The 70,498-nt window shown below is 48.5% G+C and overlaps 4 protein-coding genes and 1 long non-coding RNA gene across 10 annotated transcripts in view; 1 reads left to right on the top strand and 4 right to left on the bottom strand.

The window, feature by feature from the left end:
• The window catches only part of LOC135918001 (gastrula zinc finger protein XlCGF57.1-like), a 14,302-nt gene extending 8,315 nt beyond the window's left edge, over positions 1-5,987 (bottom strand). The window contains exons 1-3 of one of the 3 annotated variants that reach the window (XR_010569501.1): positions 5,973-5,987; positions 5,575-5,723; positions 3,430-3,556 (exon numbers count right to left, since the gene is read on the bottom strand). Coding sequence is in view for 1 of the 3 variants with exons in the window: in XM_065451663.1 (XP_065307735.1) it covers positions 1,103-1,424; positions 3,430-3,554 (447 nt within the window). In the remaining 2 variants the exon portion in view is untranslated. Of the gene's footprint in view, positions 1-461; positions 1,425-3,429; positions 3,745-3,887; positions 4,145-5,574; positions 5,724-5,972 lie in introns of those variants that run through there. The other 2 variants (XM_065451663.1, XR_010569502.1) reach the window with 2 other exon arrangements.
• Positions 5,988-10,861: 4,874 nt separating this feature from the next.
• LOC135918000 (zinc finger protein 436-like) lies at positions 10,862-27,438 on the bottom strand. Its single transcript, XM_065451662.1, has 4 exons — positions 27,098-27,438; positions 20,887-21,007; positions 16,826-17,008; positions 10,862-12,721 (listed from the first exon to the last, which is right to left on the bottom strand). The coding sequence occupies exons 1-4, from the start codon at positions 27,237-27,239 to the stop codon at positions 11,605-11,607; spliced, it is 1,563 nt and encodes a 520-aa protein (XP_065307734.1). The 5' UTR covers positions 27,240-27,438; the 3' UTR covers positions 10,862-11,604.
• On the top strand, positions 23,351-25,652 carry LOC135917976 (uncharacterized). Its single transcript, XR_010569486.1, has 2 exons — positions 23,351-24,463; positions 25,037-25,652. It is a non-coding gene; the product is annotated as an uncharacterized lncRNA (long non-coding RNA).
• Positions 27,439-35,908: 8,470 nt separating the features above from the next.
• On the bottom strand, positions 35,909-58,379 carry LOC135917961 (zinc finger protein 79-like). 4 transcript variants are annotated; one of them, XM_065451606.1, is made up of 5 exons: positions 58,004-58,379; positions 54,113-54,175; positions 49,330-49,600; positions 48,165-48,387; positions 35,909-37,699 (listed from the first exon to the last, which is right to left on the bottom strand). In XM_065451606.1, the coding sequence occupies exons 3-5, from the start codon at positions 49,514-49,516 to the stop codon at positions 36,226-36,228; spliced, it is 1,884 nt and encodes a 627-aa protein (XP_065307678.1). In that variant the 5' UTR covers positions 49,517-49,600; positions 54,113-54,175; positions 58,004-58,379; the 3' UTR covers positions 35,909-36,225. The 4 variants fall into 4 exon arrangements, with proteins under 4 accessions (XP_065307678.1, XP_065307677.1, XP_065307680.1 ...); XM_065451605.1 differs by having other exon boundaries at positions 49,330-49,546; XM_065451608.1 differs by lacking the exon at positions 58,004-58,379 and adding an exon at positions 57,471-57,602.
• Positions 58,380-65,056: 6,677 nt separating this feature from the next.
• Positions 65,057-66,906, bottom strand: LOC135917974 (alpha-(1,3)-fucosyltransferase C-like). Its single transcript, XM_065451622.2, has 2 exons — positions 66,560-66,906; positions 65,057-65,831 (listed from the first exon to the last, which is right to left on the bottom strand). Exons 1-2 carry the CDS (start codon positions 66,904-66,906, stop codon positions 65,057-65,059), a joined length of 1,122 nt encoding a protein of 373 aa, XP_065307694.1.
• Positions 66,907-70,498: the final 3,592 nt, after the last annotated feature.

Raw genomic sequence — 70,498 nt, 5'->3', positions numbered from 1 at the left:
ATTGAGAAGACAAGTCAAATGTACGCGTACACTTGATTTTGACGCCTTTTTCGTTCTCCTACGTGCAATAGGGGGCCTCCAATCGGCTAATTTGTCGAGACAAAAGTGATCCTTGACGCACCGTTTTGTTACCGCAATATACAGCCGCTTATGTGGTGCGCGCATTGTACGATCGGCCCAGGTTCACATCTTTTCCGTATCTACACACCTAAATGCCGGCCACCCGTCGTTCTGTAAACTCATGCCTACCATTATCAGCACCGCTACCAGCGGTATAGGTCATTGTACAAGAACGACATGTGACCCACACGAAGCTTTTTTTTCATGCATAGGCAACATTACCCGTGCGGCAGTTAAATGCCGCTTGGAAGTGGTTTCAGGCGCATCGTTTGATTCAATCAATCAAGCTATAAAACATGCCGCATAACCTTGTTCTTTCGAGACGAAATCCAAGCGAAAAATAAAAGAAAACAGAGAATGTAAAGGTTTAATTATCACGCAGTTAATAACTGCAATAACTTATACGCAGTGAAAAGCAAACGACTCGTAGAGAACGGTGTTCACGGGGGTAACACACGGTGTACTGTAACTCACTGCTCCCGCCCGCCAACAAATAAACAAGACAGATACCACAACGCACACCCTCCCTTCGCCCGGCAAGAGACATCTAACCCGGCCTGGAGTTTTCACACGAACTCGTGTCACACACGTCGGTACGACCACGGCTGGACTCGTCCCTGGAATCGCAGCAGCATTGTGCTGGACCAACCACAGTTTCGCTGTCGACGGCGCCGTGGGAAGACGACCTCGTCCACACGTCTTGCCTGGCTGGCCCGCGGGCGTTGTGTCACGTGTTTCACAGTGGACAAATCGCGCGAGAACAAACGAGAACAAAGTAAGCTACCGGGTGTCCTGGACCGATGCGGAGTATGTACGTCTCTCCAACGCGAACGTCAGTGGACTAGCTCATCGGTTCGGTGTCACGCGGTTCCCTTTCGAAGCCAACTTCCATCCGCGGACAAAGGGAAGTCTTGTCCTCCGCACGAAGAACGACCCAAAGCGTGGACGACGAGAAGCTACCTCGGGCTCCCCGACGAAAGTCTCACTTTTCCCGCTTGTGCGTCCTTCGAAGGTGGCGGTTGAGCGAGCAGCGCTGCGAGAACACGCCGGGACACAGGCGGCAGTGATAGGGCTTGGCTCCCGAGTGGGTGAGCGTGTGGGCCACGAGGGTCCCCTTCAGGGCGAACTGGCGGCCGCACACGGTGCACGAGAAGTCCTTCGCGCCCGTGTGGGTCACCAGGTGTCTCCGCACGGCCGAGCGGTTGCTGAAGGTCCTCTCGCAGATGCCGCACATCCGGGAGCTGGCGTCGCGCCGCCGCCTGCGTCCGCGCTTCGGCCGCGGCGCCTCGTACCCGTCGGAGGCCCTACGAGACGATAAACAACGAGAGAGACGGCGATTCTATTGCCACGCGCAGTACGAGTATCGGACGTCGTGCAACGGTGGTTGCCTACGGTCGCGGACACTGCGTGTGCACCGGCCGTCATCGCTAAACTCCTCCGAGATCAAGTAGCTGTCACGTGACATCACCAGCTCGCGCTGCTCTATAATGGGGGCACCAGCGCTGACCATCCGATATAGGGAGGCCACGAAAATGGTACGACATTTGTGGCGCGCGCTTGTATCAACGTTTTGCTCTACTTATGTGCGTCCAGCCGAGCACTGGCCGAAGCGATGCGCCTTCAAGGAAGCGCGTGCGATCATACCTTCTATAGCGCGCGGGGTCCCGGTCAAGCCGTAAATCTGGATACGCGTGTATACCAAAGGATGAGCGAGGTGGGGGGGGGGGGGGCGGATTGATGACGCCGCGAAATCGCAGCGTGTGGGCTGCTATAGTAAACCGTTTCTACCGCTGGCTTGGCTGTGTGCATTATATACGGCGGTGCTGTTGCCCCGCTGGTTTCGCCGCTGGTTGCCCGTGTATCTGTACCCTGGCAACCACGCGATGACGTCCGTGCGCCGTATTACCGAGCGCACATCCCCCCCCCCCGCCCCCCGCTTTTTGACTGTGGCCGCTTTTCGCTGGACTATTAGCTTTATTTGTCGCTCGGCGCAAGACGAGTCTGTCGTGCTGTCACGTTTCTCGTTTACGCCGATTGTCCACGTGGTAGTACGACAACATGGCGTCCGCGAAGACATCCGTCCGAACCACCAATTAAAACAGTAACGGAGGGCTGTTCAATAACGACGATCAATGTAGGTTGCTGGCGGTTGCTAATGTAAATCCCTGAGTATTTTTTACTGATTTTATTCTATGAAGTTCGATTCAGTAATTTTCAATTAACTCACCCGATTGATAACGTCTCAAAGAGAAAGTTGTGGAAGATGCCGAGAAATGGGAAATAACAGCATTCGTAGCAATCTAAAATGTCTTGCATGGTGGTTTGATTCCCGAACAACAAAAAACAGAAACAAAGGAATACAGGCCGGGGGAAAAAATAAAGTACCACGTGTCAGCGCGTCCCCGTGCCACGAATTACAGTGACGTCGAATACAGGCTTAGGTTTTCGCACTGGGAACGGGCGATAACCCGACCACGCCCCTTCCCCACCACGTCAGCAGATTGCGGCGCGTATCTCCGGTCCTTATCAACGCGAAGCCCTCCGAAGTTTCAATTCGCATAAGGTGCATGATATTACGCTTGGTTTTGCCCATAGCGTGCAACACCACGGAGACTAGAAAAACGTTTTGCAGTTGCTGCATTCCCACAGAGAAATAGACGTCTTTTTTTTTTGTTAATCGTTAAGAATGAAGAAACTGTACGTGCTATGCCGATATTAATACAGTGTTCTGTAGATGACTTGGCGTTCGGTTGTTTTTCTATACGGATTTTTCAATTGCAGCCTATCGAGGCTGCTGCCTCACGTGCAATCTCGCGCGAACAGGTGCGACCATGAAGCTTGACCACGAAACGCGCATAGTTATATTTTTGACAAAACATTTTTTTTTGCGTACAGTCCAGTGTTACACGCTAAGTATGAAACGTAGAATAGATGACAATCGATACTTATGTCGTTGGGGGCCACTGGTACCGCTGGTGGGCAGAGGCGTTGTCACGTGGTATTCTTATTCCCCGGGCTTTCTTCTTCCGTTGAAAAAAAAAAAACACGCGATACCACGGTTACATAAAATGCTGTAATTTGTCGACACCTTCCACGACTTCTGGATTGGCACCGCATCGTAGTGGTCATTAATGAAAGGTTAGGTCATTAAACCAAATTATGTATTTTTGTGAAATGAGAAAAAAAAATCGACAAGCATGCACGATGGTTATAAACGCAGCGATCTTCGCTCGCATTTAGTCTCAATTAGTATTATTTTTTTCGGCGACATTCAGTTGTGATAGCCGGCATATCAAGTAGAAAGATCACCTTGGGTCGTCGTCCAAGCTGCCCGAATCACTAGAACCTCCAACGCTGTTTTTTCCAGGACCTGTTTGGCCACCGCCGGACTTCGTGTTTGGCGCCGTGGTTTCAGCCTTCCCTTTCCGGGCCATATCTGCACCATTCCAGTAAACGGGACGGGTGAACACCCAACGAAAACACATACACGCACAGACGATTCCAATTCGTAAAGGGGAAAACGGCCGGGCGAAAACACGTTAGCACTATACGAAGCCTGTTGCGCTGATGGTTGGAAGCTTGCCGCGGAGTGGCACAACAGCGATGATATCATCGGCAAGCTAAAGCCTGTTGTTCACCCTTTCCCCATGCGTAGGGTATATAGCGAACTGCTCACGCGTCTGGCTGTTATCTCTGTTTATCCTTGATTTTTCTATATATCTCGCTATCACGCGGTGCAATGTAGATATGAACATATCAATACGCACTGTCTAGGCTCGAAGCGAAACCACGGAAACCATTCAGAAGCGACAGGTCTTACGAGCTGCTCTTCAACTTGACGTCGTCAGTGCTACGAACTTTCGGCCTTACGATAAGCTTAGTGCTCTAGTTCGAGTACGATACAACAAGTATAGCTAAGCCCCGCGGATAAAGTAAACGTAGCGACAGTCCCGTTCTCCTGGCCTCTCCTTCCTTCACCGCTCGCCCTCGTTGTTCGCTCTTTTTGATCGCAGCTATCGGGCTGCACAGCACGCCGATCGCATTATCCACGGTCAATGCGATCAAGAGCAACTGTCATGGCGCCGGCGCGACTCTTAAACAAAACACGCAAAAAAAAAGGCGCGGGCGCTCGCGCGTGGGAGCGGCACGAGCGCAACCACGTGACTTCGCTCCGCCAACCGGGAGGCGCGGATAAGACCCGGACCTCCTTCATCTGCCCTCGCTCGCCCGCTCGGGAAGCAAAAAGCATGTCGCCTCCTTCAGCTTCATTCAGGGGTCTTAAGTACAGCCGTGCTTGTACACTATGGCCGTAACGTATACAGCGAACCGTCACGGTGTGGACCTTTTTCACAGCGTCAAAGAAAAAACTTTCGAACGCAGCGTGCCGAACGCCGCCAAGTGCACCGTCGAAGTGCTTTCCGCCTCTCTGGCTGTTACGATCCCGACGTTAAGGCTGTGTGCTGCCTTGCGTCGACAGCACGTGTAGCATTTCCAAAGCAACTCTATCTCGTTTACAGCGCTCTTGTTACTTTGCGGAGTTGTTCTACGACCGTGAGAACACATTGCGCAACGGTGCACTCCAAGTAAAGCAAAATGGGAGGCAAAGCGCGCTTACTTTAGCTTGCATCGTTTTACAACCCCCCGAGGAATAACGGCCGCCTGTGGGTCACCAGGGTGAGCAAAAGTCGCAGTTTCACGACCAAAAGGCAGATATTTAAAAAGATCGCAAATTATTAGACAATCACACCAAGTTCGTGGTTTTATAGGCCGTAACCCGATTACAACGCCACCTTGCAACACGTCACCGAAACCCGATTGCGATAGTATCATGATGCAGGACGGCATTGACGTGTACACACACATACACAGACACTACGACCGCGCTGCCGAAATTAAGCCGAGTCCATTCAGCATTGTACAGGGACTAGAGGAGTGAACAGGCTCCCTTCCGTTTCCAAGGGGGACAGCTATCAGAGACAGGGCAATTCTATGGCCTTCAGCCTCGGCTCTTGGCTGACTGGCGCGAGCTTGAGTTTGCATGTTACCGCTGCCTCCGGTTTCAGTAACGCGAACAGTCTACCGCTTCGCATGAGAAGCCACGCTGCCCTTCGCGTGCTTTTAACCGATGCAATTGAAAGTTGCCGTGTTTGCGATGCTTTCGAGGCGTTGAGGTTCACACCGTAAACACCGTTGACAGCCTACCACAATAACAAAAACAAAATCCGGACGCAAAATTTATGTAGACCAGCCAGTGCTTAAGGCGTCTGCACAGGTTAGTTGTCCCGAGTAAGGGTAGCAATGTGTTCGTCGCCTTTCCTGCGGCGGTGACTAGCGATGTCGGTGAGGTTAGCACCAGTCGGAACACAACCCAAACGCTACCAACGTTAATCCCAGCCAAAGCTTAAAGCTAATTGTGTTTCTCACTGCCCCGAAACCATGGCTCCGCCTGCTTACCGATCGTGGTGAGTTGGCGAGCACGTCTGCCTCCCGCGATGTGTCCGGCCAGAAGAGCTTCCCCGAATGAGCCACGCTGGCGATGGTTGGTTGGTTGACCCTAGGTGACATGGTGAAACCCACTACGGGGTGTAGAACCACGAATCGGTCTGTAGTAGAAACAAAACTGGAAAGCATTCCTTTATATATAAAGAAATAATACAATGAAGCGACGTTAACAGCAGCTTAATTATAGTCACAATAAGGGAGCTTATTTCTCAGATTTCAGTTTCTTATGAATTTTAAGAAATGCAATAAAGAAGGGGTGCTATGAATGTCGTTACGACTACAAACAAATAGAAAAATTTGCACGGCGTGGCCGTTTTATCGAGTTAAAATTTAAAGTAGTCATCACATACGTTCCCGTAGCCGAAACTTTGTGCCGACGCCCCTAGGGGCAATATAAGGGCAATGGTCCTTAATCATATGGCAAGTACCCACTACCGTAAATATACAATGCGCTAGCTTTGCAGTTGCCAAGGTGACCAAGTAGAGCATTACTTCTTTGTGAATCAATGGTTGGAGATGCCAAATCTTGAATAGATTTGAAAAAAATATACATATTCTTTTCGGATGATATCAGAAATCTCGGTAAAATCGAAAGCGTGGAAGAAAGGCATACACTCGAAGCATTTATTTGCTCACTTGTATGGAAATATACATTTCTGACTTCGGATAGATACGCCCAAATAGTTGAACGAGCGCCTTTTATCGCACCGAACACCTACCCACCCACCCAAGCATTTATCACCTGTTACATGGCATCGTACCTGCATGCAATCACTTCGCAAGTGCCGGTTATGAGCGGCAACTTGAGATGATGATGATGATGATGATGACCACACAACGAGCGATGGCACGAAATGATAAGCGTAATGTTGAGCCACAAGAATACAGCGAGGTGGATTGGAGAGCAAACGGGAGTCGGTGATATCGTATGTAGTTGACATTAAAAGTAAGAAATGAAGCTGTACAGGGCACATAACGCGTAGGTCAGGTAAACGGTGTTGTGTTAGTTACAGAATGGGGTGCCAAGAGAAGGGTAGCGCAATCGAGGACGGCGGAGAATTAGCTGGCGCGAACAAATTGTAAATAACTTGCAGGCACGGGATGGTGCGGGCCGGCACCATAATTGGAAATCAATCGGAGAGGCTTTCCTCATAAATAGGTGACATAAATAGGTGACGATGATGATCATAACAATAATAATGATCATTATGATGGGAGTGCAGTGCATCCTCGCGTGTCAAGCAACGGAGCTTGGCGGCCGGCGTCGAGGTTTGCATCGGACCGCCAGTGACCGCGCGGGACACCCTTGGGGTTCTCTGTGGTTTCGCGCGAAACAGGCGTCATAAGCACTAGCACTATTGCCAAGAGCCTAGATGGTTTTGCAACAACGGTTTTGTAAGCATACAGAAATAACTTGATCATTCATTCATTCATTCATTCATTCATTCATTCATTCATTCATTCATTCATTCATTCATTCATTCATTCATTCATTCATTCATTCATTCATCTCCTTTAAAAGAGCTTTGGGTGGCCTCTTCGGGGTTGGCCGCTGACTACCACGGTGTCTCGTTCTTTGCCCCCATACCCACATACGTGACGACGAGCACTAAATTCGTTCATTCATCGCACCAAACACACTAAACGCAGAAAATGAATTAGAAGGTCGCACCACGTCGAAGATACGGTGTGTACCGACACTCGCAGTAGAACTGCTTGAAGTTGTCCTGACATTCAGTTTGCATCTTGGCAGGCGTGATTATTTTTCTTTAGCCTTACTATGAAAAATCACCGCCAATCCACTCCTGTGAAGGTGGTCGGTCAGCAAAGCTGCAGATATGTTGCGCCAAATGTAGGGAAACCTTTCAAGCACTGAATCATGGTGAGCGCCCATTACGCCCATTGCTCTTCAGTGATATATGACACAAACATACGTTTTAACGCAGTTTACAAAACCTTCATTTTATTTATTACATTGAAATGACTGCTATAACTTCTTTGTGGACGCTATGATACACACCGATGTTTTGCGTTTTTATTTGAGAAACAATTTTGGCCAAAGTTGCATGACAGTGTACGTTAGTTGGTTGACTGGAATAGCTTAAGTAACAGAGGCCCAACTCTTCCACAAATTGGGTGAACCACTACTTTTTCCGTTTTTGATTTTTTTTTCCTTTCTTTCCTTCCCAGTTATTTTTCGCGGTTTCCCTTAATGAAGCCATACCAACAACAACCTCAAGTACAGACTCATATTGAATGTTTCAACCACCATGAAACCGAATGCTAAATGCTTTACTCTTGTAAGCTTACATCGATCGCAACATATTACGTCATCATCAATATCAATTATTTTAGCACTGCGTGGCCTGGGAAAGGCACACGAAAGTTCTTAACCAATAACCGGCCGAATTCATATGGTACGCGCTAAATAGTGACCCCCTCCCCGCCCGAACAAAAAGTATTGAACATTAAAAGGCTAATTTCGCGATCAGAAAGCTAAGCGGGTCAGTACGAAGCTTCACTTGACCATTAAATGTACGCTTTTTCGTTTCATGAAGTTCCACACAGTAGCACACCATTGCAGCTATCAGGTCTTGCTCCCATTAAGGCCCAACGTACTTTATAACGTACACCAACATAGCGTTCGAAGTATTAAAGTATAATAAAACTTTCACAATTCACTTACAGTGTGAAAAGACCATCTGGTACCCAATATCAACAAAATCTGGCTCGTAGTTTTCATGCTGTAGTTCCTTGGCTGTTTTATTTATTTTCTCCGGAAGGGGGGGGGGGAGGGGGAGGTTTCAGTGGGTTAATCTTTAACTAAACAAATTGTCCAAGGAGCCCGAATGTACCCAAAGCCTGAACCACTGAACCAATCAGGCTCTGAATAAGCAATACCGATCATCGCTGCGGCGGAGTGTATACGCGGCCAAATTCAAAAGGAAGCACTATATTCACACGAATACGTCTCGGCAACGGGCCGCTTAGTGGTGCAGCCGTTCGTCGCACGAACCGGTCCTGCCTCGGCCCCGTACGGAGTATGCTCATCATACCTTGTTGGTGAAGCAGCGCACTGACACGGACACATAGAAGACACACAAGACGAAGTGCGTCTTCTCTGTGTCCGCGTCAGTGCGCTGCTTCACCAGCAAGGTATGGTGATCAATCACCAACTAGCCCAACTTTCCACATTACTGGACGGAGCATGCTGCTGCGCTCGCTCCGCTGGCCCCCGTGCTAGTACGAGTACCATGATGATGATGTTGATGATCCTTAGAGGGAAGCCGAAGTGGTTTTGAAATTGAAACGTTTGCCGTGTTTTTGGAAGTTGCCGCAGTATTAGTCAACCACTGAAATTATTTTCCGGATCACGCGCGTCGCTGCGCGGCAGTCGCCTTTCAAATTCGCCTCGTACGAGGGGCATTCAATGATGATTTCCCCTGGCCGACTTACTGCGGGCTTGGGAGCACGAGAGTTTTGCATAGTTATTTGTACTTCTCCTCCAGATAGCTTCCACCGAGAGCCACACACTGTTTTCGCGCATCTGCAAATTCTTGAAGTTTTCAAGGTGGCCCTGAAGCCATGACTAAGGTGACGAGCGTGTGATCATCGGGGAGCTGCCAGCTTTTTCAAAAAATAACTTCGCAAAACAAAGAAGTGGAAAATTGAGGGCGCGAGGCTGGGGGAGTACGGAGAATGGAGAACTTAATATAAACGGGAATGGGATTCCAGTCGCGCAATACGCGAATGCGAATTGTGAGCAACAGCATTGTCTTGCAAGAATAGGACGCCTCAAGAAAGCATGCCGCGCCTAACTGTTTTGACGAATTGCCTCAATTTCGTCCTCAAGTTATCGCAATAGGTGCTTTTTACGGTGGCAAAATATGGTACGAAATTTATCACTGCGCCTTACCGGTCCCACAAAACTGTCGGCATCTCCTTGATGGCTGAACGTTGCACGCGTGCTTTATTTTATTTTTATTTTTTCGAATCGCTCTGCTTCCTTTGCTTAAGCTAGAGTTTAGTTTCTGGTCTATAATAATGAAGCAAAGTTTCACGCATCGTAATCAATCTTACAAAGCAGTCATCCGGTTATTTAAAGGCACGCGGTCAAACGTTCATGGTTGCAGGTCACTTGGTCGTCCTTGTGAAAAAAGCAAGCGGGAAAACCAATGTGCTGGCACCTTTCACACATGTGCAAATGTTCTGAACACTATTTCCTATGAATCCTACACTAATCCTGAACTTTTCAGCTAGTTCTTCGATTATTATGCTTGATGTTCCGAATGGCACCTTCTTTTGTGACAGTGGCTTCGATGGCTGAATCAGGTTGACCAGGAATCTGTGTCGTTCCGATTAAGTTCCGTCCGCATTTGCACTGTCTATGTTAGTACTTAGCTACGTCGTACGATGGAGTATCCGTCCTATACGCAGTCTTTACTTCTTCAACAAATTTGTTAGGGTGTGCCTGCTTTTGAGAATATGAAAGTTATCAAGGTCCTCGCACTTCACTGGCTCCATGGTCCAACGTGCTTCATCGTCAGTACGGTAAAACAAAAATAGAGACCTTTAGCTTGTACGCTATTCCGGTAAACGGGAGCGGTTTGGGCGGATTACCGGATGGTCGGGGCGTAAACGTGAGCGGTGAAGCCGCCTGGTCTTGTAGAGCTCAACCAGACAAACGCATAGCTAAAACTGCAGTAACTCACCATATCCTGCTTCGCCACTCGTGCAAATTTTTGGCAGCGGCGTAATTGTGAACACGATTACGCCACTGTCGAAAATTTACGCCAGCAGCTAAGCAGAATACAGTAATTAGCTCCGTGTTTGTGATTGAGCTTTGCGCCACCAGCTGGAGCCACCAATCTGGCCGCTCACCTTGACGCCCCCGCTAAACCGGAAAACCGCCCGCGCTGGCCCGAATACCGGACACGCTAAAAGTCTCTAATAGCTATTAGAAGGGAGCTGAATATTTTTTTTTCTGTCCTGCAGTGATGAACGCCTAGCAGTCTGTGAGATTTCTTTGTTGCGCACCAGGGTGGGCCTGGGGAAACCTTCACTGAACGACCCTCGTAGCTCCGCCCTGCATCACCCCGTGTGCCCACTTATGAATGCAATTGACAAAGCGTGATGGAGTCCAGCACGACGCCAAGAGAGCTTGTAAATAACTTTGTACGAGCGCAGCCAGTATTTTCCCGCACAGTGCGTACATTTGAATTGAATGATCGAGCAATACTTCAACCAAACAGGCCCACTCTGCCAATGAAACATTTTATTGCCCATCCGGGCTTCATTAAATATATCTATTCAATCATATTTTTATGTAATAAAGACATGAAAATATAACGAAAGAAAATGAAAGATGCTAGTATTGTGTCAGGGGGTGCTGAATATATAAGAAGCGTTCTTTTGAATAAGTATTCGGTGCCGATCTCTCTCATACACTTTCCGTAACATAGTCAGGCGGTACAGGTACCTTTTAAAGTTCCTTGTCCAGTCTGCTCCTCTATCTGAAGAAGCGCACTACGGTAGACAGACACAAGACGCGCTCCTGTTGTGTCGTTTTTTGTACAAAGTGTGCGCTTATTTGACCTGTGGGTACAGGTACGATTTCGCAATCGGTAAGTCAACAACTAGTCAACTTGTCTTTCGGCGGGCTCACGAAGTCGCACGTCGGGCCGCGTCACTAAGAATACGCCCACTGACCCACAAAGGAACAGAGCGACAGCTATCTCCTTGACAGCCACCTCCTTAAAGGGTACGCCCGTCGGCTCAGAATGCTTCCACTTCCCCGAGTCATTTGCCATGCTTAAATGTAAAGATGTGTCAACATGCTCATTTAGCCTTTCTGCTGCAGCTCACAAATTATTGTAACGGACCAAGTCCTGAACGTGTGTTTTCGTCGCCTTCGGAGGGTGACAGCAGCTGGCGTCCACTTAGCGAAGCCTGCCCAGCCACCTCACAATGCAAAGGGTCGAGTCAGTTCTCTTCCTCGTCTTCGGATGGTGGCGGCGTCTGGCGTCTGCTCGGCGAAGCCTGTCCAGCCACCTCACAGTTCAAAGGATCAATTCCTGACCAGGTCTCTCCCTCACATTCGGATGGTGGTGACATCTGGCGGCCGTTCGTCGAAGCCTTGACAGCCACCTCACAATGGAAAACATCGCGTGCCGAACCAGTCTTTTCGTCGCTCTCGGACGGTGCAAGCGCTTGCCGACCGCTAGTCGAGGCCTCATTACTTACCTCCTCTTGCGTCGCAGTTTCCTCCTTAACACGGCAAACTTCTCGCAGGTGACGCGACCGGGCCCCGGGCCGAGTGAACCTATTACCGCATGCGTTGCATTCGTACGGCTTCCTGCCCGAGTGCCGGAGCTTGTGTCTCTCCAGGTGGCTCCGATGAGCGAACGTGTACGCACAGTCGCGGCAGGCATACACCTTTCCGCCCGCGTGTTCTTCGATGTGGCTTGCGAATGTCTCCACCTGAAAGAAGTCCTTGCCGCACGCACGGCAACTGTACTTCTCGTTCGCGTGCATCTGTTCGTCGTCCTCCTCCTCCTCCTCCTTCGGGGTGATAAGGGGAGAACAAGTTCCAGACGGGCGTGGGCGATCCGAGGCGACGGCCCGACGCCCGTGAGTCCGGCGGTGACGCCTGAGCGTCGCCTTGTCGGAAAAGCTTGCTTCGCACGTTTCGCACTTGTGCGGTCGCTCTTTGGTGTGCGTCAGCAGGTGACAGTTCAACGTGTCCGACCTGGCGAACGCGGCCGGACAGAGGCGGCATTTGTGCGGCTTCGCGCGGGTGTGCGTCAACTGGTGCGCGCGAAGGGTCCTCTCTGAGGCGAATTCGCCCCCGCACTCCGAGCACTCGCGCAGTTTCTCGCGCGCGTGCGTGACTTGGTGACGAGCGAGCGACGCCTTCTGGGCGAAGCTCCTCTCGCAGACGGCACACTGGTACAGCCTTTCGCCCATGTGCTTGTTCATCAGGTGTCGTCGGACGCACGACCGGCGGGCGAAGGTCTTTTCACACACGTGACACACGTGGGGTCCGTCGCCCTTGAACTTGCGTCGTAGTGTTGCTGGCGCTGCGCCGGCTTCAAGGTCTCTGTAAGCTCAGAAGAAAAAAAATATATATATACACATCCGACGCGCATGTTCGAAGCCGTGAAACGAAGTTTTTGTGAAGCTGTAAATAAACACTAAAACTAAAGGCGATGCGTACAATTGTCTTTATCGTTATCATATGCAATGTGTAACCTCATGCAATGAGCTCAAAAGTGGTAGAACAAGGAAAAGCCACGTTTCGATAAGGGGCCTTGTCTACGTCGGTGCAGCAAATGGGGAGGTAGGTAATCTGTAAGTGTCCACCTACTGGACATGTCCAGTTCGCCTGCAGCTGAAGTTCTGATTGGCTGGGCTGGGCTGCGCGTCCACAGAAGTCAGGCCCCACAGCCAATCATAACGTCAACAGCAGACAAAATGGACATGTCCACTCGATGGACTTACAGAATACCTCCGCTGCTTTCTATGACCGCGTTTTTATGCCTGTGTAGCTCACTCTCCCCTATCCTCAATGGGAGAGGAGAGTGGGAGAGAGTGATTCCTTCATCATCATCATCAGCCTGGTTACGCCCATTGCAGGGCAAAGGCCTCTCCCATACTTCTCCAACAACGCCGGTCATGTACTAATTCTGGCCATGCCGTCCCTGCAAACTTCTTAATATCATCCGCCCACCTAACTTTCTGCCGCCCCCTGCTACGCTTCCCTTCCCTTGGAATCCTATCTCGCCTCCTCATTACATGTCCTGCCCATGCCCATTTCTTTTTCTTGTATTTCAAGTAAGATGTCATTAACTCGCGTTTGTTCACTCCCCCATTCTGCTCTTTTCTTATCCCTTAACGTTACACCTATCATTCTTCTTTCCGTAGCTCGTTGCGTCGTCCTCAATTTGAGTAGAACCCTTTTCGTAAGCCTCCAGGTTTCTGCCCCGTAGGTGAGTACTGGTAAGACACAGCTATTATACACTTGTGATTCCTTCAGAGTCCGGCTACTCGCCACCTGTGGGATGGGAAGAGTGAGCCAGGCGCGTACACGAAACGTTGATAAAGAAAGCAGTTGCTGCTCTGACGATGACATCTCACTTGGTTGAAATGTTGACTTCAGCGAGAATCGTTCTACTGCTGTTAATTATTTCGAGCCTCTATTTTTTTTTGTGAACTTAGCTCATGTTTCTCTTGTTTCGGTCCTCAATAAAAAAAAATTCAATAAAGGTTTGTCATACCATACCGCACACGCATAAAATTTAATGCCATGCAATATTTATGCCTATGCACTAAGGCGTTCACAAGCTGGCCGAAATGCAAGCTGCCGTTTAAGCGAATGCACACACCAAGACGTTGACGTAGCGATCTCACGACGGCGACAGTTATATTTGTCGAAGTGGGGCGCGGAAGGCATCACATTTCCAAATACTATAATAGGCGAAGAACTCGGAATAAAAAGACGCAGTTTCGCACCAAAGGCGAAGCATCGATTACGATAGCAAATTACGAGACAGCCATGCGAAGTAAGGATAGTACTTTTATCAGCTGTATCAACTTGTAAACATTCGCTTGCTAACTAAATTCATAAGCATGGTGTCAGTGCACAAAGCAAACCTGGACGCATCACACTCGATGACTGTGGACGCTCGCTGTCAAAACGCTGGCGTGAGGAAACGCGGCAGCAGCGGCGAGCGAAGCGACATTCGTGCTGTCATCGCTTCCACGCAAAGCAAGCGCCGAGGACACAACAGCGCACAAAGCTACGAACCGCCGAGTACCTAAACTCTGCCCCCAACGCAGATCGCCCTCAACGTACGGCCGCGCGCAGCCTCCACATGCGCAGCTGCAGCAAAAGAGAACGCCCCCCCCCCCCCCTCCCGTCCGCCCGGCGCCTCGCAACGTTAGGTGCCTCGCAGGAGAGAGAAGACGGCGCGCATCCTCTTCCTGGAGAGGCAAAGCAGAAGAGTGGGTCTAAAAATTAATCTGCAGAAAGCTAAAGTAATGTTTAACAGTCTCGGAAGAGAACAGCAATTTACAATAGGCAGCGAGGCACTGGAAGTCGTAAGGGAATACACCTACTTGGGGCAGGTAATGACGGCGGATCCGGATCATGAGACGGAAATAATTAGGAGAATAAGAATGGGCTGGGGTGCCTTTGGCAGGCATTCTCAGATCATGAACAGCAGGTTGCCATTATCCCTCAAGAGAAAAGTATATAATAGCTGTGTCTTACCAGTACTCACCTACGGGGCAGAAACCTGGAGGCTTACGAAAAGAGTTCTACTCAAATTGAGGACGACGCAACGAGCTATGTAAAGAAGAATGATAGGTGTAACGTTAAGGGATAAGAAAAGAGCAGATTGGGTCAGGGAACAAACGCGAGTTAATGACATCTTAGTTGAAATCAAGAAAAAGATATGGGCATGGGCAGGACATGTAATGAGGAGGGAAGATAACCGATGGTCATTAAGGGTTACGGACTGGATCCCAAGGGAAGGGAAGCGTAGCAGGGGGCGGCAGAAAGTTAGGTGGGCGGATGAGATTAAGAAGTTTGCAGGGACGGCGTGGAAACAATTAGTACATGACCGGGATTGTTGGAGAAATATGGGAGAGGCCTTTGCCCTGCAGTGGGCGTAACCAGGCTGATGATGATGATGATGATCCTCTTCGAATTCGTTCATTTCGCGCGGACGAGATCGAGCCCCGATCGTTGGCTCCCTCGCGCGCTTTCACTCGCACATAGAGCATAGGGCGCGCGACGACAGTGTTATTGCCTTCGGACTTTATACGGAACATCACGGCGACGGCGACGACAGAAATGCGCTTGGAGTGACCACATAATTGTTATCGCAATAGGAAAGCTATGTGTACGCTGCCCAACTAAAGCAACTTGCACAGATGCGCCTGCCGATTCGGTTCGCTTATTTCTGTGCGACACCAAGCGGTTTTCTTTGTTTAACAACTGCTGTTACCTTCATAGACATCTGCCCCTGCGTCACTAGTTCTACGATGAAGTCAACTTCTTGGCCAATATTATGGGTGATCCTGATACCGGTGCTCAACCAAAGGTATAACCTTTAAGAAACGAGCTTTTATACTTTAATTAGCGTAGCTTACACATTAACATGTCAAAGTCATTAACCTGCGATCGCACTGCTGCTGGTTCGGCTCTTTCAGAGACGGGCAGGCGCCGAGTGCTCGTGAACTGAGCTTGAAGTGAATTCTTAGGTTACCAGCGACTATATACAGGCCGTTCTTTTTTTTTTTAACTGCACCAAAATTTTTTTAATATTACCTATGGCGAATAGCATAATTCTAACCCTAGACCTGAATAACTCGTTGAGGTGGCCATTACTTTAGGAGAAATCAAAATGTTCAATTGAATCATTAACGTAATTACACTGACTTTAAAATTAAGCACTTTTGCCAGGTATTTAAATCTACGAATTATAGCCGCTGAGTTCGCACGGCGTATCCACTTGGAACGAATTCTCTGGACAGCACAAGTTCCGATATAACGATATTCAGTGTCCGACGAAATGTACGGGCGTTCCAGTTACATTTTTAAGAAACCGCTGTTTGGTGTATATATTAAATAACAAAATTGACTGGAACACCAATGCATTTCGACGGACACATTGAAAATTGATATTTAGGAACTGGTGCTGTTTAGAAAATTCGTTACACGTGGATACGCCGTCAGAACTCAACGGCTATAATTTGGAGATAGAAATATGTGACGTAAATTATTAAAGAAGTTAGTTCTTGTAATTACGTTCATTGTTCAAATGACCATTCTGATTTCACGTAGAAGTAATGGCTGCCTCATCGAGTAGCTTAATTGGATCATGTATTAGGATTCTGTTACCTGACATAGGCAATCTTTAAAAAATTTGGTGCAGCTAAACAAAAAAATGCCCTGTACAGTACTCACCCGTGTCATGTCTGCCTCTGTCGCCTGAGGCAAAGTGGCTCACACGCGTACGTGCTTTTGTGCGTAAATACCCATGGATGTGATAGACGCATTAATCTTCTGACATAGCTACTTCACGTTTGCACGAGTTTGGAGGCGAATTTGCCTCCGTATGCGGTACACTCGTGTGGTTTCTCGCGAGCGTGTATGTGGGAGGGTTGGTGCTACGCGAGAGGTATCATCTAGACGAACCTGCTTTCGCAGACGTAGTAATACAGGCGCAGGTATTCGTCGACGTGCTTATTCCTCAGGTGTCGTCGGACGGACGACCTCAGGGCGAAGGTCTTTCCACAGACGTGACAAGCCTGGAGTCCGCCATCGTCGAGTCCCCGTGGTCGTGGCCCTGCTCCCAGCACTGCGCTGGTGGCGGAGTCTCTGAAAATTAACGAGAAAGAAAAATTAGACACGCCCAACACATTTCTATGTGAAGCGAAGTGGGAAGCAAACGCTATGAAATGTTATGCGATGTGTACCATCATCATCATCATCATCATCATCATATCTATGTCCACTGCAGGGCGAAGGCCTCTCTCTGCGATCTCCAATTACCCCTGTCCTGCGCCAACCAATTCCAACTAGCACCCGCGAAGTTCCTAATTTCGTCGCACTACCTAGTGGTGCGACGAAATTCTGCCGTCCTCTACTGCGCTTTCCTTCTCTTGGTACCCATTCTGTCACCCTAATGGTCCAACGGTTATCTAATCTGCGCCTTACATGACTTGCCCCGCGCCATTTTTCCCTTAATGTCTATTAGAATATCGTCTATACCCGTTTGCTATCTGATCCAAACCGCCCTCTTTCTGTCTCTTAACGTTATGCCTAGCATTCTTCGTTCCATCGCTCCTTGCACGCTCCTTAACTTGTTCTATTTCTTGACCATCCTATTTTCATTCAATGGTATGGCCACTCCGGGAAAACCGCCGTCAGCGTTGGTACTGTGCACTAGAATACTAGTGTACTAGTGTACTACTGTGAATAGTGAATACTAGTGTACTAGTACAGTGTACTACAGGGTACAGTGTACTATTCTAGTACACTGCAGCGTTGGCGTTCTTCATCGACGCCACCACATTGCGTAGGCAGTGGCGCCATCTATGTGAACTCGGCATGCCGGCTTGGTCGAGCCACGGCCGGGCTAGAGGGGAGGCGTGCGCGTCGCAACTCTAGACCGGCCGTGGGCGAGCGCTCCGTGTTGGACGCCATGTGCACGTTCGGCGGCACTTTCTGTTGGTCGCGTTCCCCGCAGGGGCGTCTGCGTCAGCAGGCGTTTGGTGCGTTGCGACACCACGGACCCGAGCACACGGGTGTCGGACCCTCCCGCGTGTAGCCATGCGCGGCCCATAGCCATCGGGCTGCTGACGGCCCATAGCCGTCAGCAGCCCGACTGCTTTGACAAGCTGTCTCTGGAAGCGCTTTGAAAAGATGATAAACCGGCGCCTAGTCGATCTCCTAGAAAGCAATAGAATACCAGATCCTTACTTGTGTAGCTTCCGAGGAAGTAGATCGACTACAAGCGACCTTGCCCACATTGAGGCAAATATAAGGGATGCCTTCATACACAAACAGTTTTTTTTTCTCCGCATTTCTTGATTTGGGGAAAGCGTATGACACCACATGGTGCTTCGATATTATCCGATACCTTTCCGCTATGGGTGTCCGCGGCAATATGTTGAGTTCTATCGAAATTTACCTTGTGCACTGACGACCGTGCTCGCAGAGTATTAAACAGTTGAATGATGCTAAAACGCTGTAATTTCAAACGCAAACGCCTGCGCCCTTCCTTTCGAGGAAGCTTTGTCGAGGAAACCTTGTCAACGTCGCACGGTAGACCGACTCTACGCGAAACGGTGTGCATGCAACGTCACTGATTATGGCACGTGACTTCGGTAAGTCATCCAATCCGGAACGTGCAATACCGCCGTGTAAAGTGTGCTACGTGTAAAAAAACAACCACCCTCGTTCCACGAAATTAACCCGTATTTCGCGTGAGCGTACTTTCTCTAATTTCTGCCGTCATTGTTTATTTATTTATTCTCTAATTGTTTACCTGATTTGATTACATGCCTCTCCGAATGTAGAGATGTGTGGGGCGCTGCCAATCCCGCTCCATCTTTACCTGCGTTTGTTTGCATTGTTCTATTCGTCGTTTTCAGCAAATTGTTCTAACCTTATCTGGGTAGGCCCTTCCCTTTTTTTCGGCAGTGGCCGTCTAATTGGTACAGGAATTCCAATCTGGCGGCCATTGTCACGTGTTATTTAATGCATGACTGAAGACTGCTTCAGATGTTCTTCCTGCAAATGGCACCTTCGCAGGGCGGGATGACACGGATCCAAGGACTGTCCTACTACCACACTTTACTTAAACTGGGGCACTCGGAACCTGGCACATCACTGCACATTCCACGCGCATTTCTGGAATCCTATCTCATTAAACGCCATACGCGGGGACCTTATGCCCTCGCTGATCGTACCTTAGGATGCTAGGAGTTACCGTGGCCACATATTTTTCCAATTGGTCTTTATCTAAAAAATAAGCTCTTTGGGTCACTTTTAAAAACCCCTTATTCATTTAACGTCAATTGGCTTTAAACGCCTAATTGCATACCAGTAGGAACGGGCAGTGGCGTAGCAACAGGGGGGGGGGGGGGGGTCCGTGGGCCCCGGGTGCAGGGGGCCAGTGGGGGGGGGTGTCATATACGTCTGAAGACACCCCTCTTTCCACCGGCTACACCCCCGGGGGGGGGAGGGGTGACAGAATACCTATGGGCCCCGGGTGCCAGACGACCTAGCTACGCCACTGGGAACGGGCTTCCCCCACATTTATTTAATTCTCTGACACCTGGGGACCAAAGAAACTGGGGCGCTGACGCCATCCGCTTCGCACCGCGCTACCTGTGCGAGTTGGCACCGCGGCAGCTGTGCCGATGACGTCATTCGCAGCGTCGGTCGCCTGTTCTTATCTAGGTCATTAATCTTCCGCCGTAACAGCTGCACCGCTGACCTCATTATTGGCGCTGCGCCAGCTTTTATCGCCGAGCTTCGTACAACTGCATCGCGAACCTTCAAAGTGGGGGCATATACGCTCACAGGTAAAAAAAAAAAATGGCTGTGGCTTAGCTAAGGTTAAGCCCAGGATGCGAAGCATACTAGCCTTTATTTTAGTTGTTGAACCACTGTTTAGCCTGGTGAACTGCTGTTGCTTGGCTATATTTGGTTCGGCTAGACGAAGAAACAACTCATGCATTACTCTGCTTCGCCTTCAAGAGTGGAACGCGACAGCGTTCCCGTCGACCCGCCAAGGGGTGGAAGACAATGCGCTACGGCGCAGCGACTACGCGCGCCGCATTGGACGCGGTGAGCGTCGAGCAACGCAGCGTTCGGCGCGGCAACGAATTGTGCGCCTGAGCAAGCGACGCACGCCTGAGCCTTAGAAACAGCCCGTTTCTAAGGCAACACCGCATTCACTAGAGACGCTTTTGTACCGCTTTGAAGCATCGTACTCGTGGCTCAGTGGTAGCGTCTCTGTCTCACACTCCGGAGACCCTGGCTCGATTCCCACCCAGCCCATCTTGCAAGAGTTGAGCCAAAGCCACCTAGAAAATCAGTCTCTGTAGCACGCCGCAACCTTCGCTTCTCTTTCCAATGAGCAGCTCTGTCTCCAGGAGGCATCTCGCCTCGTGAGTGTCTAGCAGAGGCAAGCGCAGCTGCTTATATACCGCCGCGACGCCGCGAGCGACGGCGCGAGTTGGAGCCCCGTTTCTCCTCCGTCGTGACGTCACTGTGTCACGTGGTATTCAAGGCGACACCGCCGCGCCTGAGCAGCTGGGTTGAGCTCTCGTAATATGCTTCGCATAAAAAAAATTATAATGGAGACGAGGGCCCATGACGTAAACGTGACACATTCGACCGGCGTCGGTATATGACTGAGCGCAGGGAATGAATGACCGCTTGCGGACGCTAGTCGGGTCACAGCGAGATAGTCGAGATAGTCTATATTGGCAGTGAACCTCACCTCAACGTACCATGGTCGGCGCGACATATAAATTTCGCCTCCTCTAATAAATTATTAATGAACCAATTTGAAAACGTTCCTGCTGCAAACTGCTGTCTAGACGGCGTTTTGCACTTTTCAGTGTATGACCGAAATTTCCGTTGAGGTCTGGTGAGGAGCCTTTTAAATAACGATATGAGCTGACGCCTTCCTGTAGCCAATGCTCAGCCGGCCCCCAATCGCGGGTTTCAGATACACTTACCCTGTGTCGTCATCCGTGGTGGGTGGATCATCCCAAGCCTCTGGGTCGCTTTCTTCCGGAGCTGTGGAGACGTCACTTGAAGTCGTGGCTGCTGATCCAGAGGGTTCACTTTCGGCAACATCTGGGTGCCATCAACAAAAATTACTATGTAAACTTTTTTTTACTGCATGGTTTGCCATAAGGCTTGTTATGATTAAACAAATGCGTTGAAGCCTTGTTCCCAAAGAAGCTGCATCAGTTAACAGTGGAAGTTATCGTTCGAAATTAACCATTCATAGAATCCGAGTTTGTCTGTAGGTACCCCACACTTTTTACATTCTTTCGGTTTACGCATCGTAGATTCAGTGCAATATTGCCTTCAGTACAAAGCTAAAAGCTAAAGGAATGCCCGACTTCGCCATGCCACCACGGGGACAGTCAGCAGCAAGATACAGTACGGTAGCAATTAAATAATTAAAAGGAAGCAGAGTATGACAAGTCCATAACTATGATATACATGGAAAGCATATTTAGCGCCAGTGGACAACGTTCGCTGGCGCTAAATATGCTTCCCAAGTCAGTTTGCCAACACGCCCAACAAATGGCAATATGATATACAGGTTGTAAGAAAGCCCACCTAATGGAATAGGGGGGGGGGGGGGGCGAATTAACACATAGACAGGACGAGCGTCATTAGCAGCTGTTTTATTACGCTTTCGCTATTCTCTGATATACAGCACATGATACACGGAGGACACGCGCCAAACTGAAAGACAACATATGCAAGGACAGACAGAAAACGGATAAACGATCCTCGTGTTTCACGACACAAGTTCTCAACTAGGCTCTTTCTGACCGGGAAGAGGACGCAAACGGAAAAGCGAGATCATCACACATACCCGCAATCAGCATAAGAGAAGTGGCAGTACTAAGCAAAATCTTTAAGGGCAGTATCCCCCAGTGGCCTCTGACCTCGCCTGCGGTCTCCCATATCGCACATATAGATGGTTTTGATGTGACGTCATGGACGCAGCTCTCACTACGCTAGTTCCCAAATATGGCGGCCACGATGACGTCAGTGCATTGTATTATCACGCGCACATTGTTCTGCTTATTCACGGTAACTGTCATCAGTTTATCGCTGTTATCGCTTTGTCGTTCCACTGTCATGCTGTCACGTTTCTTCATTAGACTCCTTCTCGCCGTGCTTGCACCTAAAGATGGCGGCCGCGATGACGTCTGCGCAAATTATCAATTCAAGCCATTTCAAGCGGCCGCGTCACCAACCTCCCCACCGGCATCGTCATGATCACCGGCGGACAAGGCTTCGCAACGAATAAGTGTTCATCTCGCTCTTGCGCGACGGCGCGTCTTGAAGAGCGGTTTAGCGTTCGACGATTTGAACGGGCCTCGTATTCAGTTGCGAGAGAGCACGAAAACATCTGACGCGCTTAGCTAATGCTATCTCTCATTTCAGCACTGCAGTGCGCAGCCGCGGTATACAAAGAGCGAGGAGCAGGCGCGTTTTCTTTGAGGCAACGAAATGGTGTGCCTGTCGCGCACATAGACCGCTTTAAAGAAAGAAACCAACGCGGGAGCCAATAATTGACCGGCAAACGCTGCAGCAGCTACAGGAAACCAAATTTAACGACGTGAATTCGGGCGATCGAAATACGGAACGCGGTCCTTACTCGTTTATACAGAACGATGGCAGATTAATGGCTAAAACAACCGCGTAAAGATGTCTCTTCGAAAGTGGTATACAGTAAATAACGTCTTATAATAACTCAATTAGGTTTCAAAGCCAGAAATCGGGACTCCAACAATGTTCGTATTGGACTGTTCTGCGACAGTTATTTGTTTGTTTATTAAAGTGAAAACCTTAGGTAGCTCGTTGCAATGGCTCATACCCCCGTAAGCAAGCAAAGATGTAATGGCTGCATATGAATGAAGAAATTAAAGGAAGAACGAACGAAGGAACGAACAAAAAGAAAAAAATGAAAGAACCTTTACGTAGTCTAATAGTGCTCGCATGCGACGTTCAGGAGGTCGACCTACAGCACCACAAGTTTACTTCACACTGCGGCTCCTTATGTCTTGCAAGAAGTCCGACCCCTCCAAGCGTATAACTTAATGTACTACCACGTGTACACTGTCGTCCTTTATGAAAGGGAACACGCGAGCGCGTGGCCTGCGCTCTGCGCCGGCTGCCCACAGCGCCATCAGCCGACAGCTAAAGAAAGCACGTCCGCTTTTGGCGTCATCTATTGGCAAACAAAATAACCAGTCATGGCCGGTGGGCAAGCGCTGCTAAGATTATGCTCCCTCACCGCTCGCGCAACGGGCGATGCCTGCAGCGCGTCGTCTGCTGGTAACAAATCGAGCGTGGTGCACGAGCACGATCGAAACGTAGAAGCTCTGTCTCTTGCCTTGACGCCTGTTGCGCTTCGCCTAAACTAGAGCTATATAGCATAGGTGAGGGCGATGCACTCAGCGGAAGGTTTGGTTGTTCTTTATCTATAACTGAATGATACTCTGTATCATTCAGTGATACACTATCATGCGAGCTCTATGGATTCGTCGTAGAACTCGCATTTGCTTAAGCCACAACTGAATACATTTCCAAGAACACAGTATGCAGCATTATAGTTCTCCAGCGAATAAAGGTGTGAATTTTCATGGAAATATGCTTAGCTTCAGCTGTATTGTCCCTGCGTCGGGAATGAAAGTAGAAATACCAGTTTAGACTCGCTCGAGGATAAATTTCAAACCAACCTTGCATGGCACTAACCACCGAATCCGAGCGTTTCCGTGCGCGCGAATCCGTGCGTGCAGTTAAAAAAGACGACGGTAGTGATTTCCCTTGGCTAAATGGTCACTATGTGTGCGATAATCGGCAGCAGTCCTTCAAAACCCCTGCATGGTTTTCAGCTGAGTGGCAGCGCTATGGTCAGTTCGGTCGGTGGACCAAGTTCGAGTCTATGACCATTTAAGAATGCCGGGGTAAAGATAGCAGTGATAATGTACTAGTTCATACGTGTAAATATGGGCTCCAAAATACTACGAGAGGGAAAGGTAAAATGCTGAACGCCTTGCGTACTGGCGTGATAAAAAGTGATAGGGGCATGTGTAGCTTAATTCCTTATTTTTGTGGGCCAGGAGGCAGGACATTGCATCAACTACAAGGAGGCCACTAAAAGCAGCAAACAGGATCGTTCAGGCCTTCAAGACGGAACGCCGTGTGAAGGACGCTCAGCACAGGCGCTGACCTCGGGCAACAACTGAATACGAAGACCGTGTGATTGTGGCTGCAGTAGCACTGAAGCCGCAGACAACAGTCACTGAAGTACTGAAGGAACTTGGCATTAGGGCGTGCGAGACGACTGCGACGCGCCGCCTCGACGAAGCTGGTCTCAAAAAGAGGATTGCTTGCAGGAATCCTCTGCTTCGAGGCACCAACAAAGCCAAACGCCTGCAGTTTGGGAAGGACCACGCAGATTGGATTACCTCCGACTGGGAATGTGTTGTATTCACCGACGAAGGTTCATTCACGACCCGGTGGGACCAGAGACAGAGTGTGGCGCCCAGAAAACCGCCGGTAGGTGACGTTTTATCCTTAACGGTAATTATATCACTGTAAGAAATGCTGAAAAAACTCTACCGGGCGGTTACCCTTCTTTATGCATTGTGTGATATTGTAGCCTATCAAGTTCTCTCTGGCGTAGACGCCAGAGAGAACTTGATATATTCAAGGCAGGGTGTTATATTACGTTCACCAGCATTAAAGTGTAGTTGCGTTCTCTAATATTACTAATATTATTACGCTCATCAGTATTAGTTCGCATTGAAAGACACTTTAGCACATGCTGAAAGTGTAGACACGGAAGAGGAGGCAGTAGGCTGGCAACTGCCACAAACAGAGGCACACCACCAGCCCAATTGCTGTTTCGATATGAGAGAGTAGAAAATAGCAAAATAACTTGAAAGAAATAGGAAAGTGAATAAAAACCTAAAACAGTACGAAACGTATACATGAGCAGCCGGCGATAAATGCGCGCGCCATGTAGCACAGCGGAATACCGCATGTTTGGCGTAAAGGAAGGGTATTCGAGATAAGTTGAGTCACTGTTGGTTTGGTGTCAATGCATGATCTAATAATACTTTTCTGCAGTTACAGACCAGGATACCTCCAGCGAGTGCCTGCAAGTGGGCGTTCAGCAGTGTGCGTGTGGGGCCTCGTGTCCAAAAAAGGGCTTGGTCCACTAGTCCGCATAGAGGACAGATTCACGTTTGCCGCCTACTGCTCAATCGTGGACGACGTGATGGTGCCCTGCTTGCTGAATGGGCCCTTCCCGGAAGGTGCTTACATCTTCCAGCAAGGCAAGTCGCCCATACACACATCCGGAAGGGTGACAAGCTTTTTCGAGAATCGTGGAATCGACTCTCTAAGGTGGCTGCCCCAGTCTCCATACCTTAACATTATTGAGAACGTGCGAGGCCTTTTGAAAACTGCGCTGGCGGCTCGGTCTGCACGGACTATCGGCCAACGAGCTTTGGGGTGTCACAAAGGAGTGGAAGCGGCTGAGAAGCAACAGATCACTAACGGCCGCCTTGTATAACTCGCTACCCTGAAGAATGGCAGCTGTCGTCGCAGCAAATGGGACGGCACGAGGTACGGAAAAGTGCGTCGACACAACATATTTCAGACTTTTGTTTTGTTTTGGTGCTCAATACAAAAGAAAAATATACGTATATCTTTTATGTCAATAAATGTATTCATATCTGTTTTTGCATTTTGTGCTCGCGTCTTTTACATTACAGATACAAGATTCATTAAAATATTTACAAACATTTCTAACATTTTTTTTTTGCTTCTAGTTTCTTACGTAGCAATATACCTTCGCTATCATCACGGTCAGGGTGCTTTGCTTGTGCATGGCGTTATAGCATCAAGTGCAGATATACTAAACGACAGAAAACTTTCTCTGCCGACAGGCAAGTACTTTCCGGGTAAGTGGGAATCTGCCTCGAAGGAAAATTTTCGCGACGTTCAGTGATACACTTTCGAAAAAGCAAACCACAACCAAACCTTCCGCTGAGTGCATCGCCCTCACCTATATAGCTCTAGTTTAGGCGAAGCGCAACAGGCGTTAGGCGAGAGACAGAGCTTCTACGTTTCGATCGTGCTCGTGCACCACGCTCTATTTGTTACCAGCAGACGACGCGCTGCAGGCATCGCCCGTTGCGCGAGCGGTAAGGGAGCATAATCTTAGCAGCGCTTGCCCACCGGCCATGACTGGTTATTTTGTTTGCCAATAGATGACGCCAAAAGCGGACGTGCTTTCTTTAGCTGTCGGCTGATGGCGCTGTGGGCAGCCGCCGCAGAGTGCAGGCCACGCGCTCGCGTGTTCCCTTTCATAAAGGACGACAGTGTACAGCAGGCTTTCACCTTTACGGGTCATAAGAGTGTAACCTGCTGCCGAACATTTTTATTTATTTATTTCAATACGTCACTGTCAAGGTGGCGCAGCAAAGGGCAGCGGTAACCCCCGGATTCAGAAGTGCATCTTAACTTTTTTTTGATTATGGGGTTTTACGTGTCAAAACCACTTTCTCATTATGAGGCACGCCGTAGTAGAGGACTCCGCAAATTCTGACGACCTGGGGTTCTTTAACTTGCACCTAAATCTGAGTACCACGGGTGTTTTCGCATTTCGCCCCCATCGAAATGCGGCAGCCGTGGCCGGGATCCGATCCCGCGACCTTCGTGCTCAGCAGCCCAACACCATAGCCACTGAGCAACCACGGCGGGCTCGCATCTTAACTTGAAGCCCATGGCCGACTTCACCTAAATGACGCCGGTCTTGAACGCGCCGAAGGAAAAAGCAATGAGCGTCCTGCTTAGCACGTTCACGCCAGGCCTCATTTAGATCAACAAGCCAAGCGTGGGCTTCAAGTTTAGAAGCATATCTGAATACGGGGGTAAGTCGCCCGACTAGGCATCTAGCACGACACTTCAAACATCACTTACAGCGTGTACAGCCGCCCTGATTTTTAATAATATAGCGCGAGCGTCGACTGAACTGCTTATAACTGCTTATAACGGCGATAAGCGTGCAACAAGGCGAGAGTTCGCGCACGAGCCTTGTTGCCTTGTTGCACTCGCCTTGTTGCACGCTCCCCCCATTAACAGCTTCGTTGCGAAATGAGCGTTCAAGCAAAGTGAACTCACCTCGATTCCTGCCTCTGCGCGTTGACACAGCGCGGGTGCTGGGCGCGCAGACGCGCGCAATCGCTTTTGCGACTGTCACCCTGCCACGCTGCCTTCTCGAACGAGCCTCACGTGCGTCCCAACGCGTCCCGTTTTGTGCCATGGTTCTCCCGCCTTCTTCGAGCTGTCGCGTGCAAGAGTACAAGTTTGCAGGACAGCGAGCGTGTTCTGGATGTAATCCGACGGCGTGTTGTGCAACTATACTACCGCTGCTCGATATTGCCGACCGCTCGCCTGCTCCCCGAACCACAGACACCACAGAATGCAGACACAAACAAGGCTTATGCTACACTGGCAACACTGGCGCTAAATTGCATCAACGTTGATAGATGAACTAGCGATGTTCTTTTTTCTTTACGAGCGTCTTGCTTGAATTTTAGTAGGCAGTAGCGCCACCGCTTGTTGCGGCGCGCGCGGGCACACATACGCTTATAATCTCAAAAGCCATGTCTTAGTGCTGATGGTATAGAGTTTCCAATGTGCTTCCTGCTAAACTTACCGGAGGAAACTGGGGCTGCGATCGTTCAGCTAGACTGATGATGATTGAACTTTATTAGGAGCAGATGAAATTGCTTGGTCCCCTTCCTTGCGGGTGGCCTCCGCAGTCCAGGAGTGGTGGTGGTAAACATTTATTGCTTGAGCCTTTTTACAAGATTACTTGTGAGGGGGCTCAGGAGCGCGTAGGGTGTCCGGGAGTTTGTGGCCCTCGGCGACCCTCAGAGCCCAGTCCACCAGCCGTATTTGGTCGGCTGGGTTGAAAGCCGTGTGGCCTGGCCGTGTGCTAGAAATATTGGGAGTATGCCTGGTGCGGCGGTCCCCGGCGCAGCTCTCAACCGTTATGCAAAATAGAAGTTAGGCGTGCAGACAGGACACAAGAGTAGAGAAGTAGACAACACGAGCGCTTCTCTACTCTTGTGTCCTGTCTGCACGCCTCACTTCTATTTGGCATAATGAATCCTTACCAACTAGCTCAGCTTTCTGTCGTTCTAAGCTCTCAACCGACTTGAAAAATTTTTGCAGCGTATCGCTCCCTACAATTTCCAGCGTATAACCGAAGTTTGCCGAGTGGCCTGGTGAGGGGGCGCTTTAAGAAGAGTTAGTGTGGTGTCAACCCTGTTTTTTTTTTTCTAATCAAATGCGTCTACTTAAAGCGCAAGAAGACTTCAACGACACAACTTGTAGGCCCATTTTTGCATTAAGAAAGAAAATGAAATTCTGGTGACTGGAGGAAGTAGAATTTTGATTCAGGGTCTGGAATCGTTTACAAAAATTTCTGAATATAGGTATGAGAAGAAGGGGCGCTAATTTGTTAATCATTACCACATAAAGCCAATAGACAATGAAGCCAAGGAAAGCATCGGGGAAATTAACTGTGGCTGAGATTGGAATGTACAAAGAAATGTAGAAAAACGCCGTTTATGAAAAAATAAAATGAAAAGCTGTGAAGTGTTGCTTTACAGCCTTTTATGCAGTTACAATAAGTTAGAATTTAGAAATTTAGTTAGAATTTAGAAAATTAGTTAGAAATAAGTTATTTTAGTTTGGACTGGATTTATACGCTGGAGATCAAGAAAATTTCAGTTTTTGCTTTCAACAGGTTTCTGTCATAGAGCATTCACAGAAAATTAATTTTGTGTTACAGAAAATGTGTGAATTTTCTTTGAATTTGCAGTTTTTCTAAGGCGAAAGCCTTAGATTTCTGTTTCAAGGTCGCGTTGTGAGGTAGAGAATATATCATGTGACCCAAGGCAGGCCGGAAGCGAACGAAAGCACGTCCAGCCGTGTAGAACAGATGATTAATGATTAGCAATGTTAATGGTTGATTAGTAATTAGATTAAGGTGGATTAAGTTCGATTAAGGTGTGCCAAATCGGATTAAGGTGAATTAGTGTGCATTGACGTGTATTAAGGATTATTAAGGCGAATTACAGAAGGCTTTACAAGGATTTCGCCTTCGCGTCTCTTAGGCGGTAGCTAAGAACATCTGGAACTTTTTTTACAGTGCGTGGAATAGGCGGGCACCGCGAGTTTTGTTTCAGCGCCGGGAATCCACCAGGCAGGCGAGCGATCGCCTGCCACTTGTAACATTTTTGCCCTGCGTACGCGAGTACATTTTGATCTGCACTGTAAATAATCAGAAAAGCATACACAAGTTGTCTGGTCAGCTCTGGGGACAAAGATGATGAAGTCGATCGGAACCAACTACCGTGGTTGGAGCAGTTCGCAGACAGTCTTTGCAGGCGCCCAAACGCCTATTCTGGAATGAAGTTGTTACACATACAGTCAACAGCCGCACGATCGTAACACTTACAAATCTACCGTTGTAAAGAGTAGATAAAAAAGGGCAAAAAAGTGACCAACCCTTTCCCTAGTACAAAACGGGGGTAAGCGAAGCTTGACCGGCGTGCACCTGACCTTCGTCCCGGTTAAATGATCGACAGGTAACGATGCCGGATTGTTTCATCCCCCTGCTACCTCAGCTCGGTATCTTCTCATTGCTGTCAGATTGCCTGGGCTCGGGCGGCGCTAAAGGCGCGTTTATAGTCGCGTTATCGGCAAACGGGCGCGCGTCACTCGACGCCGGGCGCGTCCGGTTACGTTGGCTGCGCTAGTGCGTCGAACCATCGGTCGAACTATAAACGCTGTTGTTCCCGCCAACGTTGCGTAACGTGTGCGCGCGCTCACGCTACGTCGGATTATCATCATCAGCAGCCTGGCTACGCCCACGGCAGGGCAAATGCCTCTCCCATACTTCATGTGCTAATTGTGGCTACGTTGTCCCTGCAAACTTCTTAATCTCATCCGCCCACCTAACTTCGTGCCGCCCCCTGCTACGCTTCCTTTCTCTTGGAATCCGGTATGTCGGATTATATTTAGCCCTTAACGGCTGGATCGGCGCGCCGGCGGCGGGTCCGTTTACGGGCGAGTTCTCGCAGCCGCGCGTCGAAGGCTGCCCTGCCCATTCCTCGGGGGCGTGGTCGTCCAATCCGTTTTCCGAGACTGAACTGAACGGAATGGAAGCCGGCAGAGCACGCGTAATACCCTTTCCTGCCCTTTCTGTCCCCAGCGGAAGCGAAACGGCTCCGACTGGTTGCGCGTGGCGTGAGCGCGCGCCTATGCAGCTGGAATCCTCCAGAGCCGGCGCAGCTGTCAACTCTTCAAATCGCCCTTTCCCACAGCTGCTCTGCACTGGGAGCAACTGTTTTTCTTTTTTCTTTGCGTGGCCACCACAACGTCACTTGTGAGCCTATACAAGCTTCGCTTGAAAACAAACATCAGGCAGCTGCATTCGTCGCCCTCGGCCGGTACGCTTGCGCGCCTCTAAGACTGCAGTGCAGACAAAACGGATAAATTAGACACATTTACACTCTCCATGCAGCTTTGGCCAGTTTCGTGTCGCGTACTCTCAGTGCTCACCGTAATGGGCGAATTAACCGCTGTCTGAGCCGTGCTTGCAGCCGCTGTGGCCACTGATAACGAGCGAGCGAGCGAACGCCGATCGAAAGGCGAGCGCTGCAACGTACCCCAATATGGCGGCGATTATGACATGTTTTCTGCTCTGCAATTACTTCCTGCTTATACAGCCAGCGTCAGCTTGAAAGATCGGCCTCTTGCACTCAGAGGAAGCCACGCTCGAAGGAAATGCACTACGGCGGATTGCGTCCACGCCAGCTGCTCGCCGAAAGCCTTTCCTTTCGCTTTTATAGCGATGAGCGTTGTTAGTATACTTCACGCATTCTTTGCTATTATCTTAACCCACACTAAATTAACACTTAACCCACACTTTAACCTCCTTCGTTTTCACTTCGCGATATACTGACTGGCGCGAACAATCTGCCTCGCGCGCCACGTTGAAAACGGAGCGACGTGTGGCGCGACTGCTTCGCTAATCGGGAGATCACGAGAGGCGGCGCGTGGGTGACGTGTATGCGCCATTCGCAGCAGCCGCCGCAGACAGACTTCTGTTCATGCAGCGCTTTGTTTCCATACAGACAACACTACTCTGGCACCATTTCGCCGCAAAGCCCGTCTAGCGCGGTACTACACAGCAGTAGAGTGGGTCTAAAAATTAATCTGCAGAAAACTAATGTTTAACAGTCTCGGAAGAGAACAGCAAATTACAATAGGCAGTGAGGCACTGGGAGTCGTAAGGGAATACATCTACTTAGGGCAGGTGGTGACGGCGGATCCGGATCATGAGACGGAAATAATCAGAAGAATAAGAATGGGCTGGGGTGCGTTTGGCAGGCATTCTCAGATCATGAACAGCAGGTTGCCATTATCCCTCAAGAGAAAAGTATATAATAGCTGTGTCTTACCAGTACTCACCTACGGGGCAGAAACCTGGAGGCTCACGAAAAGGGTTCTGCTCAAATTGAGGACGACGCAACGAGCTACGAAAAGAAGAATGATAGGTGTAACGTTAAGGGATAAGAGCAGATTGGGCGAGGGAACAAACGCGAGTTAATGACATCTTAGTTGAAATCAAGAAAAAGAAATGGGCATGGGCAGGACATGTAATGAGGAGGGAAGATAACCGATGGTCATTAAGGGTTACGGACTGGATCCCAAGGGAAGGGAAGCGTAGCAGGGGGCGGCAGAAAGTTAGGTGGGCGAATGAGATCAAGACGTTTGCAGGGACGGCATGGCCACAATTAGTACATGACCGGGTTTGTTGGAGAAGTACGGGAGATGCCTTTGCCCTGCAGTGGGTGTAACCAGGCTGATGATGATGATGACACTTTCCTTCTCGTGCTTCTGCTCTTCCACTTACCGTCTCATGGTTTTGCCGCATCCTCCTTGTCCGCTCTCCTCCTCCCGCTTTCTTGGCTATTGCGGTCCATCTCCCGCTGCGCTTAGTGTTCGCTTTCACCCTTCGCTGTGATCGTTCGCTTGGTTACGAGGGACAGTGCCGACGCTCGCCGCAGGAACGCGCGAAGAGCTACGCTCTAAAAGCTTCTCGCAACGCCTACACTCTAAAAAAAAAAAAAGTTTGCCCCCTTTGGGTTGTATTTTGTCCCCAAATATTGGTCGTCTGTCTTGCCCGCATTTCCTTTCTTTAACGCTGCGAGCCCGGTACTTCCTAGTCACGAACGGCTTGCGCATTATCAGCTCGAGACAGCATTATCGACAGGAAAGTAGCGAGTGCCGAGTTTTCAAGAGAGGACACGCAAGCAAGACAGATGCCGATTATTGTTTGGGGACAAGATAAACCCCAAACGGTGTCAACTTTTTTTTTTGTTAGAGTAGTTAGAAGATTGTCAGGCTGTTCAAATTGCTTCCGTGGTGAAATGTACGGGGGGATCATTTTTAAGCTTCCCGGAATTTTTAAAGATCACTTGCCTCGGGTAGCATAGTTCTAGTCCTCGAGCTGGATCATTCAGAGAGGCGGACATTACTTTCACGGTAAATCGAGACACATTCAACTAATTAAAGAGGTTAATAATTAATACCTGTCACACGAGCACACACACAAAAAAATACTTTTATGACAGCGGTCTTTTACCAAGTTGAGACTTTAATGAAGAGGTGTTACGCAGCAGGGACACGGCCACCACTGTTCTTTTAATTTCTTTCCTTCAGGACACATTACCAAAAACGTGGCGCTAGCGTTCGAAACAAAACCGGTCAAACTAAACTGATGTGCCCCGAAATGTAAAGTGAAAAACGCATTGTATTGCTCGTCTTTCAAATGAATTTAACGCCAGATTAAGAACGCTAATGTAGATTTATGGTAGTAGTTTAAAGAGAATTCGCAGAACTAGCGAAGTGCACGCTTGTCCCGCAACATTGGGCTTCAAAAGAATGAGCATTACTAGGTTTACTAAGTATTGTGCGAGAGATACAATTATTTTTTAGGGTGAACCTAGGTGGCAGAAAAATACATAGTTGCTTATTTTCTTTTTTAATTGATGGCGCCCACTGGTTTTGGAGATATTCCTTTTCGGCCGTAAAAGAGAAAAGACATATTGAGCTGCATTATTGCAAGAGGCGTTCATTACTAACACGTGAAATCGACACGCATACTACTAATTAACAAAAAACAATTCAATTACTTTACGACACATACTGGAATTTACAAATTGTAGCCGGCGAGTCGGCAAGGCGAAATCCGTTACGAATGAACAGAATGACACCAGTTTGGAAGCATCCGTCATCAAATTCACCCTAAAAATGCGCCGTTGTTCCGCTTACCTTTTTAACAGAAAGCCATTATGCACTGAACCACAAAAGTAACTGGATCGAACGCCCATGTATTTCGTCCCAAACATGGAGAAGTAATATCGTGAAACTAATGTCATCCTTGAGTAATTCTAAGTTGATCCACGTCTCGCAAGCTCACCGGCCACAATTCGCAAATTGCGATATGTGCCTTAAAGTAATTTCGTTTCGGATTCCCGTCGTCCTATTCAATACCGCGCAATAGGAAAACAACAAAACGAGTCTCCGGCCGCCGCAGCACCACCAGCTCGACGCTTCACATTACGTAGACGTCAGCAATAGGCGAGTCTCAACATATTTAGTTACTTCCGAACGTACGTTTTCCCGGTTAGTACGTTTTCTTCCAAAACGTATTAACGATGTTCTGTAATTCGCATTTTTTGTGAATTAGTTGAATGCCTCAATTCTCTGTGCTAGTAATGCCCGCCTCTTACAATAATCAAACTTAAGAGTTATGCTATCTGCCACACTTAAATCTCGTTATAGCGTTACGGTTTATAACGAAATAATGGATATAACGAAATAATCAACCTCCTTGAAGGTCCCCTAGAAACCCGTGTTTAATATTTCGTTTTAACGAAGTTTTATACTGGTCTAAAGATATAACGAAAAATTTTCATTCCACAGCTACAATTAACCGCCCGCTTTGCACGCAACATACTTGTTAAAATGCGCGGCGCTTAGCGGGCCTCTTCATGTGGCACATTAAATCTCTCGCGGCTGCCCTGCACCCGCAACGCCCAAAGGAAAGCTGACCAAGCTACGCTGGCCAAACCTAACTTCGGTTAACGTGCTGTGCGCACTAGTTCGCTTTGCTTCGTAAGCGGGCGTAGGCCAGTCAGCAGCAGTTTGCTTTTTACGCCGCGTTTCCGGTTACACAGCAGGAAAATGAATCACGGCAGCAGCTGCTCGAAACGAAAACGGAAAGCTATCGCTCTGGATCAAAAGGCAGCCATAATAAGAGCTGTTGCATCATGGACGAAGAAAAGGCATGTGGCCACGGATTTCGGCATCGCGCCGAGCACACTTTCTACGATCCTCAGCAGCAAGGAAATCATCACTGGCGCTGTTGCACGCGGCGCAAGATGCACGCGGAGGAAGCAGCGGTCTCCTGCCTTTGAAGCAGTGGAAGAGGCGCTGCTTTTTTTTTAATTATGGGGTTTTACGTGCCAAAACCACTTCTCAATATGAGGCACGCCGTAGTGGAGGACTCCGGAAATTTCGACCACCTGGGGTTCTTTAACGTGCACCTAAATCTAAGTACACGGGTGTTTTCGCATTTCTCTCCCATCGAAATGCGGCCGCCATGGCCGGGATTTGATCCCGCGACCTCGTGCTCAGCAGCACAACACCGTAGCCACTAAGCAACCACGGCGGGTGGGGCGCTGTTCAAGTGGTTTTTGGATACAAGGGTTGTGGGGGTGGCACTACTCCAGAGAAAAGCCAGAGACTTCGCTTGCATAATGGGCTTGCATTATGACGTTCTTCCTGCGTTCTTAACGACACCCATGTCTTATGAAGACGACGAAGCCGCTGCCGCTGATTATAATGTTGGTGTGCTCCCTTCTGTTGCGTTGTCGCCGCGTTCAAAAGACGAGGAAAATGAGGTATTGGGTGTTGCCTTTGCGTCCTTATATTCGGGGGTCTGTATTGTACTAAATTGGATAAGGCGCATTGTCTCCAACAACGTTTCGGTCGGGACGTCTCGGCTTAAACGCCTCGTTGTTAATAAATGCGCACGAGTGAGGCCAACCATGCCAACCAAAACAAGCGCGAGCGAGAGCTGACGCGACCAGACGATAACGCGAAACGAGTGGTCCGGCTGAACCAGACGCGAGCACGAATAGAGCAGTCGGGCGGGTCCGCACGATCCCAGTTTCACGCGCGTACGTCACTGTAGGGACCACTCTTATTGGTCTCCTGCGCCCGCAGCTCGTTTGCCGCCGCGACTAGCCACGAAAAATCCGCTAATGTGGCTACGGCATCACGACAGGACACAGAAACAGCGACCTTGCGATTTGAGAAAGGGCGAAAAAGTCCGCCACGGATTTTTTTTTTCTTTTTCACGCGCGGCGTTGAGGGGTTTCTCCTAAGCTTTCTCTCTATGGCATGGTCAGAGCAATGGTGGTCGGAGGCGCCACCACGCGATTTGGCGCGCTAAAAACGTTGTCGGAGCTTGGTATGTTCTAACTGAGCGTCGCAAATGCTTGCGCGTTCGAATTTTCGGGCGCTTTCGCCCATTGGAACATACATAACCTTGAATGGACCACGGCGTCAGTTCGAATAAACCGGAAGCTCGAATTAACGAGATTCGACTTACCTCCGCGATGACTTACCTGTAGTGAGTACACCCTCGCGTACAACAATTAGCCGTATAATAATTAGTCAGTGGCTATAACGAAAACATTCGGCACCCGTTTGACTTCGTTATAACAAGATTAAGTGCACATAAAAAAATATAAAACAAAATGAAAGCTGCGCTAGCATTTGCAGCTTTTCCCGAAATAGACGGGGCACCCAACTTATATGAAGGGCTCTTTTAAACACATATTCGGCACGAGTCCTTTATAAACGTTACATAACATATTCAGTAAACAGAAGTATAATTTAAAGGTGTTGCTTGGCTGTTTGGTTCATCACTGCATGTTTAGAGAAGTGCACAATGAAATGAAGACATTCTGTCCAGTGTCAGTATTTCATGATAAAGTGGGCATTTGCTTGAGCCTGCAAATAAAGGTATAACTTTGCCAACCACAAACCAGCAACAAATTTCTTCAGGGGGAAGACATATGGTGGCTCTTTGGCGAAAGCTTGATAGTCATCTCCTCGAAGGATACACCGATTGGCACTCAAAAGAATGGACCCAGTTATGAACCCACCTTTCCGCCACTCTCAGGTGGTGGTTGTGTCTGGCAGGCATTTGGCGAAGCCTTGTCAGCCATTTCACGGTGGAACAAATCAAGCCCTAGAACGGCATTATCCTCGCCTTCCAATGCTGTTGACATCCGGTGTTCACTTGGCGAAGCCTTCACAGCTACCTCAGAGTGGAAGAGTTCAAGTCCTAAAGCGGTGTTTCCATCGTCTTCTGATGGTGGTACTGTTTGGCTGCCACTTGGTGAAGCCTTGTCAGCCACATTGCAGTGGAGCAGATCAAGCCCTAGGATGGTGTTATCCTCGCCTTCTGATGGTGGTGGTGTCCGGCGTTCACTTGGTGAAGCCTTCACAGCCACCTCAGAGCGGAACTGATCAAGCCCTAAAGCGTTATCCTCTCCTTCAGGGGGTGGTGGTACCTGGTGGCTATTCAGCAAAGCCCTACCAGCCACCTGCAAGTAGAACAGATGAAGCCCTAAAGCGGTGTTTTCACTGTCTTCCGGCAGTGCTGGCATTTGGTGGCTGCTCAGCGAAGCCTCGCCAGTCACCTGTGCACCTGTAACAATTTTCTCCCTAGCACAGCAAGCTTCTCGCAAGTGACGTGACCGGCCCCAGGGCCTAGTGAACCTCCTACCGCACATGTTGCATTCGTAGGGTTTCCTGCCGGAGTGCTGGAGCTTGTGTCGGTCCAGGTGGCTTTTATGAGCAAACGTGACCGGACAATCGCTGCAGGCATGCACCTTTCCATCTGCGTGTTGTCTCATGTGGTTAGTGAATGTTTCCCTCCGAACGAAGTTCCTGCCACACGGACTGCAGTGGTAAGGGAACTGCTCGTTCGCATACATCTGTTCATCATCATCCGCCTGGGGTGTGATAAGGGGCGTAGAAGTTCCAGATGAATGTGGGGAATCTGAGGTGATGGGCACCTGACCATGGCTTTTGAGATTGCAATGGCGCGCCGATTCGATCGCGGAGACAACAGCCTGACGCACGTGAATGAGGCGGTGACGCCTGAGCGCCGCCTTGTCGGAAAAACTTGCGCCGCACAGATCGCATTTGTGTGGACGCTCTCCAGTGTGAGTAAGCAGGTGACAGTTCAACGTGTCCTTCCTGGCAAACGCAGCTGGACAGGTGGGGCATTGGTACGGCCTTGCACCAATGTGTGTCAGCTGGTGTGCGCTGAGGGTTTTCTCGGAGGCAAATTTGCCTCCGCACATGGAACACTCGTGCAGCTTTTCGCCGGTGTGCGTTTGTTGGTGTCTTGTGAGCGACACCTTCTGCGAGAACCTCCTTTCGCAGATGGGGCACTGGTAAGGCCTTTCACCCTCATGCGTGGTCTTCAAGTGTCGTTGGACGCACGATCTGCGTACAAAGGTTTTTTCACACACCGGACATACGTGGGGTCCTTCGCCCTTGAGTTTGCGTTGTCGTTGAGGCGTTGAGCACACTGCGCTGGTGGTGGCAGGTTTCCTGAAAGATCCCACAAAAAAAAATAATAAGTTATGCACATCTAACGCCCATGCTGGTACAGTCACCAAACGATAAATGGGACACTGATAATTCAGACATGCTAGGTAATTTGGACAGCTTTGCAGCACTACCAGCTTTCCCATAGACTTAATGTATAAAGACGACCAGCATTTTCGACAGCCACCAGCTCTACATTCAATTATCCGGACTCCGTCTGCGGCTGTCGCATACGCCGACTACTGCCATTATCTCTTCTGGAAACCTCGACTAGAGATGAAAAAGAAAACTCTACACTTAACTTCATGTGGCTGTCAAAGAACTGCAGCAGGTCATAATTCTGAGTCTTGCACTGTGTCATTTCTCACTAAACCAGGGTATCGCTTTGGGACATTCAACCCTGTGAATCAATCTGTCATGCAATAGTTACGTTAATGCGCCACACCCTTCTCAAGTTATGCCGTCCGAGATGCTACTAATTTCGGCAATATTGCACCTTTCTTCCTTTTTTTTTTGCCAATGCGCACTCTGATGCCTCGACACATTGATGTCACAATGACAATGCCAATGCTTGATTTTTGTTAAGGAAAAAATGCAAGACATTGGTACGCTATGTTAGTACTCGTCCACCTGCATCATTCCTGTCTGTATATCCTGATGGAAACAGTGCGAGCACACATGTGCCTTTATGCGCATGCACTATGCGATGCAGCACATGCTGCAGTTTGTGGTGACAGAATAACAGCGAATGTGCAATCCCAATCTCATCCAATCTCTCATCCCTCATCCCAATCTATCTGGCACATTTCTGCAAGAGTCTGGGACTAATGGAAGCATATCTGCCAGACATGGCACAGAACACCTGTCAACAATCACCTGATACAAAGAAATAGTTGAAGTGACGTACATCAGAAATAACATACACTGCAATATGGTGTAGCCTATACAATAACGTATTTACACGATTGTAAGTCAACTCGAATGTAAGTCGACCGGTCCCCATATTGTGTGCGACAGGGGAAAAAAAGGGAGAGCACACTTGCGGGCGCATCCCATAACGAAAATTTATTAGTAGCTGGCATGGTCACTGGACTACTCGTCCTCAGTTGTGCCATCATCCTCACTAATGCTGCCATCGTTATTGCCGTCAAGGAGGCTCTTTTGACATGTCTGACTGGCGTAAGTTCGCGGTCTTCTGCCGCCAGCCACTCGTACTCATGGCGATGCAGGTCCTTACAAGGCGAAGATCCAGGCTCACCTCATGACCATGTCGCACATCACCGGCAGGGACCGATCACGCATTTCAGCCACGTACACCGCAAGCTTGGCCTTTAGCTCTGGAAAGCGTCCCGACTTCGCCCCAAGGAAACCTCTTCGCTAACCGTCACAGGGGAAAAATTTGCTTTGCTACAATCGCCACTCTCGCACTGCCCATTAAAAAACATTAAACGTGCAGCCCGCTGCGCAGTTATTTGTTTCTTCAGTGTAAAGGATGGCAGCTCTCTTGAACGCTGGTATGAACAAGTGCCAAATGTTTAGTGGACTCGAAGCACTCATGACAACTGAGGAAGCATGGAAGTAGCACGTGGCCGGCAGTCAAATCGAAGGCATGAAACTAAAGAGCTACAGGGAAAGAGAAACATGCGAGTGGTGTCTGCTCTTCCATGGACCATCACTACTCCCCACAAGCGCCGCTGTTCTGAGGGTGCTGCCGCAAATGGAACAATGGCACTTCCATGAACTATCAACATCCCCCAATGAATGCTGTGTGCGCTGTAAAACTCTCAGAAATGTTGAAAAACCCTTCCGAAAAGTGATCAAACGCGCAGGATAGCAGAGAGCGACAGGTAGGGCGCCGTGGAGCAAACATAAAATTGTAACTACGTTGTAGCTCCCCTGATATCCCATTGGTCTCGCTTATATATATATATATATTTTTTGCAGTGCCATGTGTTGGTTTTGGTTGTAAGTTGACCCCCCCCTCCCCCCCCACTTCAGATTTTCAAATTTTAAGAAATAGGTCGACTTACAATTGTGTAAACATGGTAACATGTTTTGGCTAAGTGTGAAAATACAGAGACAATTAAATGCAGTGGTTACAAATGTGAAAATAATGAATAACAAGTATATGTAGTAACACCAAAGGTAGTTAAATCTAAAGTGATCCTAAAGGTGGCGAAGTCTAAAACTGTGGGCCATTCACGTGTGTATTTGTGACTGCGTATGTGCCACAGGGTATAGGCTGCTCTTCAATGAACCTTATCGATGTACACCAAATTGAGCACGCGTCACTTGGTTTGTGCTCCGGCAGTCACTCGGCATATGCCCAGTAACTGCCACACATACCTAGTGGCATATGCCACTAGGTATGCCACTGGTTATGTGCTGTTCTTCAATGAACCTCTTTCAACCCATGTGCCACTTCATTAAACAATTTTTATGCCAACTTGGATACCTGGCTATCAGGGGTGCAGCTAGCTCCCCTGATATCCCATTGGTCTCGTTTTTTTTTTTCTTGCAGTGCCATGTTTTGGTTTCGACTGTAAGTCGAACCCACCCCCCGAAATTTTCTCGTGCTGTCATGCACCACCGACTAAAACAACCCCCAGCGCCGGAAATCTTTCTGGGTTTTGTCTAGAATGTCTTTTTCACACTCGAAAAAACATTTCAGCGCGAACATTGCAAACTAGGGCTGGATTTCGCGGTAACGCCCTTGCACTGGGAGTCGCATAACGAAAGCAGCCCCATCCGAGCACAAAGTTTCAAGGGCATTTTGATGACAAGTGGGCTCGTCGCGGCATCTCGCGGCAAAGGTGCATCAACTTTTCTAAAGTCGTACATCAAACCATACAACCAGACAAGCCAAATCAACACACTATCAGACAAGTTGAGAAGCACGTAGCCAGGTCCAATCAGACGAAAGGTTATGGTGTTTCATTCGTGCCGTCATGTCACAGAAAAGAATATCAACATTTCACCTGCGCCAAAGCATCCATGTCAAGACAGTAAAGCCAGCAAAGGTAACTATGTTCTTTATTTTCCTACTTTGATTTTTACCCGCTATGACACATTGAGCCTCTTCAATTTTCTTGTTCTCGCTACCCGCGGGCTGCCAGAGCCAGCCAGAGCACATGCGTTTTTCTCGTGTTGCCCCGACCACCACGTAGCGCCCTTTGGTGCGCGTTCGTTTTTGTCTGGCCGAGTGGATTTTCACATGGCAGAGTTTTGGATGCTTTCTGGATAGCAGACGAGGAAACGAAACAATGGTCGCTCGCAGCCTTCTCTGTAGGGACTCAACAGATTGCAACGCATTCGCTCGAGCGCAACCTCTCCGGAAAGTCTTGTCTCACCGGTGTAGCATTCCGAGCAGTATGCGTATGGTTCTCTGTCTCTCATTTACAAAAGTGACATGCAGGTTTGAGGATAAATGTTCTTTATTGCTCTTATACATTGGGTTGAACATGGTTACGTGACATAATGGAGGCTACAAAAGTTGGACAGTGTGGTGTTGTGAGGTTTTTGACAGCTGAAGGTGTTTCCCAAAAAGAAATTAGCCACTGTAGGGCTGCCGTGTACGTTGAATATTGATTTCGTTGGCCACTGTGAAGCATTGGAGCAAACGGTTCAAAGACAGACGTGAAAGTTGCAAAAACAATCCAAGACCGGGCCAAAGCTACTGTGCAATCACCCCCAACACAATTGCAAAGGTTAATGAGCTGACTCCACAAGAACGGAGGATACGCATTGATGAACTGGCAGAGCATGTGAACATCAGTCACGGTTCGGTTCACAGTTTAATTCATGAACATCTTAGTTATCGGCTCTTATGTGCGCAACGGATGCCCAAAATTTTGAACCACCGCCAGAAGATAGAGGTTTGGCGCTGCCTTGACTCATCCAATCCGGTATCACAATGAAGGTGACGGCTTCTTGTCTGCAGTTGTCACCGTGGATGAATCATGGTGCTACTGTTACGAGCCTCAAACATGACGGCAATGCTTACAGTGGAAAAATTCAAACTCACCACCCCCAAACAAAGCAAAGGCCATCATTTTCGCCTGGAAGGTGTTGTTAACTTTTCTTTTTTCGATCGTCAGGGGCCACTACTGATCGAATTTGCTAATCCTGGAGAGAATCAATTGTTTCCGATATTGTGAAACGTCGGTTTGGCTCCGTGTCGCAATCAAGAACAAACGACAAGAAAATTCATGAATGGAGTCATCTTGTTCCACGACAATGCCCGTCCCCACGTCGCTGATATGGTTAATACAGAACTGGCAAAGTTCAAGTGGGAAACACTACAACATCCGTCATACAGCCCCAACCTGTCGCTCTGCGACTTCCACATTTTGGGGCAATTGAAAAAACAGCTCAAGGGTATTACGCTCGTGTCAGGCAATGATGTGAAAGGGTCAGTTACAGACATTGTGAAGCAGGAACCCAAGGATCTTTATGAGACTGGAATCGCGCGACTCATTAGTCAGCAAGACAAATGTCTAAATGCTCATGGAGACTACTTTTAAATGAATGAATAAAACCTTTATTTTAAGGAAGGGGACGACTCTAGGCTGCTGTTGGGGATTAGGTGGGAAAGGAATGTGGGTTCTCGGATTTTTGGCTAAAGCACATCTTCATCTCAGTCTTTGATTTTTCACTTTATGCAGACTCAGGTGCATGTTCAGTTACACCGCTCTCGCATGGGCTGGTCGACCCCTTCTACACTACTCAAAACAAGCCACTTTGTCTGCCATATATCGCAATGGCTTTCTGTGTTTCAGGGTTAGTTTGTATTCCAATTTCTTGTGTTCTAATGTCCCTGTGTAGTAAATGTTGAATCTCCCTTGTGAAAAAGCTGCACAGCTCCAAATGAGGTGCTGCAAGTCAGCTCTGCATGACTCCTGGTAATGTGTGCATCGGGTACAAGTGTTCGCAGTCGTAGCTTGTCTGGTTTGGTGCCATTTCTCAAGTATGTGTGGCGTGTATGCAGCGTTGGCCATAACCTTATTCAAAAAAACCTCTTCCGTGCAAGTAAGCCTGCCCTTGTCGTCAAACACATGTACTGATGTAGCTTCTAATAGTCTTCGTTAACTGTCTGCTTTTATTTTAGTGCGAATGTAATGCATCAGTGCTCTGCTAGGAGAGCCTTTAGGTATGGATTTTGGTCCGCGGGGTTTAGCGAGGAAATGGAGTCTGGGGAGCTATACGTGTAATCAAGCCCACCCGCGTGCGCGGCAAATGCGTGAACGGCTGCGTTGCCCCCATCCGTGCTGGTGAGCCCAGGTGTCCATAGGATTTCAACATTTGCCCCACTGTCCTGTATTCTCTTTAGCTTTTTTCTGGTGTCGCTGGCCACAGCATCATCTGTCGTAGGCACCATTAATTCAGTCACCGCTTCGTACGAATCAGTAAGGATCCGATAATTATTTCACACGCTCTGCTCTACAATGTAGCCAAGAGTTCAGCGTGCAAGGTTGCACCCCCTGGAAGCTGACATGTGTGATAGCCATTGCGTTGGGGTGCGAATGTGCTAACCCAGGCCATGCTTGCTATGTCGTTTGTGATGGCAGCATCCGTGTAGATGTCAATGGTGTGCTGCGATGTTCTTAGTTTCAATCTCTTTTCAAATATTTTTCTAGCTTCGATGTTTCGTCTGGCGATAGAGCTTGTTTATCCATGGACTTCCCATGGACTTGTTTATCCCATGCCATGATCTGTTTTCCTTGAGTCATGTTCTCCAACTGGGATTGCATTCGAATTTGTGATACACTGATAATGTCCCATATGGGTGGAATCGTTATGAGCTTGAGCAGGTCCTTGTTCCTCATGTGCTTCGGTAGCCCAGTGATTGTACGGAGGGTGGCCCTGTGTAACTTTTCAATATCGCCGAGGTCTCGTTCAGAGAATTCACACACAGATGCCCCGTAAAGAATCCTTCCAACCGCGACCGCTTTTGCAAGCGTTTGGCACGCTTTCTGACACGCTCCGCCATACTTGCTCGATATTCGTCTAACCATGGGCAACAGCGGTCTCCATTTTTGCTTTAGTGTGCAAATCCATAGCTGGGGGCTGTTGCCGCTAGCAATCTGTGCTCCGAGGATCCTAATTTGTCCATTGGTCGACGTAATATCACTCTAGTTGATGTGTAAAGTGATCTGCTGGTTTACATTGGTCACTTTCTTTCCGTCTACGCTGATCAATTCCATCTTCTCTGGCGAGAGTTGCAGTCCGAGGTTATCTAAAGTGTTGCTAAGGCTCAGGATCGCTGCTTGCAGTTCAGTTTGCATGCTCTGTATGTCAGAATAATTCGCCGTTTCCGTCCATATTGTAATATCATAGGCGTAAATAGTAAAACCGGCCGAAGCGTCTTGCTCAAGACTTCCTGCCACCCGTGTCATGGCCAGATTGAATATAATAGGTCCGAGGATGGCGCCCTGGGGCACTCCCCTGTCCAAGTAGTAGATCTTCGGACTCCATCCCGGTGCCTTGCCATAGAGCTGGATTGGTCTGCTTTGGAGGAAGCTGTATGTTCTTTGGCTAGGGTACCTGGTTGCAAATTCCTGTAAGATGACCACTTGTTTCACGTTATCGGATGCTCTAGGCATATCGACTGCAAGAATCTAGTTAGGCATCTGTTTGCGAGACTTAAGGTTGCTCACTCTGTGGAGCAACCAAAGGCAGTCATGTTTGCCCATGTTCGGCTGAAAACCTGCCCGCGCTGGATGCAAACCCGGTTGTACATATTCGATGTAGTGCTGCATTCTTGTGTGTAGCATTCTTTCTATCAATTTGCAGACAGTTGACGTTAGAGCTATGGGACATAGGTTAGCTTGTTTCGTAGGGTCTTTGCCCGGCTTCAGTATAGGGTAGATGAGAGATAGTTTGAGTCAATCTGGCAATACTCTGGATTCCAAGGATCCGTTGACAATTGTTAAGAGCTGTTCTTGAGCTTCATTGCTGAGGTTTCGAAGTTCTTGCGAAGTCGCTCCATCGTGCCTGGGAGGTGACTTCATTTTGCCTTGTGCAAGGGCTGGTACGAGTTCACTCAGCATAAAGGGCGTGTCTAGCTCCTCTTTCGCGTTGTCTATCATGGCAGAAGGCAGCAGTTCCGAAGGTGCCTCGGCAGCATGTGGGAAGAAAGTGTGGATGACGCGGTCCTCCAGCATGGCAGGCTCTTCTCGCAAAAGGAGCTCCGCGAGAGGAGGCGCGCCTTTCTTGCTCCCAAGCAGGCTCCTTAAAGTCTGCCATAGCCTTTTGGATCGGGTTTCCAGCCAAGCTTCACACACATATTGTGCCACGTGTCTGCTTCGAGATGTTGTTGGTATTCCTTGATGAGTCGGTACTGATGTTTAAGGCACATTAGATCTTTGTGACGCTTTCCTTTATACCGGTATTGCTGTGTGAGGCGATTGACCTTCCGCCATCTATTTGCAAGGTACATATCCATGTGAATTGTAGTGTCATCGCATGTCATAGTTTCTCTGGCCTCCGGCCGTGCCTCCCCTGTCATAGCACTGAATTGTTCAAAGTTCGCAAAAGAAATTTTTTCCCATAAAAAAACACCGTTTCTCTCCTTTGGCGGATCTTTTTGCGATTGGGCATGATGATTATTGGTAAATAGTCGCTTCCCCATCATGTCGTCGATTCTACGTCCCATTGCCTTATGAGCCCTGGAGTGGCTAGTGTCAGATAGGGCGTTGTGTCTTGTCGCGCGTGTAGCCCTATGCAGGTTGGTGTTTCTGGTGTGGTGCATATGTCGAGCGGTGACATTTCTATTGCATCATGCAGTATGCGTCCTTTCGGGCCAGCTTTGGCATAGCCCCATGTTTGATGCTTGGCGTTAAAGTCTCCTCTCACTAGAATGGAAAGGTGTCCGGCTTGTGCCTGCACCTTACCGAGCCATTGGTTGGAGTCATTACGGTGCTTGCCCGTTAGGGGTCTGTAGTATGTGGAGACTGCAACCATTGGCCGGTGGTCGAGCGGACATAGCTTTACTGCCACAATTTCTCTGAAATCATTACACAAATCTGGTAATTGCAGTTTGGTTGCGGAGCCATCATGTCTAACTAAAAGAGTGGCTTGGCCATGCACTTGTTGGTTTCCTTTGCCCTTGTGTAGTATTGCAGCCTTTTTTATAACTTATTTTTTTATTTGCTGTCTTAGTGTGGATCCATTCTGCGTAAAACTTGGAGAGTTCCATTGGATACATATAGGCCGTGCCATCACCTTTCATCTGCTGGCTTATGTCTTTTAGGCTCATCATGTTGCTTCAGAATATTTCCCTGAATTTCCGTGAATATCGCTTGCATCTGAGTTTGTATTGCATTCGTTACTGTCTGAAATTCCTCCTGTAGGTTATTTTCGAGGTGCTGGGTCTCAGTGTGTCTTTCCTGCCTTAGGATGCTCAGCATCTGCGCATACGCAGAGTCTTGGGCTGTTAGTGGTTTGGCACTGACGGTGCCTAGTTCTGCTGGGTCTGTGCAGGTCCCGCATGTTGCAGCTTTCTAGAGTTTGCCGTGATTTTCCGACTAATTGATCGCCCGACCCAACTGACAGAACGAGTGCGTTTTTATCGGTCTGCTGGCGCCTCCGATTCATGTTGCCGTGGCGTCGGCGGTGGCTGCGTATCTCGTTGCTGCTGTAGTGGTAGTCATGCGAGTATTCGCTGCAGCATTGCTCTCAACTGTTGATTTTCCTTTCTTAGTTCTTTCATTTGTTGCTCCTGGTGAGCAGATAGCGTGGGTTGCATAGATGTTCCAGCCAGCACTTTTTCAGACCAGGTCACTGTTTGTCACACCGTTTGTCATATATTTGCATTGGCTCACTTTCAATTGACTCACCCTCGTAGATATTGAAGAACTCCAGCTGTAGATGTATTTACTCTCTTTTGAGACTATAATTTCGGTGCAATTACTCACAATACACTACCGACGACAGCTGCTCCTGCGCTGGAATACATTGGAATAAAGGACAGCGTCATTGAGATTTTTTTTGGGGCGTTGCATAGGTACAAAAATGTAAACAAGGCTCATGAATGACAAAGTTTCATTAAAATATTTCTCCTCAACTTGTTCATTTCACGGCTTTTATACTTTTCATATCAGCGGCATGCACTGCTTTGCTGGTTTTGAACTGATATAGTTCTGAAGTTCATGTGGTGCTTTCTTTACTTATTAAATAGACAAAAAACATAGAAGCATCGATATAGGTTATTTCGGGCATAAATTTTGAGACGTACGAGTGTATTCTTTTGTGAAAAGATACACATTTTATTTGTCTTGACAGTAGCGTTCGAAAATTCATTTGCAGCATCTTTGGCAACGGCGATATACTTATTATTCATGTATTTGATCCCTCGACAAATTTTATGAGGAGGGGGCAAAGCTGCAACGTGTGAGCCAAATGTTACAGCACTGCATGCAGCGTGGAATTTACAATCTCTTGTCAAAAACAGCAAAATCTTGCTCTCACTTCAGCAATGCCCTCACACAGCACCGTTAAAAGCAGCTGGACTCAACAATGCTATTAGATTGTTTCGTGACAATAAGAGCCTTCTCAGTAACACGTGATTGCTAATTTTGAATTAAATTATTTTCGCTCTGCACTGCATCTAACTGCAACAGTTACGCATGGCCTCCAAGATGGCAGCGGCCTGCTGCGCAGCAAATTTTACTGCAGCTGCCATGGGGTGCCACAACATAACTTTTGGCCAGGGCTTTGCCCCATCCCGAGATCTCCACTACTTAGTTTTGAGCGGACTAGTGGAGCTGAAAAGAGAGAAAGCCCGGTATCGGTGTGATAACTTCACTTTAGTTGAAGGAATTAAAAAATTTTTGCAGCATCAGATTTCTGCTATGAGCTTTCTGCTATGGATCTAACTAGTCAACCAATCAATAAACCATTCAGTTAATCAGTAAACTGAGTCAATGGCATATTTATTGAAGCAATCACCCTTGTCAAAAATCAATTTACTAAATCAGACAGTCAATGAATGTTTGAATGAATGCCTCACTCACTAAATATATAATCAACCGAACTTCTTTGAGAACTGGTACGGAATCAATCAGCCATTTAGGTTGAGCGGCATAGTCAGCAAATCAGTCAATCAACTGATAAAAAAAACCAATCAGCAAAACTTCATTAGGAACCCTTGTGGATTCACCAGTCAATTAAACACTATACTAACTAATCAATCACTCAATCAATAAAATAAATAGCCTGTCAGTAAATGAATGAACCTCTCCCTTAGTTAATAACTGCATGAACGAATAAATCTATTAATCAATAAAATGTACTTAGGGATGTGCATGGCTTCTCTTAGATGCCTCGCTATGACGTCGATGTCAACTTTTGCTTGCACCCTACCAACCTAAGCTGGCTCAATTCTCTTCAGCAATTTTGAAAATGATGTGTGTGGATGTTTTGCACCCGCCAACGTTCAGTGGTGATCGCGGTGCTCCCATATGCTCACCCTGTGTCGTCATTCGTGGTGGCTGGATCGCCTGAAGGGGCAGCATCGCTTGTTTCCGGAGTGGCGGGGGTTTCGCTTGACATTGTGGCTGGTGATCCAGAGGGTTGCGGAGTGGCGGCGGTGTCGCTTGACATTGTGGCTGCTGATCCACAGGGTTGCGGAGTGGCGGGAGTGTCGCTTGACATTGTTACTGCTGATCCAGAGGGTCTGCTTCCGGCCTTGTCTGGATGTCCCCAATAAAAGCAGCACATAAACATGGTTTTCTGTTTTTCAATAGTATCGGGCACAACAATGCACAAGTGCTGCCATATAGACTTCCAAGGGTTTCGAGTCTACCATTGCGTTTTCTGCAGCATAAAGGTGATCGTCCTTACTACTGTGTTGACCTCCTTTGCTCAATGCTGCGTAAGGAGTCTTTCATTGTAAGAAAATCCTAATCACACTCTCTTTATGATGCTGTGAAAGCTAAGGGACATTGCAAGGGCAGCCTAGCTAAAGTTACTGCATAGTTTAGCTTTTCCAACAAGAAATAGAACAAGCTGTGCAATTGCCTACAAGTAGGACCTTTCAGTGGGACCTCATTGAAGTAATCAAACAGCTGTGGAGCACAGTGTTATTACCACAGTGCTCGAATTTTCCGAAGATGTTCCCAAATTTTTTTTTTTTCAGGTATCAATCAAATTTAAATAGTCAGCGCTCGTGTAGTGCGGTTCTCTCTTAAGAAGTTGTGTAGTTTTGTTCCCACTGAAAAGTTAATGATGACCACCTACGAACTGGCTCAGTTCACCCTATTTCTAAGGCAAACTGAGAGTTGTTTTTTCGAGAGATTTCAGTATTTCAAAAGCAGTTCCCATCCAGTTACACATGGTCACAGATATCTCGAAGGTTGTGAGTTACGCAGCGTTGAGCGGACGCCCACTGAAAAGAGTGCGCTAGATGCTTCATGCTAGGTTAGGGCATTTCCGAATGCCTGCCCGATGCAAAGGACATAGCTACAATTTCTCGTCATCATCAATGGGGAGTGCTTTGCTATTTGAGGGCTGAACTGGTAGCCTAAAAACAGAAACACGGGAGCAAACATTTGTAACAGGATGAAGCATGCGCATGCTGCAACACAAGCCCAGAAATAATTCGGCACATCTTAATGGAACACGAAGGTACTCACCCAGCAACTTCTCCAGCCTACTTCGAGGTTCAAAGCTGCATTTTGCGTCACAGATGGGCAGGTCTGGGTCGCAGGGCAGGCCGAGGTAGCTGCCAGGCTGTAGGGCCTCCGGGCTGCCTAATCCCCATCGCCTCCCGCAAGAGAAACCGCCAGTCATGGGCTTCAAACAAAGCTTTTGTCCATCCATCACCCAGCAAGACCAGTAGGCTGCGTCCACCTTCCAGAAGCGGGAGGATTCAAAGCAGATGGAAGCATTAGGCAGTCAGCGGTTCTAAGGAAGAAAAGCAAAACAAGCATAAACAGGCAAAATGATAGACAAATAGGCATGTCTAGGTTACTTTATTCGCTTAAGCAGGCTAGGTGAATATTGGTCACAGCCCCATTTCGAAGGCGATGCCAATAAATCATCCTCATGATAGGTGTCACTGATGAGAGCACGTAGGGCAAGTTGTATTTTTGTAATAAATAACACCAACGGCATTCAGTGACGAGTGCGGCCCAGAACTCAGTTGCGCTCGTGCCTCTTTTGCTTTGGCACCTTTGCAACAGTGAAAAAAGCCCAGGTGCCAACCACCAGAAATGTGAAGTAAAGAGCGGGAAAACAAAAAACTATTAACTTTAAAGAACGCACAATCAGTGAAGTTCTCTGCAACACCTTGTAATGTGCTTTTCAAACACAGTGGTGCAGCTTTCAATAATTGGAACGTGAGCCAATAATCAGTCTGCGAACACTGTGACTGTTGCAGGAAACAAAACCTTTGATGCAAACTGTGTCGAAAGACGAATGTTGCTCTTCGAAAGCATACACAATAAACAGTTACAAAAAAGATAGTCCAGATCCCACATGCTGTGGGAATCGATTTTATACAACGCAGGTAGCTGACTATCTAGCATTGCTTGGGTTTCTGCAATGTGATACCAGGTGGACCAATGTGTTTGTGCATTGAGCAGTAGTGCGCACGTGCGCGTGTGTGTGTGTGTGGGGGGGGGAGTTGCAAACGTACATGTCAGTGAAGACTGTAGCATTGACGATGACTATTACACGATGGCAATGGCATGATTTCGACGCTAGCCTGACGCGACCTAATGACATGACAACTGTTGGTTTCTACATATAGTGGATGAGTGTAAGCTAGAGGAACAAGGAATGTGAAGTCATCAGGGACTACGTGTCATGCAGTCGTACATACCTATGACTGTGTGGCGTATGTTAAAACGAAGATGCCATTTGTATTCCTGCGAAGAAATGTTAACTCCTGATTAACTTGAGCAATCGTGAAGTCGGTACAAGGTTGCACAATTTCTACCTTGGGCGATCATGAAGTTGGTACAATGTCGCACAATTCTCACGTAGCATACTATAGGTAAAGTACGAAGGAAAATGGGCCAGTCCCAGATGTAGCGAAGTCTAACACAGTGCCTCAGAGTATGAGAGGAAAGAAGACGAGGAAGTGGGACGGGGTGCAGGCACCGAGCATTTCAAAGCTGGCATTGGCACAAGAGAAATATGTGTGTGATTGTGGAATAAGCGGGAGGCACTGAAAATATCATCCATACTAAAGTGGGCTATCATAAAGCAAAAACTTTCAAGAAGCCCCAAAAAGTTGTTCGTACATCCCTGAAAGATGACAATTACTTCTAGATGGTGCCTAAGCGAAGCTGTAACATGTCTTATAGAAACAGAGTAATTTATGCTGCACTCATGGACACATTGTTCTGTGTTCACATTTTTCGTCCACCTCACTTTTGAAATGCTATTACAAAGATGTACTTAAGCGTGTCTGTCGAATCGCCATTCCACCAGTGGTAAAAACTTTCTTCAAATAACATTCGGCAAACCTTCCTGTCAAAACTTGGTTTAAGAAAAGGGACTGATTTCATTTTCATTTTATATTCTTAAGACCCCCTTGCGAGGTATGATGTAAGGGGTGGGGACACAAGAAAAATGGAATTAAAAGATGTCCACAATATTACATACTAATCACTTATTTAGTCCATCAAGGCAGGATGAAGTGGTGATAGCAGCGGTGTGGTGCATAAGGCCGTTCCAGTCTGCTGTTGCAGAGGGAAAAAATTACGAGAAGGTGACAGTATGTGCATGTTGGTGAGTAACATTTAGTGGATGGCTTGTGCGCAGTGATATGCACGAAGGTGGTAGAATATAAGGCACATGGCAAAGTGCACTGGTGTAAAATTGTGAAATAATAAGCTTTCGATACAGCACCACTGGGATAGGGTGTCTCAACCTGCTATTGTTTTTAATCGTGTCACACTGATATCATAGGAGTATGCCCTATTAATGAACTGTGTGGTGCAATTTTGTACAGATTATAGTGTGTTGGTAAGGTAAATCTGGTAAAAACTCAATATGGGTAATGCCATATTCGAGTTTCGGCTTAACCAGCGCCTTCTATGCTAGTAATTTAATATGTTAAGGAGCACTGCGAAAATTAAGCTTTAGAAATCCTAAGGTTTGATTGGCAGATGATGCTATTTTAGCTACATGTGGGCACCAGTTTAGGTCATGCATGATAGTAATGCCTAAATGTTTTAGTGCATCTGCCGCGTCAATAAGGGATGGTAGTAATTGTGTAAGAGAAATTGAAACGATTTTGCCTACGAGAAATTGACATTAACATCTAGTAGGGTTTCGAGCAGTAACGTTTAATGTGGTCATTAACATTAGTGATAGATGGGTAGATAATGCAGTCATCAGCAAACATTCAAATTCCGGAAGTAACATGTAACGGAAGATCGTTTATATACAGTAAAAGCTCGTTAATTCGAACCTCAAGGGGAAGCCGCTTCAGTTCGAATTAACGAAAGTTCGAACTAACGAAAGTGAAGGAGGGCAACAGTACACTGCGATTCGAAAGCAGTAGGGCATGTCAGAAATTTGGCGTGTCAGAAAGTGGCACACGCCATCTTCAAGTTGAAGCTCTGGGTCCGACTGTGCCACACCACCGATGTCCACCGAAACGAACGTTAGCCGAGGCTTAACACCATCACAATGAATCGCGACGGCCGATACCTCCTAAGCTGAAAACATAGGTGCACAACCGATGAAGACTGCCGAGACAAAGACGCTGAACATGTGAAGGTGGCGAAGGCCCTGATTCGTTGGCTCTTGATTGCAAGCGCAGCTGCGACGTACTTGATTCGCTGTGTTTTGGAGCTTGCCGTGCCATCTCCGCACATTAGCAGCTGTACAAGATTTACAAAGACTCCGAGATTCGCAACGGGCAAGAAGTCTCGGAGGTTACGTAGAACGGAGAAGCGGCAGCCGCCGCTGCCTTCTGGCTGACCCCGCGTCGGTTAGATTTTTTTCCGATTTTGCCTTCTCTCGCCGTTCTCTGCGCTTCGGAGGCAATACAGCCTTGTGTGTAGGCAGTAGGCGCGTTTCTCTGGCCGTGTGCCAGGCGAGCGTAGTTCGAATTATCCGTGAGGGAACCTTCTCGCGTTCGAATTAACGGACTTTTTTATACATAGACTTCTGTGGAGCTTGGCCGGACCAAATCGTACAGTTCGAATTATCCATAAATTCGAATTATTGAAGTTCGAATTAACGAGCTTTCACTGTATATTAAGAATAGGACAGGACCTAATACTGAACTTTGAGGAACGCCACATGTTCGGGAAAAAAGTCTGAAGTAGTGCTGTCAATACTGATGTTCTGCGAGCGGTAATTAAGAAAAATGATGGGCTTCTTTATCGCACACCTTTTCAAAACCAAGAAAGGTAATGTCTGTGTGTTAATACTGTATCATGCTTTGAATGTAGGTCATGAAGGAAAGGTAGCTAATTAAGTTTCACATGACAGGCATTTGCAAAAACCATGTTGTGAGGGGTGGAAAAAGTCATTGCTATCTAGAAAATTAACTGCGTGTGAGTACATGGCATCTTCCAGATTTTGCAAGAGACACTAGTTATGAAAATGAGACAATAGTTTAAGAGTGGTTCACGGTTACCCAATTTGTAGACTGGAACAACCTTTGCCCATTTTCCACATGCCCGGTAGGGTGCCTGATAGCGATTCTGAAAACCGCAAGGCTAGATACATCGCGGAGATATACTTTGTTATATTTTGAAAAGTTTGAGGTGATTTCTTTGTCACCGGCCAATGAGGATAAAAAAAAAAATTTAATTATGGTGTTTTACGTGCCAAAACCACTTTCTGATTACGAGGCACGCCGTAGTGGGGGACTCCGGAAATTTCGACCACCTGGGGTTCTTTAACGTGCACCTAAATCTAAGTACACGGGTGTTTTCGCATTTCGCCCCCATCGAAATGCGGCCGCCGTGGCCGGGATTTGATCCCGCGACCTCGTGCTCAGCAGCCTAACACTATAGCCACTGAGCAACCACGGCGGGTCGGCCAATGAGGATAGCTTGAGGCTGTCTATCAGTGCAGATATTCCATCTGGTGAAAAAATAATCTCCGACCTGTAAGAGGGTAGGAATGCAGAAAGTAGGAAGAGGCACATGTGGTTCGGTGGTGAAAACAGACAGAAAAAGCACTGTTGAACATAGTGGCACAGTCGAGGTCAGCCAAAGTTTCACCATCATTGTAAATTCTGACAGCAGGGGATGACTGGGGGTTCATCACTTCCCAGAATTTCGCTTTATCGGTTTGAATGCAAGGCAAGCCTAAATGAAAAAGCTTGCGCCCCTATCCTCGTTGTGAAACTGGTTGGACAGTGAAGCTGTAAACGACATCTACAACAATTACACAATGCGACATGGCTTGAAGTTACTCACATGGTTACATTCACATGCAACTTACCTAATTATTAGCCAAAGACATTTCAACGGCCTGCTACTTGGCTTGTGCTGCTACTTCATGCACCTACAAAGGGCAGAGCAGAGAAAAGCGAAATGCACTTAACCACAGTCAACCACACAGGGAACAACTATATCCAAGTTCTATGCCGAGAAATTTAAATTTAGAATCTGCACTTTTGAAACGATTGACTGCATTGTGCTTTCATCAACTGGCTGCGTTTTCAGCTTCACGACATTCATCACCATCCTGCTGCGCTTGCGCTGAGCATCCTGGATACGATGTCCATCTGCGGCTTGAACATGACGCCGTTGTTCACGTTGTCGTCTCTGTTCTCTTCACTGCACGCTGCTTTTTTAGCTGTCCTCACTATACGTGGCCTTCTCATAGCACAGTTGCAACACAAACGCAATGCCTTATAAGGCCTCTTTATACAGGGTGTTTCACATAACTTGAACCAAGGACTTAAAAAATGTGGTTAACTGCAACTGAATGAAACCAACGACATATGGTTTGCTATCATGTGGTGCTCCTTATGATACATTTTACACTGTGCTTAATAAGTTAACTAAGATGATTATGCAGAACTTTAATATTCCCGTAAGGGCAAGGTGTGTTTCCTTATGTTGTAGAGGGCATTTCAAAACGACCAATCCAATTTTTTGTGCCAGCAAACATGCTATGTGGCTATTTTTTTCTGCCGTCTACAGAAAGCCCACAAAATATGAAATAATACCATGTGACTGCGCTTGTGCGCTATCGTATTGCAGCATGCTGAACCTTATGTTGAGCCTATTGCTTATCAGGAACAATGGTGCTTCCTTTTCATGTGCCACCATCAAAGATGCTGATGCACCATGAAGCCAATGCGATAGTCCATGCGCACGTTTTTTTTCCGTAGTTGAGAGCACCACAATATGATAGTGCACAAACACAGTCACATGGTTTTATTTCATATTGAGCGGGTTGTCTTTAAACGCCGGAAAATATCTTTACGCAGCATGCACATTGCCACCAAAAATTGAATCAGTTGTTTTTGAATCGCCTCTACAATGTAACAAAACACACTAGGCCCTAAAGTGAATATTAAAACATTTGCATAATTGATCTTAGTTAACTAAATAAGCTCAATATAAAAAACACCCTAAGGAGCGCCATATGACGGCAAACCACATTTCATTGGTTTCATTTGGTCACAGTTAACTACTTTTTTCCAAATCCTTGGTTCAAGTTAAGTGAAACACGCTGTATATATCTCACGTAGTGACATCACGTCCTGTGTTACAAGCTGCACTATCACAAAGCTGCACTTTAGTTTATATTTTATATGGGTATTGATGTTACGCCCTCTGTTACAAATGTCACTATAAATCATTCTATGCTTCCCACTGTTAATGACCACGTTATCATCTATCATCCCTATCATCCAGACATGCTTTAACATGATAGTGTTAAGGGCCCTGTGTCGCAGAAAATCCAGCATCAGCGTCTCTCGTTGACTGTTTTGTTAGAAAAATATCTTCCAAACCACGTATACCCGATCCCGAACGTCCTCTGTGTAACATGAAACATTACTGAAATAATTAAATTTCTCAAAGTCAAATGCATCAGAAAAATTGTAAAGTACAACTTATGTACAACCAATAGACATGATAGAGTCGGATTCTAAATTGAATATACGTCGAAACTCAGATGCAAACTCCTCTTCCTGCGTTTCTATGATTCATGGAGCGGCGTGCCCGGTTCTTCGCAACACCACCCAGATGGTGCTCGCCTTCACGCATAAGCAGCCAATGCAAGAGGCCAAGTTTTTACCAGAAAGCTCGCCTTCTTGCATAGCATTCGCTATCAGCATTTCTCAGTAAACAGTGCGGTTACATAAGCTGCAGTTGCCAGGAAGCATGAGAAACAGTCAGGGATCCTTGAATGCTATAGCATTCCTCACTTAAAGGTAAAGCTTAAGTGTCCTCCAAATTTTGTATGCAGTTCTTTGTCGAAACGACTTATGCGGTATGCCCTGTATGTGTGATTCAAAAGGATCTGCACATTTTTCACTTCAATTTCAGCCTACAATTGCTTTACCTCCAAATTCTAGGGTTTTATGTGCCAACACCCCATTTGATTATGAGGCATGCCATAGTAGGGTGACTCCAGATTAATTTTAACCACCAGGGGATCTGTAACGTGCCTCCAATGCACGAGACACAGGGTTTTTGCATTTCGACAAATGCAGCCAACATGGCAGGGATTTGATCCCGCGACTTCGTGCTTAGCAGCAGAACGCCTTAGCTGATAAGCCACTGCAGCTGGCAATTGCGCGACCTCCGGCATTGGCCCAGAAAAGAGATCATTTTTGACAGCAGACATGACGAATGCTTTGGGTAGTAGAGGCATACAGCTTTGCAGTAAAAAAGAAATAGTGCTTCTTTTGCCAGATGGCTGTCAAGTTGATGCGCTCTGCTTTGTGGTATTTTTCCCAGGAACTAGAGCTTGGTCTTAGTTTAGTGGAGCAGAACAGAAGTTTATTTTTGTTATCCAGTTCTTTCAAGTGCTTTGTTGAACCATGGTCAATTGCGATTAGCACGAAGCGAGAGTGTATAAATAAACTGCGCAACAAGGTTGGTCATTCTATATTGGAAAAGCAACCAGTTTTCTTGTATCGAGCAATTTTGAAAGCCTGATTCAAATGTGTGACAGAATAGAACTAACTTGTTGTTGATCATGGCATAATTTCCTTTGTTGTACAGGCGGGTGCTTTTCTGATCTGAGGGATGTACTGTAGGTCGAATAGAAAAAACAGCACGAATTACTTTATGGTAGCTTATTTCGTGCTGCTAACAGAGGACATGCTTTCAGGATGGCTGGTTACTATGAGGTCTAGGGTGCTAGCAGTTTCCTGGGTTACATGTGTTGGCTCGGTTACCATCTGTGAAATGCAAGCACGTAGCGCATATGTTTCGTATATAATATAACCAGCCTAGCAACTGATTTCATTGTTCTTGCAGCACCGCTATCAGTAGGCAAGGCATAGTTGGGACTGCAATACGACCAGCAGCGGTGTGCTGTCAAAATTACCATCACTCCCATTACTCTAAGTAATAAAGCACCGCACACACTCCTCATCAGTTGTAGTGGTTTTCAATAGCTTCGCCATACATCCGCTTTCGCAGAGCCGGGATGGCGAGTCAATTATTATTATTATTATTATTATTAATAAAGCAAGGCGAGACAGGTACCTACCTAGCTTCCTTTCTGCCGCAAGTTATTCGCTTTGGAAACCTTCGCAGACGTGTATCTGAGTAACTGACACAACAAAGACAGCAAAACAGGATAAACGCGTTCTCGCATTCCTAGGAAGTACCGTCTGTTCGTTGGCTGTTCGTGGTGATGGTTCATCACCGACGCCCTGTTCATAAAGGTATTCCACGCAGGTTGCGCTGCTGGACCACGCTGTCAGCTTTCATCGTTGCAGCCGTACAAACTCCCAGGTGACCTACAACCAGCTGGAGCCGGTAAAACGAACAGAGGCGACGTGTGGGGCGATCAGAAGTCAAAGTTGTCGCAACGGTAGTGCCTCGAAAGTTCGAAACGCCACAAGAGAACGCTGCTACAGCCCTCCACCCCTTAACACCGTGCGGCGTTTAGCGCTGTGCAAACTGTACTACTTTCGGAATCCGTCCGCGAGAACGCTTAGATACAACAAATGACAGCTGCTGACAACAAGTAATGAAATCACGCCGGCCGCGAGGCAGCCGGCGCGCGGACCCGCCAACTTGTGACGCAAAGTTTAGCGCTAACGGGTCCGATCTGTGCGTCAATCTGTGGGCAAATGAAGCAGGAATAACCGGCCCGACCATTAAGAGCCGTGCGACTGGGCGACGAAAAGGAACTCACCTCGGTGATTGCCTCCGCGCGCTCGGGTGCTGGACGCCACAGTGAACACGCTGGCCCGTCGCCTTCTCGAACGAGCGACGTCCGAACGCGCTCCGTCTTGTGCCGTAGTTTTCCCGGTTCCTGCGCGCTATTGCGGCCCACCGAAGTATGTTGCAGACAGCGAGCGTTCTGGGTATAATCCGGCAACGCGCTACACCCAACGATCCTTCTGCTCGAATATACGGACCACACGCTCGATCCTACTGCACCTCAGAACACTTCTTGGCCCACCGGCATAAAATAAGGAACCGCTTTCTACCCATCTATCACAGAACAGCTGCACCATCGAAAAAGACACTCGACAACAGCGGACACTGCCATGGAGTCCAGCGGCCGAATTGACTGCAGCGCACCAAGCGGAGGGGATTAACTTCTTCCGGTTTCAGTTTTGGGCGCGCGCGTTTTGAACGCTACCTGGCAGGCGCTACGCCGGCTGCGCTACTAGGCGCTTTTTTTTTTTTCTTCTTCTGCTGCTGCTGCTGCTCAATCGCGCGTGGTCTTAGTGCGGAATCGTTTATTTAAATAATAAGATTGCGAACAATCTTGACAAGCCTCCATCGAATCTGTGCCACGTACAATTTCTTAAAGTAGACGAAAAATGACTTGTAAATGAGGAAATGTGTTTATTTCGCTCTACATAAATGCTCGTTCCGGGCTTTTTGTGCGTTCATCCAACGTTGTGGCACCAGGTAAGCAGCAGTAGTTCCCGTACGAAGCTCCACCGGACGGCATCAGCTGAAGAAAATAAATTACAAGCATGTATCATATTGGTATTTTTAGCCTTTATAAAAATACTGCGTGTACAGGGGAAACGTGCGAATGTGGTGAATGGGCGACATTACAAATAAAATCAAATATATTTTATGTACATGGTGGCGAAAGTACCCGACTCATTCCAAGCCGTACTATAAATTATGAAGAAAACATCCGATTTTCAAAGATTCACCAATTCCCGCGCATTATTTCGTGCACTTTAAAAGCACAAATGCACGGGCAAGTGCACGTTTCTAAAACAACTTGTCCTCAGCCGACGTGATAGTACGCAACATACACAGAGGTGGCCACAACACAGGCTCTCAGCCAGACCACGCTAGACGCAGCAGAATTCCTTCTACTCGCACTCAAGACAAATGCTTGGGGGCAAAGCCTGTTTTCAGTCGTTCAGAAAACGGAATGTTCGAGTTCTTGGTTTTTTGAGCTCCTCGGCGTTATCTTTTGCGCGTTCTTCCGGCACAAGCAACACACTCCAGTGTTGTCACTCTTAACAGTCGCTCATCGCGTCTTCGACAAGCGTAACGAAAGAACGTATATGTTGCGGGACCATGGAAAGCGTCACAAACAATTGTCTCACTAAGATTCAGTACACGCCAAACTAATCGTCACTATAGTGCCGGCTTGCTTTTTTTGCTCACTTCATCACAAACCCCTGGCGCGGCGAGCGTGCCTCAAAAGTATTCCAAAAACTAACGAATTACAAGAATTTTGGGGGTCATAGAATGCGTCACAAACAACTGTCTCACTAAAATTCAGTACACGCGAAGCTAACTGCGGGACACAGATGCTTTTCGAAAACTGCGTCGCAAGGCTGGGAGAGGCCTGTGTGCATGAAACGTACCCCAAAAAGTAAAGAAATCAGTAACGATAATGTTGTGGGTCAGAGAAAGCGCCAAAACATATCCCGGTAAGATTCAGTACACGCGAAAGTGCATCACACTGCCAAAGTGCTTATCGCTAACTGCGTCACAAACCGGGTGCGGCGGAGTGCCCAAAAACTACCGAAATAAGTTGCAACAATGTTAGGGCTCATAGAAAGCGTCGCAATCATCTTCCAGTACGAGTCATCAACTCAAATTAACTACGCCAAGCAGGCCGAGCTGTTATTCGCTAACTGTGTCACAAATAAGTCTGGGTTCCGTGCCGTATAGAAGCCAAAATTACTATAGAAGCCAATACCAATACGTATAGAAGCCAATACCACACCCTGACCTATCCAGGCAGGACTCTTATGACTGGCGCCGAATACAGACGCACACATTTCCAAACCTTTATTTGAAAAATGCCATTCACCCAACGCTGTACAGCGTTCGCTGTCTTTGGTGCGGAGGCCGGCCAACTCTCGCCCACATTACGTGGGACTGCCAGAACAGGCCACCCAAAATTAATACACCAAAAATAGCCGGCAAACTTTCCGGAAGGGAGCAGTGGGAGACTTGGCTCGCCAGTGAGGATCGGGAGATGCAACTATAGCGCTCCTCGACCAAGCACGGCGGACCGCTCAAGCCAGTGGGGCCCTGGGCTAGGGGCTCCACCCACTCGCTTTCTGCGAGTGGGTGGAGCCCTTTGCTGCAATATAGTCTATGTGCGTATGGCATGAAAGAGCTATCATATGTAATACCGAGACACTTGACAGCATATACTTGTGGAATGATATCGAGCTGGTACAACAGAGATGCATGTACTCGGTCCTTCAGATGAAATACCAGCAATGAGCAGTTGTTCACGTTTATAGCCAGCCGAATGGAATTTAGCCAATCTCCCACAACAGATATAAATGGCTCTGCAGGTTTTCGTAAAGTGTGTGAATGTCCTCTGCCGATGGCAATAACGCCATGTCATCCGCATACACGCAAGTGCGCACATCTTCTTGGGATGTGATGGAGCTCAGCAAAATATCAAAAAATGCTGAAGACAGCACTGTCCCCTGTGGAACTCCTTTTGCCTGCTTATAAATGTATGTTACATATCAAGTGGATTTCTTTCTTTCTTTAGTATTTCCAAACATGCAAGTAGAATGAAATGCGTAATGCCAATTGCATATCACATGTGACAGAGGAGATGGGAAAAGACCGCGCGGTTATGTGGCGTGAGAAAGAATAAACTTTTACTGAGCCCTTAGTAAAGGTTGGTGCGCGCTGGCACCAGGCGGGCTGGAACCTTCTTCTCAGGTCCCACAAGCGTCCAGCAGCTCCTGGCCCCTAACCGGCAGGTTAATGGGCGAAGTCATTCTAGCCATTCAAGATCCCCTTACATCAGCCTCGACCATATCTGCAATATTTCTCATGGAAATGATGGAGCGAGAATCGCCTGTATCACTTGTTTACAAAGTCCGAGGATGTTTAACACTTACTGTACCCGTGGATAAGCAATATTGTTACGTAGGAAGACGCAGACGAAAAGCTATGTACAAATATATTTACAAGAAAAAATGGCTGTGGCTTAGCTAAGGTTAAGCCCAGGATGCGAAGCATACTAGCCTTTATTTTAGTTGTTGAACCACTGTTTAGCCTGGTGAACTGCTGTTGCTTGGCTATATTTGGTTCGGCTAGACGAAGAAACAACTCATGCGTTACTCTGCTTCGCCTTCAAGAGTGGAACGCGACAGCGTTCCCGTCGACTCGCCAAGGGGTGTAAGACAATGGGCTACGGCGCAGCGACTACGCGCTCCGCATTGGACGCGGTGAGCGTCGAGCAACGCAGCGTTCGGCGCGGCAACGAAATGTGCGCCTGAGCAAGCGACGCACGCCTGAGCCTTAGAAACAGCTCGTTTCTAAGGCAGCACCGCATTCACTAGAGGCGCTTTTGTACCGCTTTGAAGCATCGTACTCGTGGCTCAGTGGTAGCGTCTCCGTCTCACACTCCGGAGACCCTGGTTCGATTCCCACCCAGCCCATCTTGCAAGAGTTGAGCCAAAGCCACCTAGAAACAAGGGCAGCTGCTTATATACCGCCGCGACGCCGCGAGCGACGGCGCGAGTTGGAGCCCCGTTCCTCCTCTGTCGTGACGTCACGGTGTCACGTGGTATGGCATGGGGTCAAAGGTCATTGAAGGCGACACCGCCGCGCCTGAGGAGTTGGGTTGAGCTCTCGTAATATGCTTCGCATAAAAACGTTGCGCTTGGCCAAGAGGCAACAGCCCGCGCTAGCTTCTAATCGTCGTCGTCGTCTTCTTGCTGCTCGGCTCTTCGTCATTGGAAATACTATCCCGTAGCACTACCCCCGTCGGCAAAAGCGCCGTCCCGGAGCGATTTAAGACCGCAGTCTGAAGCAGTGCAGTAGGTCTTGAGCCTACTGACGTGCACGACATCACTAGATGCCAGAGTAGATGACTAGGTTGAGCTCACAGGAGCAATTTCGTACGTCACAGGCGTCACCTGGCGCAGCACGCGGTAGGGCCCTGTGTATCGCTAAAGGAGCTTTTATGAAAGGCCGACGTGACGAGAGGGCGACGTGGCGAGAGGGCAACCACAGGAGCACGAGTGCACCAGGCGAAAACTGTACGTCACGGTGGCGGGCGTAGTACTGATGCTGCTGCGTGGTTTGCGAGTCCGTCGGTCGAGCACGGGCAAGCTGGCGTGCATGGTCGGCGAGGGTGATGGCGTCGCGCGCATACTCGGTTGTTGAGATTGCAGCAGGAGGAAGTACCGTGTCAAGGGGCAAGGTCGGTTCGCGACCGTAGAGTAGATAAAATGGAGAAAATCCGGCGGTGTCGTGCCGGAATAGAGCAGGAACACACAATGTCGGCGATAACTTTCGAGAGGAAGTTACGACCACGGTCAGTAAGCAGCTGTCGCGGGGCGCCATCCACTAAGACAATGTCACGCAAGAGAAAGTCCGCGACGTCAGTGGCGCAACTGGTAGGGAGAGCTCGCGTGATAGTGTCGTGATAGGGCCAGACACTCACGCTCAGTGATGGAATAGTTGCGCTCCGCGGGCGAGAGGAGCCTGCTGGCGTAAGCGATAAGACGGTCGTGGCCACGCTGGCGTTGTGCCAGTACTGCGCCAATTCCGTGACCGCTGGCATCAGTACGGACTTCGGTAGGCGCAGAAGGACCGAAATGGGCCAGAACGGGAAGCGTTGTGAGAAGATCGATTAGAAGCGAGAATGCAGAGGCCTCGTTATTGCCCCACTGGAAAGGGGCGTCTTTTTTCAAAAGCTCGGTTAGTGGTAGTGCTATGGCCGCGAAATTTTTCACGAAACGGTGGAGCCGATGAAGCTGCGCACACCCTTAACACACTTTGGAACAGGGAAGTGCGTAACAGCATGGATCTTGCCTGGGTCCGGTTGCACTCCGTTCGCGTCAACGAGATGTCCAAGGAGGGTAATCTGGCGACGGCCGAATTGGCACTTCGATGCGTTGAGTTGCAGACCGGCTCGCCGAAAAACGTCCAGGACTGCTGAGAGGCGCTCGAGGTGCGTAGCGAATGCTGGGGAGAATACTATAACGTCGTCCAAGTAGCACAGGCACGTGGACCATTTGAAACCGTGAAGAGGGGAGTCCATCATGCGTTCAAAAGTGGCAGGAGCGTTACATAGACCGAACGGCATCACTTTGAATTGATAAAGACCGTCGGCTGTTACAAAGGCAGTCTTCTCGCGGTCGAGATCGTCCACGGCAATCTGCCAGTAGCCGGAGCGAAGGGCAATAGAGGAGAAATAGCGAGCACCGTGGAGGCAATCAAGGGCGTCATCAATCCGAGGTAGGGGATACCAGATATGTTCCGTAGGAAGACGCAGACTAAAAGCTATGTACAAGTATATTTACAAGAAAATACGCTGCGCTTGGCCAAGAGGCAACAGCCCGCGCTAGCTTCTAATCGTCGTCGTCGTCTTCTTACTGCTCGGCCCTTCGTCATTGGAAATACTACCCCGTAGCAATATGTTAATCGATAAAAATTGAGGTAACAATTAGTAGGCTTTTTTAAGAAAACGAACCTTAGAAACGCCACTCCACATTCTTAGGTTAGATCTAACTGCTCAAAATGCACTGTATTTGGCTGCCTCTACACTTGGGCACAGCGACGGGAATGTTGGCGTTGACATCCAAGATTTTCTTTTACGATGAATGAGATTTAAACTCTGAATACAAAATCTGCCTCCATCTCTCTCCGCCAAATCGAATTTGAATTGTTTTATTTTACACGGTTAAGGCACAATATTCATTTTCATAAAATCAGGCAGGTTCTCCAATCCCTACCTTTCGATTCGAACTTACTTGTTATATAAAATTTTCGCTCCTTATTTTGCACTTCATTTTGACCTACCCGGTTTTGTTGGCCAATCCTCCAGAGTGGGCACGTGCCAGTGTATCGCACGGATCTGCATTTACTACAACTACATCTAACTAAGGCATTGCGCGACACTATGGACGATACGCTATCGTCCACAACAGCGTCGGATATGTCTGCATAGATCACGTAACCTACAACGGACAAAACATCGCCGTCGCCATCCTCTACGTCAGTCGCGGGGCCACCAAGGAGATAGTGCAGCGATTCATTAAAATGCTTACATCAAGACTGTTCATACTTTGCTGCGACAACGCTCGGGAACGACACATCGACACGAAGCTCTCGAAGCGCCAGACCGCGTGGTTTTCGGAGCACACGAGGGAGGCGTTTGACACCGATTGGTCATATGTCGCCATGGTAACTACGGCACCGATCGGGAGTGCGCGCGACCGCATCTTTGCCCCGCGGAGTCAGACACTTTAGACCTGACCCGTATGCATCGCACTTCTCTATCCATCGCCCTCTGCTCGTCGTCATCAGTGACAGCCAAGAAGACGGTGCGCTGCTGCCTGCTAGTGCTGCCGAACCGATGGGCATTTCGGCCAGAACTGAACATATATACCATACATATGGTCTGTATGCCTTCAAATGTGCATTATTGCATTCAATTATCTATCCATAAAGGAACTAAAGCGCATGAAGATAAGCATTCTGCAATTTATTATATCACACAACCTTGCATCTAAGGACCCATCACGTATTACGGCTAGTCACACAACTTCTCCTTCCCGCCCCCTTTGCAGGAATGTGGGCGGGAATCGAACCTGATACCTGCTCGGCAACAAAATGTCAGAACCACTGCGGGTAGGCAATCCGCGCGGCGGGTAGGCAATCCGCGCTGCGGGTAGGCCACCCTGTCCTCACTGATGGCTGGGCTCAGCGGTTCTGAGTAGGGAAGGCAATACTGGTGGAGGGGACATGCTCGACAGTCCATCGAAAACAAGACTCAGCTGGTCGGCTCCGACTGCTCGCAGGCAGATCCGTTGCCGAGCCACCACCACCACTCGATGATGTCCTCGTACGTCTTGCGTTCGTCTGGACGAGCTCTGGCGAGCGCCTCGCAGAGGACGCAGTGATCGTCGAATTCGTGCCGTCGGACCTCGTGCGTCTTCTTCCAAGCGAAGTAAGACTGGTACTGCGCGGCATTGCCGGCCACCGCCTTCAGGTACACGGCGAGACGCTCGGGAGACGCGAATCGAAGCGCGTCGATGCAAGATCCGGGAGGCGCCAGGCTCGCGGCGTACCTTCCCATCACCACCGGAACCATGCCGTAGCGGAGCGCGTTGTACAGCTTCTCCGTGACGTAGTCGCGGCACACGGCGCTTTCCAGGGACAGGTAGAAGTAGTACCTCTCGCCGAGACGAGCAAAGCACTTCTCGTTCGGCGGGCATGTGAGGTTTCCGCAATAGCCGAACGCGTCTACCGCCATGTGCTTGCGGAGCGCGTCGACGAACTTCTCGCGGCGGCTTGCGGTCCGGCAGTTGCTGGCGACCCAGGCGACCAGTCTGGACCGGTTGAATGCGGGCGAGTGCTCGGCTGGTGGCGCCGTCCTGGGGCGGGCGACAGAACGCACGAAGAAGTACGGATGCGGCACGTCCGAGTCGCGGCGGTAGGTGTATGTCCAGTTGAAGACGCCCCTGAGGCTCACCATTTTCTCGATACGGCTGTTGGGGGGCGCCTCCTTATTCCAGTACACCCAACGCTGATGCTCTGCGCGGTATCTGTAGAAAAGGAGCGGTTGACGAGGATGTTGAGCTTACTGTCGCGACACCTCTGTAGGTGTGAAAAAAAAACAACTATGTCACTCAAGTTTTTGAGGAAACAATAGAATATCTTGGCGCACACTTTGAGGAAAAGCACATAAACAGTATTTTTTATGCGAAGCATACTAGCCGCACAACCACGCTCTTCCTTGCTGCGCCGTGCGCGGCCGCGTAGCTACCATATGACGTCATAACAGCTGCAAAGCGGACGCTTAAGCTTCGCCTTCAAGAGTGGAACGCGACAGCGTTCCCGTCGGCCCGCCAAGGGGTGCAAGACGATGGGCTACGGCGCAGCGACTACGCGCCCCGCATCGGACGCGGTGAGCGTCGAGCAACGCAGCGTTCGGCGCGACAACGAAATGCGCGCCTGAGCAAGCGACGCACGCCTGAGCCGACGCCGACGACACCGGCTTTTCTGCGACACGAGCTCCTTAAAGCTGTCGCGTTAAAATAACGGCTAGTATGCTTCGCATCCTGGGCTTAACCTTAGCTAATTCACAGCCATTTTTTTATTCCAGTGTTGGAAATCGGTCTCGAACTGATGGGCCTGACGACGGCTTTCTTTCTTTTGTTCTATTGCACGACGTTGATTGTCGACGATCTTGTTGGCGACCGCGAGTCTCCCACCTGTGTGAACGCACCTTTAGCGTTTAATAATATCGCGCCTCGGAGTCGCACTCTATTACCTGGGAAGGTCGTTTCCGTCGGCGTCCCTGTCGTGTATCACGACGGCGTCCGCCGATCTTATCAGACTCCTGTCCCTGGTCAGGTAGCAAGGGACGCTGCAGTTGTAGAACACGAGCCCGCTATCGGCATCGGACAGCACCTCGAGATAGTCGCCGAACACCTTGGTCCAGAACAAGATGGTGACCGCCTTGCTTTGCTGCTGCCTCTGGTTGGCTTTCGCTAATCGCGCGTGGCGTTTGACGGCTAACATTTGGTCACCGCCGTAGAAAACAAAGACGACGGCGAGCGAAACGCAGATGAGGCAGACGCCAGCGTAATGTAAGCGTACCGACGTGCCAGGAACCATGGCGGCCTTCAAGTAAACCACGGAGGAAGGAAACTAAGGAGAGGCCCTGACGTCACTCTTTGTGAAGCAAAAGTGAAGCCGGAAGTTGGCGTTGCTCGTGGCGATGCTCCGCCTTTTGTGCCACCCTCCTCTCTTGTTTACATCTTTCGCGAAACCACGCCGCGCTGCGCGTGGTTTCGCGCGCGGAGCGCGCGCGCTCGCGCAACATCCGGCAGAGCACGGTGCAGGTAACACAGCGCAACAAGACACGGTGACTAACGCGAACCCGCCCACACAGCGCCTTTGCCACGGCACGAAACCTACCAGAGCAACACGTGTGAGCGCTCAAAAAATCAGAACAACGCCGCCTTAGTGGCCCAAAAGGCGTGGCCATGCAGCAAAAAAAATAAAAAAGCAGCAAAAAAAGAGAACCCATGCGTCATTTCCGCCACACTTTTCTCCTAGCGCGCGGAGGGGGTAGGGCCTCTCCTTAGTTTCCTTCCTCCGTGAAGTAAACAATTAAAGACCGGGTAATTGTCGTTAGCGGGAAGGGGGTGGGAGGGGTGGGAGTGTTACGTACGTGGGGTGCCTTGCGCGCTCTCTCGTGGTTCTTGTTTGTTCGGGAGAGCACGAGATACACGCCTTTATGGTTCAACCCACGGCCTACTCATAGAGTTGCAATTAATAGGAATTGTACGCGTTCCCTGCGTCTTCTGCACTTCGAAGAATATAAATTGCGCCAAAATATACGACAATAAGGTTTATATAGCGTAATATACAAAGCCACAAAAACGTTTGAATCCACAAGCACGAAGATCAGACAAATCCATGTACTCCCCATCATTCCCATGGTAGGACAACGACTGCAGCGCCAGAGTTCCCTCTAGTAATTTTGTAGGAAACTCTATGCTGCACAGATATCCGGTTTCTATGGGAGCTGCTTGCGCCCACTCTCGTTCAACCGTTGGCCGTTGATGTCGCTTTTATAACCTGTTCGTCTGCTACTCTAGAGTTGACTGTTGCGGTGTTGTAATTAGTACGGCGGCTCTTGTGCTGTTATGAACTGTTTGCCTAGCTTATGATTTCTGCGAACGCGGCGACAGTGACGTCACAAGGCTTTGATAGATCACTTAGCGCCAAAAGTTGACAGGCCGAACCTGAAAGTTGTCGGTGCGTGCAGTCTGTTCCTCTCTAAAATAGCGTTAAATATCCGCTCCTATTGTCTTTTTCAGGCAGCAACAAACCGCACGAATCTTGTACGCTAAGTCGCATTGTTTATAGAGTTCGTAAAGTACACAACAGTTTTTTGTACACGTTGTAAAGTTCGCTTCTGCGCTCTTTAGAAACGCCGTAACGTTCGACGACAGAACAATTACCACTCATTCTAACTCTAAAAGTGCTCCGTAAATGCGTCGTGAGTTCAAAAAGATAATTACGCATACAGCGTCACTGCGTACGTATCTTTCGCACCACCATTATGCTGCCGCCGCTGTAAGGCATAAAAATGGCACTGTTCTAAAGAGGTCGGAATAACGAAAACCGTGGAAATTCGTGCGCTTATGCAAATACCGCTCCGCCACGTGCAAACTAATGCCCGTTGCAGGGTTCACGCTAAGGACTGATAAGCAAGCTGTTGTAAAAGATGACGCTTTATCTGTCATCGCGGCACATGGGAGTGCCAACAGTTGTCGGTACAATGGTAATTACTGCTAACGATTGTTCGAAGCAGCAGTTTGCAGTGCTCGCGTTCGTGGATTCCGTTGCCGAAATAGCGGCCGGGGCGGCTCGTAAAGGGAGACAAACATAGATGTTTGAGGAAGATATTTTTCTCAAGAGCTTGGGCGTTGGCTCAAGCGGCTTCACAGCCTTCCCTACGTGATGTCGTCAGTGCTGCGAACTTTCGGCCTTACGATAGGTTTAGATCTCTAGTTCAAGTACAATACAGCCACTATAGCTAAGGCCCCTGGATAAACTAAACGTAACGACATTCGTCCTCTCGTGGCCTCTCCTTCTCTCACCGCTAGGCCTTGCTGCACCCTCTTTTTGATCCCGGCGGTCACGATATCCCCGGTCATGCAATGCGATCAAGAGCAACCGTCATGGCGCCGGCGCAAATAAAAACAAAATACCACCACCAACAACAAAGGCTAGGGCACTCGCCCACTTGTTTCCATGGAAACGGCATGAGCGCAACCACGTGACTTCGCTCCACCAACAGGGAGGCGCGGATTAGAGCCGGACCTCCTTACCTGCTCTCGCTCGCCGGTTCGGGCGGAAAGAGAAAAGCCTGTCGCTACCTTTAGCCTTTTTCAGGGGTCTTAATTATAGCCACAGTGGTACGTACACTATGGCCCCAATGTATACAGCGAACCGTCACGGTACGGACCTATTGCGCGGCGTTAAGGAAATTACTTCCGAACCCAGCGTGCACCCCAACGTTGAGGAGGTGCTCTGCCATGCGTCGAAAGAACACCTAGCATTCTCAAAGCAGCTCTGATTTACCACGCTTCCTTTCATTCTGCGGAGTCGGTCTACATCCGTGGGAACACATTAGGCAGTGGTGTTCTCTAAGAAAAAAAAAAAACGGGAGGCGAAGCGTCCTAACTTAGCTTGCATCGTTTTACAACTCTACAAAGATTAACGGCCGCCTGTGGATCGCCAGGGGTGAGCAAAAGTCGCAGTTTTGCGACCGAGAGACAGATCACTAAAAAGATCGCAAAGTATCATTCGACCGGGACTGGAGGAGAGAGCAGACTCCCTTGCTTTTACAAGGCGGGCAGCTGTCGGCGACACGGATATTCTGTGGCCTTTAGCCTTGCCGACTGGTGGACTGACGCGCGTTTGAGTTCGCGTGTCACCACTACACCTCCGGTGTCAGTGACGCGAGAGGCAACGCTGCGCTTAGCGAGTCTTAACCAACGCCATTGAAAGATGCTGTAAATATGTGCGATGCTTTCTAGTCACTCAGGTGCACAGCGTAAACACAGTTGAAAGCCTATACCTAGACGCGAATAACAAGGTCGGGATGCAAAGTAATTATAGACCAGCAAAGTAATTATAGCAGTCGGCGCTTCGGGCGTCTGCACAGGTTAGTTGTCCTGCGTAAGCGTGGCAATGTCTTCGACGCCTCTGCTGCAGCGATGACTGGCGAGGTCGGTGGGGTTATTAGAACCAGTCGGAACAGAAACCAAAAGTTGCCAGCGTCAATTCCAGCCAAAGCTTAAAGCTCCTAGACCTGAAACTGTCCTGAAACCATCGATCCTCCTACTTACCAATCCTGTTAAGTTGGCGAGCAGGTCCTGTCTCCAGCGATGATGATGATGAAGCAACATTCACTGGGCCCGAAATAAATCGGTGGTGCACGCAGGCACCAGACGGGGTGGTTCCCTAGTTACGGGACCCATATGTTTCCAGCAGTTCCTGGCCCCTGTCCGTCAGTGCGAGCTGAATCGGTAGGGCGGGGCTGGATAACAAGGTCTCCCATCGCTCAAGGGGTTGGGGATTCGGGGTGTTGGTGGGAAGGGGAGGAGGGGGGGTCTTGAGTTTTGTGCACTCTGCCAAGACGTGCGGCAGGGTGCCCCTTTCCCTTCTGCAAAAAGGACAGAGCATATCG

The sequence above is a fragment of the Dermacentor albipictus genome, chromosome 9 (assembly GCF_038994185.2).
Source record: "Dermacentor albipictus isolate Rhodes 1998 colony chromosome 9, USDA_Dalb.pri_finalv2, whole genome shotgun sequence".
NCBI classification, from domain to species: domain Eukaryota; kingdom Metazoa; phylum Arthropoda; class Arachnida; order Ixodida; family Ixodidae; genus Dermacentor; species Dermacentor albipictus.
The sequence above is the reverse complement of the archived record's forward strand: the minus strand, read 5'-3'. Positions and strand labels throughout refer to the sequence as shown.

Excerpts from the sequence above, each read along its gene's own strand:
- LOC135918000 (XM_065451662.1), bottom strand. The coding sequence starts at position 27,239 with ATGGCACAAAACGGGACGCGTTGGGACGCACGTGAGGCTCGTTCGAGA. Across the intron at positions 21,008-27,097 it reads GCGCAGAGGCAGGAATCGAG|ATGTTGCCGAAAGTGAACCC; the intron begins GTGAGTTCACTT and ends GATGGCACCCAG. Across the intron at positions 12,722-16,825 it reads TACTACGTCTGCGAAAGCAG|AGACCTTGAAGCCGGCGCAG; the intron begins GTTCGTCTAGAT and ends CTGAGCTTACAG.
- LOC135917961 (XM_065451606.1), bottom strand. The coding sequence starts at position 49,516 with ATGGATGGACAAAAGCTTTGTTTGAAGCCCATGACTGGCGGTTTCTCT. Across the intron at positions 48,388-49,329 it reads TAGGCTGGAGAAGTTGCTGG|ACAAGGCCGGAAGCAGACCC; the intron begins GTGAGTACCTTC and ends GGGGACATCCAG. Across the intron at positions 37,700-48,164 it reads ACCACGAATGACGACACAGG|GAAACCTGCCACCACCAGCG; the intron begins GTGAGCATATGG and ends GGGATCTTTCAG.
- LOC135917974 (XM_065451622.2), bottom strand. The coding sequence starts at position 66,906 with ATGGTTCCTGGCACGTCGGTACGCTTACATTACGCTGGCGTCTGCCTC. Across the intron at positions 65,832-66,559 it reads GACGGAAACGACCTTCCCAG|ATACCGCGCAGAGCATCAGC; the intron begins GTAATAGAGTGC and ends CCTTTTCTACAG.